This window comes from Gossypium hirsutum, chromosome A11, assembly GCF_007990345.1.
Source record: "Gossypium hirsutum isolate 1008001.06 chromosome A11, Gossypium_hirsutum_v2.1, whole genome shotgun sequence".
Classification (NCBI taxonomy): domain Eukaryota; kingdom Viridiplantae; phylum Streptophyta; class Magnoliopsida; order Malvales; family Malvaceae; genus Gossypium; species Gossypium hirsutum.
This window is the reverse complement of record NC_053434.1, coordinates 112259678-112331766: the sequence shown is the minus strand read 5'-3', so window position 1 is coordinate 112331766 and position 72089 is coordinate 112259678. Positions and strand designations below refer to the sequence as shown.

Genomic DNA, 72089 nt, shown 5'->3' with positions numbered 1-72089 from the left:
GAAGCGTCAATCGGGCTCTCCTTTCCCGGCATCATCACACTGCATTCATAATTTCATGGGACCTTTTTGCTGTCTTTGTAAGGGAAAGCTGCAGGTCTTTGGATTATGACCCTCGGTGGCATTTGTACTCCGGCTTTATTATTTTTAGGTCTCGAAATGATCACCACGGGATAATTAGGCATTCGATTTTGTGCCGTCGATTCTCCCTCCGATGCACATATATCCCCTTCTATGGGGTTTTCGGTCTCTTCATAGAATTCAATTTCTTTATTGTTCATCATGTTTTGTACTAGGGCTCTGCACTCCACGCAATCTTGGATTTCATGCCCCACATTGTCGTGAAACTCACAGTAGTTTCTCTCTTCTTTGGATTCTTCCCTCGAGTCCAACGCAATCAATCCTCTCTTGGCCATCTCCTTCCATACTCGCCTCAACAGGGTCCTGACTTCTGCCACCTCATATTTGGTCTTCTTGTTCAAGCCTTCACTTATCCCATTCACTCATTGGTCGGTATGATTGGGGAGTGGGTTTCCTGCTACATTGGGCGTGGCTGGGTCATCAAATCTCACAATCCCCACCTTAATGAGTCTTTCAACTACTTTCTTAAACGCAGTGCAATTCTCGATTGAGTGCCCGGTAATTCTTGCGTGGTATTCACATTGGGCGTTTGTGTCATACCATTTGGGATATGGGGGCTGCAGTGGCTCTAGGTAAAAAGGGGATACTACATGAGCGTTGAACAGGTTCTGGTACAACTCCCTATATGTCATGGGTATAGGGGTGAATTGTGGTCTTTCTGTGTTCTTTCTCGAATTGGATTCTTGTCTTACAGAGCTTTGTTGATTGGTAGTCACCATTTTGGGTTGATTCACGGTAATTAACTTGGACTGCCTCTTGTTGAATGTGCTCGTGTTGTTCACTTCATTGTCCCTTTTCCTTGGGGCTGACTTTCTAGCACTCTCTCCCGACTCTATTTTGCCACTCCTCACAGTATTCTCGATTATTTCCCCTATCATTACTATGTCAGAGAAGATTTTTGTGGCGCTTTCTAGCATATGGGTGATAAAAGGGGCTTTCAAGGTGTTGATAATGAGCATTGTCGTCTCCTTTTCTAGAAGTGGCGGCTGAACTTGTATGGCCACCTCTCTCCACCTTTGTGCATACTGTCTGAAGCTTTCATTTGACTTTTTTCCATATTCTGGAGAGTGATTCTGTCAGGGGTCATGTCCGTCACATGATTGTATTGCTTCATAAAGGCCTGAGCCAGGTCCTTCCATGAGTTAATCTTGACTCGACTCAGTTGATTATACCACTTAGACGCCGTTTCAACCAGACTATCTTAAAAGCAGTGGATTAGTAGCTGGTCATTGTTAACATATCCCGTCATTCGCCTGCAGAACATAGTGATGTGGGCTTCAGGGCAACTTGTTCTATTGTATTTCTCGAATTCAGGCATTTTAAATTTAGGGGGGAGGACTAAATCTGGGACCAGACTCAGATCCTTGGCATCAATCCCTTGATGATGATCCGCGCTCTCCATGGCTTTGAATTTTTCCTCGAGCCATCTACAATATTCTTCCAATTGTTTTTGCGAATCCATCCTCACATTTTCCTCTTCCGCAGTTTCATCCAAGTCGGGAACGGGCGGATAGTTCGGGTTGTTGACAAAGTTAGAGCCTGAGCCTGCTTGAAAGTTCATCGGAATTGAAGCTCCAGGCTGAACTTGCTGGGATATGATTGTGACCGATGGTTTTTGTAGGTTAATCTTGGGCTTCATCGATACATGCGTCGGAGTAAAGCCAGGGGGTATTAGAGATCTTCATTCGTTTCCTCAACTTGGTCCATGGGGCCCTTTCCCTTATCCATTCCTCCCAACAGCAATTTGGATAACTGGGACATCATTTGCTCCTTCATCTCTCGTTGAATCTTGGCTAGCTGCTCTTCCATCTGAGACTGCATTTATTCTTGCATGTCCTTTTGCATTTGCTCCAATTTCTTGAGTCTCTTATCCATTGATTTTTTTCTTGTACCGTAGGAGTGCTTAGTTGGTTGGTTTTCGTTAGTTTCCAGGTTACTGAAATAATTTTTAATTAATTAATTAGAAAACTCTTATGGCCTTTAATGCATAATGATATGATGTAATGCAAATGCATGAATGTAAAGGAGGCATCAATTTTGATTCAATTGCCCTTAGAAAATTTCACTCGAAAATAAAATCTTTTACATAAAGTCGAATTACAAATAAATTTCACTCTAACACTTAAAGTCCTAATTTTTCTAAGCAACGAGGCCAGCTCTTGTCCGCGATCCGACTCCAACTCATACTTCACGCTTAGTATGTCTGCTTGAACCGCTAAAGTTTGTAAGTAGTCCGCTACCTCCCGAATTTGGGTTATGGCTTCCCACATAAGGTAATCTCTGTTTCTGACTTGGTCTTGCGCATGGTGAAGCTGCTCTTTCCAACGATCCTCGTTTGCCTCGAAAAACTAGATCCGCATCTCACAGTTCTGCAGTGATGCCTCTAACCCTCCTATTCTTCCTTTCATCTCTTCTATCTGGCTCAAGCTTGCCCTCAGCTCTATTGCGGTGTTGCGGTTTCAGTACTGATGCAGAGACTTCTCGAGTTCTGCCACTCTAGCCCTTAGTTCACCTCGCTCGTTTCTGCTCTTTGACATACTTTTCTCCAAATCTTCGTTTCGTGCCTGAGCTTCTCGAAATTTTCTTTCCCACCGATCGGTATTAGCTTTTTCTTTTCGAATTTCGTGGCGCCATTGTTCAGAAGTCTTACCTAAACCCGCAGTAAGCGCAGCTTCTTGTAGTTTGTCTTCAAGCTGTTTAGGTCTTCTTCGGCCTTAGTTTTTCATTTTCTCCATTTCTCAGCCTCTGTCCTCTGAACATCAGCATCTAACCTTAAATGCATCTTCTCTTCTTCTAAATGTTCGATCTTCTTCTTGAGCTTCGAACTCTTCTTCTCGAAATCTTGCCTTATAATTTCCAATTCTGATGGGGCGATTTGTAATTGTTCCCCGATAGGTCGAGCATTCTCTAAGCTTGGCCTAGGAATATTATCATTAATCCTCTTCCTAAACCACTCGCTATACTCGGGCGTTACTATGGAACCGACGGCTAACCTTTTCATCCAACAAGTTTGCTTCCAAGCATCCGATAACTCCTGAACTCTCTTCTTATAATGAGCACCTTTAAATGAGAATTCACTCTGAGCAAGCCCATAGGTCGTGGGTACAAACTGCCTCGACTTATATTGCCTCAAGGCTAACAGTGGAGTATACCCGGTAGCTCCTCAAATTCCTAACAATGGTACCCAATCGAAGTTACCACATCGGTACATGATCTCGTCAGGAACCATCCAATAAGCTCTCCACTCGATATCCCCCTCCTTAAGGTTCTGAAAAATGTCCATCCACTTCTCCTCTAAGATATCCTTTCTCCTCTGTATAGCTGCTTCTTCTTTCAGTGGGAAATAACCCTCGGAGAAGACTCGATAGGAAACTTTGTCTACCTTCCAAAAGTGCCCGTGGAACCATGCCATCAATAATTGTGCACATCCAATGAATCGTCCTTTGCCTGTCTTCCTACATGAGCTTAAAGATCTGAACGTTTCTGCCAATATTACCGGTACCAGTGTGATTTCCTTTTCAAGGTGATCAAACAAGTCAATGACCGCCTCGTCCACGTGCCTCAAAGCCTTAGGAAAGATCACTAATCTGTAGATGCTTAAGGAAAATATATCAACCCTTTTTCTTTCATCTGGATGTGTCAAGATCAAATCTCACAAATTCTCCCAAGGGATACATTTGTTATCTCCTTTTTGCTGAATCCGAGTAATGACCCAAGGCTCGCTCATCTCAGAAATGCTCATCAGTTTCTTCACGAAAGTCTGACTACTAAAAACCCGAGCATAAGTCTTTCGGACCTGAATTTTGGGACACCTGAGCAAAGTAGTGTATTCCTCCATGGTAGGTACCAAATCCACTTCTCCAAAAGTGAAACACTTGTACGCAGAATTCCAAAACTGCACCAAGGCTCGAAACAAATTCTTATCCACTCTAATGTCTAGCAGGTAGGATACGTCACCATAATTTGGTAAAACAATTGCTTGATTCCTTCATTCCAACTAGCCCAAATGTCTCTCAACTCTTACAGCTCGTTCTGTACTACATTGACGCGAGTGAAATCTTGCAACTCCGATGCATACCCTTTTGCCAAGCTATCCCCTCTCTCCGATTGCAGCCTCTCCGACCATGCACGAACAGCCGCATTATCCTCGACTTTACTAAGAAATTTATTCTCCATGTCAAATTTTCTAACTTAGTAATTGAATACGGATTAGCACCTCTTTTAGTATGCAATGTTATGCAAAGAAGACAAAACCAAACAAAACACTGGTTAGTGTCGAATAATAGCGATAAAATGCAAGCACATAAACGATAATTATGACGCATATAGGGGTAAGTACTAAGGCTAGACGCGCCTTCATCCAAGGATGGTTCCTAAGGTTTACTATATGTGGTTTAGTTCTAGAGATAAGGTACCCGAACCAGCAGATTCCTCAATCCTCACCAATTATAGGCTCATATAGATCGAGTTCGGTTCGGGGGGATACATTTCCCTATGACCATGCGGAGATGAAAATCTCACGAAATCATAGGTACGGATGTACCCCGGAAGCAATCCACTAGCCCATGCGGAACAACAGAGGGCCTAAAGTGCAATAACCCCCCTTTATAAAATGCACAGCATCAGCTAGGATTAAATTGAAAATTGCGACAAATTTTGGTGCCAAATTAAAAATAAAAAATAATTTAATTGCGAAGTAATAAAAAGCGGAGGGGCTAAACGCGTAAATAGCCCCTCCAATGAAAACACGCGGATCCTGAAGTTGGAGCGGGTCGGGTCGCGGGTCGGCCATGGGTTAAGAGCCAAAACGACATCGTTTTGACATTAGTGGCTTAAACCCAAAACGACGTCGTCTTGATGGGGCTATATAAGTCAAAATTCCTCAAAAAAAACTCATTTTTCCCATTTCATAAAAAAAAACTAACCCCTTTCTCTCAAACTCTCTCAAGGCCTTCTCCCTCCGACCAAACTCCGGCTCCGTCCGCCGCCGGCCACCGCGCACGGTGGCCGAAAATTTTAAAAAGGGTTTTTTTTATGTTTCTTATATATATATATATATATACCTTGATATATTTTAATACATGAATGAGAAGAGATGGATTCGAATAATAAAATAAAAAAAAGAAAAAAAAAGAAAAGAAAAAACCTTAAGCCGGTTTGCACTTCCTTTTTTTGATGGCTTTGTTATTATCTCTTTTTTTTTGTATTGCTTGCTATTTTTTTTAAAAGAAAAATCTTCAGAGAGATTGCACTTTTTTTCTTCAATCTCTTTTTTTTTCCGATCCAAAAAAGAATCCCCCTCATTTTACAATATTCTTGTTTTTGTACCCAAAAAAATCCGGGATTTCAGGCTTTTCAGCCGAAATACCATGGATTTGCTATTATCTATTTCCTTGTTTTCTTGCTTCTTTTCTGCCCCTTTTTTTTCTTTTTTCTTCTTTTGGCTTTTGCATGTGTAAGTGGAGCAAGTGGAGGTGGCTAGGGTTTTTTCTTCTTTTTTTTTTACTGAAAATTAGTTAAGGTTGTGGGCTAATTGGGCTTTTAGGGTTTTAATAGTTGGGCTGTAATTGGGTATTGCATTTATTTATTTGGTTTATTGGGCTCCGGGCAAAATTTGGGCCTTACACATGTTCTATTGCATTTCAATTGAAAAATCCATAAACCCATACCATGCTTCTTTCTTCATTGTCAATTCAACTTTACGATACATTAAAAGAAATAAAGGAGTAGAAAAATAGACAGAAAAGAATGAAAAATAATGAAAAAAAAAGTTAAATGAACATAAAAAAAATTAAATGGTTTAAAACGAAAAAATATGAAGACCAATTATATAATTTAACCTAAAATTTTTGTTTAAAATGATGATTCAACGTACTACGTCAATTTACTGTTACACCGTTAACGACAATTAATGGCTCAGTGATTAAAATGTTACAACACAATAATATAAGTGGCTAAAATGTAACATTTCAAATATAAATGACTAAAATATAACTTGAGGTAAACAATAGTGATCATAGATGTAATTTACCCTAAAAATAATTAACAAATATTATTTTTTGAAAGTATAATTAATCAAGTAGAAGCCAATCGGGTGTGTTAGTAAAACTTTTATAATTCCAGTGTATTAATCAATGACGCTTTCGTCTTGCAGACTTGTTTGGCACTATCCTATAAGAAAAACTAGAAGAAACAACAATTCTGGGTTTCAGCAAACAACAAACAAGCACATAATCATTGATAACGTTTTCAACACTTAGAAAATAAAAACTTAAAAAACATATAAAAGAATGATTATTATTATAAGTTTTAATCATATATATTTTTATTTTTTTACACAATATCTAGAACTACTCATAATCTCTCATCAACCCATAAATAAGAGAATAATGTGTTTCAGTGCACTCAAATCTACGCCCTCCTCTATTGGCTACAATGCCCATGTTAACCGAGATAAGATTTAATCGAACCTTATAAATATAGATAATGACAAAAAAGAATTAGAGTTGAACTAATTCAGCTCCAGGGCGGTTTTTCATGAGCTGATGGGCCAAGTTTTGTGTCATTCTTTCCAGTTTTCCATGAATTACAATCTTCTCAAGCTTGATGGCGATTTTAAGCAAGTAAGTAACAAATTCAACTTCCACTGATTGCCCCAAGAATCCAACTATTTCCACCTCCTTTAGGTACTTATTCGGCTGCGCCTCCTCCTTCCCCGCCTCCTCTATTCCACTCTTGAATTCTTTATGGTCTTTAATCTGATTCAAAAGTTTCAACATTCAACCATGCACACAGCAATCATTTTATAAAGTGATTAAAAACATACGAAGTTTGTTGAGTGTTTCTGTGTGTCCTCCTCATAGAAGCCAATTTCCTATTAGCTAAAACCCCATCCCCATGCAGGGCAACACGTATTTTACTGTAGAGTTAACACGTGAATCCTGAGTAGGGATTTGTCAGAATGGTGATGCGAACCCATGCAGGCGAACTATATATACTGGTCGGGTTGTGGGTAGGTATGCGAATCAGATCAGCTTGAGAATCGGGTAGAGATGAATACCAAAACAATTTATCACTCATTTGGTCGAAGAAGAGTTACAAAATGACTCTTCTGAGACCTGATATGTGCGTGACATGGGGACTTCAGAATGAAGCTTGTTAGGTACACTTCTTGTTTAAAATTTTCCAATTCCGCATTGCCACGTAGTAGAAGGGTACAACTGAAATAATTCGATTACCTAGGAAATGAACCGTTAGGTTTTAGGTTCCTTTAAACTGACCCCTATTTAGCCCTAAAACCATTCAACTATTTGAATTTCAAATTCTTTGTGCAAGAGGTATTGTCGAGAAGAGAAATTAAGATTCAAGGGTAAAAATTCTAAAATTCCCCAGATCATCATTCTAGTTAGATTAGGTTTAGTAAGTCGTTATGGTCAGAACAAGGGGAAGTACGCCGTAGTGGTGGCAGTGGTCGTGGTAGGTCTGATTCTCAGACCGATCCGGTTCTCATACCAATCCACAACCCAACCAACATGTATAGTTTGCTGATATATAGTTCACCTACATGGGTTCATATCACATGTAGGCAAACTCCTACTCAAGAAACATGTGTTAAGATACGACCTGCATGTTACATTAAATCATGAAACCATGTCATATAAATAGGAAATTGGCTTCCACGAGTAGACACACAGAAACACTCACATATATATTTGTTCATATCAAAAATCCCCTTTTATTAGCATAACATCCAATATCTGCACATGAGTACGATAATATAACCCTCAAGAATTCTCTAAATCTAAATAACATCTATAGCATGTTATCTGCAAAATGCAGAACAATAGCAAAAAAGCAGAAAGAACTAACCAGTAGTTTAAACTTGTGCAAGAAAGGTGACGCCTGTATCAGAGATTTTAAAAGAAGGAGACGATTGTCAATTCTGGCTGTGATACAGGTCAAGTTACGAAGACTTGTAAATTTGGGAAACCTTGGTAAATCCATCTAAGAGAGATCAATGAGTAATCGAATTAGCTAACAACTTTATGTTCATTTTGTAAATTGAGAAAAAAATCAATTTGGCTTACCAGAAATAAACTTAACCTTAGAGTCACTAACTGAGGAAGATAATTATATAGCTGAGAAACGAGGTATGCAATGTTGAAGTCGAGCCAATTAGAATAATCTAATTCAGTGAGTTTGGGCGCATACCATATATGAAATGGTACTTTCCGTAGTTTGTGATATTCAAAGGAAACAAGATTTGGTGCAGAAATCTCTATGGTTTGAATAGATTCAGAGTGAGATATGTTTAAGTGTTTCAACCTCAGTGATGAACCTGAAACTTTAGGATGTATAAGCAGTGGCGAGTTTCTAAGATGGAGGGTTTCAAGCATGGGATAATTTGAAAGAACAAACTCCATAGCCTCATCACTTACACCCACATTCACCAAACAAAGACTAGTAAGGAATTCAATTCCCGGAAAACATTCTTGTGGAAAAGGGTAAAAAGCATTCGAAGGACGATGCAGTAATGATGGGAAATCCAATTCTAGCTTTTTCACCTGCTTTCTCATGGCAATCTCAATCCATTTATCAATATAACGCTGTGAATCTTTGTCCAAGTAAAAACGAACTCTCAGCTCATCAATGGTTGAACCTTGGTGTGAAATCATAACATTATTGACCCATTCTACAAACTTAGAGCATTCTCTTTTCATATCCTCAACCGTTATATACTTCCCATCACGAAGATCCTTCAAATTTTTGACATGGCCGCCACGACAACATACTGGCATTGGAACACGGAAGTTAAAACCGGAAACAGGCAATGATTCCCAAAGCTGTTTCCATCGATGAGAAAGAAAACTAGTTTTCAGTACGGCTTCTTCGGGTGGGAGAAACGACAAGATGCCCATAAGAACATCATCAGGTAATTCACTTATTCGATCCCTCCTATTATTCCCATCATGTTTCACCTATTTTTTTTTTCAAATCAAACAAACACAAAGTTAAGCAAAAAGACATTCATGCAAATAAACCAAAGAATTATAATCTTTCATCTTCGACTAAAACCAAAACACAGTTCATATTATTAATTTATCATCCTAAAAAATAGAAAAAAAGAAGAAGATGAGTTTCTTATAACATGATAACTGACCATCTTTGAGTTGGGAACCTCCATGATCTCTCCTTTAAGCAATAAAGCCAAAGCGAAATTAGGTTCTAAGGATGTTTATCGCTGGCGTTTTAAGAAATTTTAAGCCTTAAAAGAAAGAGAAATTTATAAAAATAATAAGTTTTTATTCATTTAGAATAATAAATAAAATCTTTTATAAAAAAATAACAAATAAAATACATTAATAAATAAAACTATACAGAGTTTTTAATGGTTTAAATTACACATTTGAATATTTTAATTAATAAAAGTATAGATTATTTTAAATCAATTATATTAATGTAGAAAATAAATATAGATACTTTTAAAAAATATGTATGCTGTGAAATAATTATTTTTTCAGCTTTTCTAATTAGAAATTTTAGACATATAAAAGTATTAGGCTTGTTCATGGGCTGGGTTGGGTTCGGGTTAAGTCTTGATAAAATTTTAGGCCCGTTTGATAGCTTCGAGTCTGGCCTGGCCCTATTAATATTTTTTATATTATTTTTATATAAACTTTTTTAAATATAAAACATCATAAACACTAAAAACATTAAAAATAAATGTTTACCAACAAATTAAAAATAAATTTTTAAATAAATCTTTATACTTAAATAAAACTAATGTAGATATAACTTAACAAGCAAATACCTCTAAAATAGTAGTAAAATTAACAATAAAATAAGAGTTATATAATATCCAAACAATAATAATGAAATAATAGCAACATAATAATGAAATAGCAACAAAATAATGAGAAAACAACAATGTTTTTATAAATTTGGGCCAAATCTAGACAAAAAATTTTTTACTTGAAACTCGATCCATTTTCTAAACAAATTTTTTTTTTGCCTAAACCAATTTTAAGACCTATATTACTATTCAAATTCTTCCACTTTTTAAACCAACCTTCGACCTAAGTCCTATGAGGCTGCCTGGACAGGTCTAAAAGCATGACTCTATCATCCTTATAATAATTGGCATATACAGTTAATGGCAAAGAAGAATTATAGTAGAACTAATTCAGCTTCAGGCCGATTTTCTATGACCTAATAAGCCAAGTTTTGTACCATTCATTTAATTTTCTCAACGAACTAAATTAAGTGTCGAAGACCAGTACACATAGGAAACATCCACGGATTAATTTGAGTTATTAAAGAGTAATCGAATTAACAAACAACTTTAAGCACATTGAAATCGGGAAACGAAAAATATTGATTATGCTTTACCTTTGGAAAAAGGGCCATATGAATCCTCAAAGTAATCAAATAAGATAATTGAAAAGTTGAGAAATGAAACTGATTTGTTCACGAGCTAAATAACTTGTTTGAAAAGTAAAAAGATTTGAATAAAAATATAAGTTCAAAAAATAAGTTTAGGCAAAAAAATAAAAATATAAGTTCAAAAAATAAATTTTGGCAAAAAAAAAAGATCCATTTAGAAAACGGATTGAACCTTGAATAAATTTTTTTTTTCTCAGCTTGAATTTGCAAAAAGGAAAAAGAAATTGTTGTTTTGTTTCTATTTTTCTATTGTTTTGCTATCATTTTACTATTATGTTATTACTATTTATTATTATTGTTTGGATATTGTATAACTTTTTTTTTATTAATTTTGCTATTATTGTAGAGACATTTGCTTATTAAATTACACTTATCTTAATGTTATTTAAGTATAAAGACTTTTTATAATTTATTTTCAATTTTTTAGGAAACATTTATCTTAATGCTTTTAGTGTTTTTGACGAATTATATTTTTAAATTTTTTTATAAAAAAGAATAAAATAAAAAAATTTAATACAGACAAGCCAAGCTAGACTCGAGTTTTAGCAATTTTATTCAGGTCTAACTTGGATAAAATTTTAAGTCTATTTTTAGATTAGACCCGAGCTTAAAATGTTGTTAAGACTCGACTCGAATCCGGCACGATTTATGGACAACTCTGAAGTGTTTAAGGCAGTAGCAGGTACTTTTTTTCTTCATCATATTCAAAGGAAACAAGATTTGGTGCACTGAATGATGAACCTGAAACTTTAGGATGTGTAAGCAGTCGTGAATGTTCAACATGGAGGCTTTCAAGCATGGGGCAATTAAAGTATTTGCTTAGAAGAAGCAAGAAAATCAATAAGAAGCTGATATACCTGTGGAGATTGGTTTTATAATTTTACGTGTCACCGCCTATCAAAATCTGTTGCAGTCTAGGTGGTTAGGATAGTCCGCACTTACCCGAGAGACCCGGGTTCAAGTCCCGGCAGCGGAATTTCTTTTTAAAATAATTTTTTTCCCCTATGATTTAAATAAAACTAAAAAAATTTATCATGTATGTATATGAAAGTCATGAATTTAGAGCATAAAAAAGTGTTTAAAAATAACATATAATAAATAATGAAACGTATAGTTTGAAAATAATTAATAATAATACATAAAATGTGCACAATATTAAAATATAAAAACAAACTATATTGTAAGTAAAACGAACTTTATACATAAATACACTAAGTTAAAATACGAAATAAAAGACAATTATTTTTTATGGCGTTGTAATCAATCTTCGACACCAACTCATTCAACAATTAACATGGGTTGAGTGATAATGAGGTTGTATTTTAATACTACTAAACATATGTTCAATGCTTGGATTTATAAGTTATAATTATTTTATTTAAAGATATTATAAAAGTATGAAAATATAGAGATGTCGTCATATTAATATTTATAATTTAAAATTATAAATATAAAAATTATATATAAACTTTGACTTAATGTGCAATGTCATGCATAAATTTTGATTTTGTACGATTTTGTCCATTAAATTTTATCTTGATTCAATTTTCACAAAATTTTGATAACATTATTAAATTAGCACTATTTTATGTTGATATATTGCATACACAAATAATTATATTAATCTAATATAAAAATAAATGTATGTATTCACTTTTTAAATGTGCACAATTGAATTAAAATCAATGCTTCACATATACATGTGAATCACAATTCAAATTTCATGTGTATAACTACATCAAATCAAAGTTCATGTATCAAATTGCACATTGGAGCAAAGTTCATTGATAAATTTGATATTTATCCCTAATTTAAAATAGGGTGATATAACAGTAGCTGAGCATTTTATATAGGTTAAATTATGCTATTAGTCCTTATACTTCACAAAAGCTGTGGATTTAGTCTATGTATTTGAATTGGTCCATTCAGTCCATAAACTTTTCGAAATTTGAAATTTTAGTTCTGACTCAAACAATAATAGTTAAACCAGCTTGGTTAAATTCAATTACTAATATTATGTTATGCATACTATTGTAAATTTGGTCAATATGTTCCAATTAGATTAGTGTAACTCCATATATTTTTGAATTTTGAAATTTCAATCTTGAAACAAACAATAGTCATTAATGCATTAACTAGATTTTTAGTGAGTAACATGTGGAAATAACAAGTAGATATAACATTACATATATGATAATATGTTTGCCGCATTAGATTTTGAAAATAGCAAAATTTACTTAATGAATTTAATAATTATCATTTGGTAAAGACTAAAATTTTAAAATTTTAAAAATATAATAACCAAAAATGATAAAATTAAAATATAAGGATTAAATCTATAACTTTCACAAAGTACAAGAGCTAATAACAGAATTTAACCATCTATATATATGGTTTGTGGTTTTTTTTATTTATTATAAATATATATGGGTTTTTTGGGGGATAATAAAGGTTAAGAAAAATCATAACAAAGAAAGAAACTAACTCTCCCTAGCCTTAATATACAAAGGAGCAGCTAGATTGAACCCTGATTTAAGTAGAAAGGATTTATTATGCTCATGGAGTCTCCTCAGCCCTAAGCTTCCATGATCCATTGGTTGACAATATTGCTTTCAAGTTTCAATTCACAAGTGCTAGCTTCTTAACACCATTCCAAGATCTCCATACAAAGCTTCAAACAAGCTTATTAATTTCTTTACAAACTCCATTTAGGATCAAATCTCAATATGGCTAATGGAATTGACTTTGCTATATTTGATATGTTTTGTTCTTCTTTAATAGAATGGGAAATCGGTCCCGAATAGTGATGAAATGTAACGCCCAATAATCCATACAAAACCTCCAACTACTGTCTTTCTTTTTCACTAATAATATTAGTGAAGAAAAGGGACTAGTGCTAGGATGTACGATTCAGTCATTAAGCATTGTTGCAACTTGTCGTTCGGTTTCTTCCTTTTGATAATGCAGGTATCGGTAAGGATGAACATTGATTGGTGTGATGTCAAAAGGCAAATGAATGACATGATCTGTTGGTCTAGGTGATGGCAAACTCGTAACATTTGTAAACACATCACTGAATTCATGGAGTAATGGCGAAAACAAAGGAGCGTTATTGGAATTGTTTGTGGATGATTCAAAATGCACGGCCAAATTAAAAAATTCAGCCATTGCTTTAATTGCACAACATCACCTAAGAGAATTGAGTTGAACTTGTTGGGGACTGTCAGCACTAAGGCCTCCTTTGAATCCAAATTTTGCATCAGTTCAGTGCGTTTTCTATTGATTTCTGTGCAACTGCTGCTTTGAAGCTCTTTGGATGGCCAACTTTCAGTGCAGTGGAAGGGAGTTCATCGCACCACACCCTAAAATTTCCACTGCTCTATTTCTGGCCAATTGAAAATTCAAAACTCCAAACGCAGCTGTCATTCCTTTTTTATCCCTTTTCATTTATTAATAAATTAAATAAAGAAAAGTAAAAAAAAAAACTTTGATGGAAAAAATAGAAAACGTTGATGGCTAAAGGAAAAAACATTTTATTATAAATTTATATTTTAATATTTTATTAAATAAATTAATAAATTCACATATTTTAATAATTTTAAAAAGTAAAATAATTTAAATTTTTTTATTATATATAAATTCTAATATGATGTCCTTAATAGTCATTTTTTATTCTCACCTCACCGTTACAACTGCGTTTGAATCCAAACACATACTTCACCGCTATTTCTAATCTCACTGCTACAATACCTAATCTCACCGCTATAGTAACTAATCTCACCGCCACCGCTGTTTTTAACCTCACCGGAGCTAAACACACCGCCCATCCAAACTAAGCCTAAGTCTTGCTGATACTATCCGCCTTGGATAAGTTGAGTCGTATGTCAAGTACCCGATAGTCGACGAGAAAGTACTAATAATTTAGTTTAGAAATTTAATTAGAAGAAGGAATTTCGGAAGAATTGTATTTGAGAAGGTTTTAATTCGGTTTAAATAGATGGAAAGGTTCGATGGAATAGAAATTAAGGGGTTGGAAGAAGTAAGGATAAGAGGAAGTTTTGGTTCGGTATAAAGTGTACTGGATGGAATGATGTGTCTTGGTGAATTTGGTAAAGAAAAATAATAATGATCGATATGGTAAGAAATGGTAGTTTGAATATGGTTTTGGTACGAAATGGCAAAGGAAAGAAATGGAATTGAACAAAAGTGCAAACAAGAACCAATACCGATATGGTATCGACCCATTGTTTATAAGCCCTTTTTGTTCGACTTTGGTTTGGTTAAAATTGACCTCGACCCACTATCTAGAAAGATAAGAACCTCGGTATGCTCGAACACCACACTACGAGTAGTGATAAGTTCAGTTTTCAACAAAGTAAACGATTGACACAACTAGAACACTAGGTAGCCAACGAATCTTAGAACGAAAATCGGAGAAAAGTTTGCCTCACAATTTTGGCAGAGTTTCATTAACAAAGAGTCAAAAGTCCCTTTACATAGGCTGATTTCACCTATTTATAATGCTAGAATAGACTAGCCGAATAGTCACAAACATTCAACTTAATGTGCCAATTAAAAGCTGAAATTAAACTCAAGTTTTTTCACATTCTTGAGCCAAATAACTCCATCCTTGAATTCATTTCAATTTAGCTGAATGAATGACTTTAAATGCTTGAAATATGACTATTAAGTTAGCCCTTAGTCAGCTGAATGGACACTAACTCTTAACTAGCTTCTTAATTGGTGTTTGAATGCTTGAAATGACCTTTGAAGTGGTAAAAACGGCTGGTAGTGGAAAAGGTTACTGCCAAAATTAATTTGGATGATATAATGCACCTTAAACCTCCTTTAAATGATGTATAACCCTTCTTGTAACAGCCCCCTTGCTTTGTAACCGAAAATGACTTGGAAAGCCACTTTATTTAATTTGTAACAGCCTTGAATTGTAACGGTTATGACTTGAAAAGACTCCTGCAATAAACACATTAAAATGAGCTTATTAAACACATGTAAACACTTATTAAACATAACACACATTAATACTTAACTTAGGTAAATGAACTATGCATCAATTATTCCACCAACTAGTTAATTAAAGAAGCATCATTAAATAAATTTAACTCATGCATCAATAAATAATCCTAGGAACTAGATTAATTAAAAGCATCACTTATTAAATTAAAAAATAATTAAAGAACTTATTAAATTAAAGAGAAAAACTAATTTAAGGAACTGAAGTAGTTGGTGAATTAAATAAACTAATCTGAACTTGCAGAAAAATGCAAGGTGAATTTGAGGAACAATCTTCCTTGATGTGACCAGGCGGAATTTCATCCCAGATACAAACTACGAGAGCTGAAATAGAATCTTTAAAAGCCTTGGCCCGGGCTCTTGTAACAGAACCTTGAGGCAGCTCCATGGGATCCTTGCTCGAGCTACGAGAGTCATAAGACATGCTCGCATCACTTGCCCAACAAATTGTAGCGGGTCCCTGAACAAATTGGAAAGTCGAAGCTGCATAATTTGTTATTACTAGCCCCAAGTTAGCTAGCCAAGCAACTCCCAAAACCATTTCAGGCCCATATAGAGGAAGAACATAAAAATCAGTGGCAAATGTAGTGCCTTGGATTATTAAAGACACATTGTGCACCATACCTTCACTTTGAATATGGTCGCCACTTCCCACCAAAACTGGAAAACTAGTGGATTGATCAATTGTCAAACCCAAGTGATGAGCAACCCAACTTTGAATAAAATTATGAGTACTTTTGCCATCAAACAATACTTGAACTGAAGGACCCGTAATTGTCCCCGTGAAAACGCAATGTTGTGGACGAAGGGTATCTCGACAGTGCATCATAGTAGATGATTGTTTGGTCGGTTGACAAACCCAGAGTATCAACTTTATCTATTGTAGCTCCAATAGTCAAATGTTCCCCCGAATTAACCATTTTTGCTAGAATCTGATCGAAAATCGGTGATGATGTAGTAGACGGTGGTGGTTCTTCTGCACTGTTTGGGCAATCATCATCAAGAAGAAACATTTGACGACGAGTACACTTATGCCCTTTTCTAAATTTATCATCACAATATAAGCATAAACCTTGCTCACGTCTATGTTGGGCTCCACCCTGGGTCAAATAACGACCCGGTCGTTTCGATGGATCTGATATGGTATGAGATTTGGAAAGACCTATCGATGGGTTTGGAAGTAGTCCTGTACCAATTGGTTTACGATCCTTATGGCAGATACTTTTAAGCAGAAGACATTTATACCACGTCTAGTTCATTAACGTCTAGTTCATTAGAATAGAATAGGGCTATAATGAAATAAAACTGTAATTAGTAATTCAATTGTGTGGTTGAATGGAATGGAATATAGTTGTAATAATACTCTTTTGTTTAGTTGAATGAAATAGAGGTTGTAATAGCATATGAAAAAATTTGAAATGACTAGAACACCCTTAGCATTTTTTTTAAATAGATGATATTTGCTATTGTTATTAAATTTTAATAAAAATAAAAATAAATAATTTAATCATATTTTAATATTATTTAATAATATTTTTAATATAATTATGTTTTATTTTTGTAAAAATATTAAAAAACCAAGATATATCTTTTAATTAAATTTAGTGATCATTTTGTAATTTTTAAAATTAAATGACTAAAATATAAACTTATCAATAATTTAATGACTTAAGTGTAATTTACCCATAAAATCCCACCAAATACCCAAACCCACCCACCAAAATCCCAGACTACACTGACCATCGACACTTTCCTCCCCCGTTATTTTTTCCCTTTCACCTAAATTTTCCATCAACAAGAACAAACTAAAGCCCAGTAACCCAATCCAGGAGAAAGCTCTAGAAGCCACTGATACTTCAGCAAAATGAGGTTCCATTTGTTTCACTAAAAATGACTTCCGGAAAATTATTTACTTTTCTGGAAAAGCTAATATTTTCTGGTATTTGGACGAATTTGTGTAAAATATTTTTTATTGTTTGGTAGATTTCTTAAAAATATTTCATAAAAGTTATTTTTAATTAAACAAACATACATTTGAGATTTTCTTATTTTTTCATTGTTTAATTGAATTTATTTTTATCTATAAATTTATATTTTACATTGTTTTTGCATATATTAAAAATATTATGTTAAATTCAGATTCATTACAATTTCGTTTTTTAATTACATGACTACAAAGTGAAATTTTTTTATTTAAAAATGTGACATCAACAAAATTGACAAAATTAACGATGTCAACAATTGGACTTGATTTTTAAATTTGAAAAGTAAAGGGACTAAATTCTTGAAAATGAAAGTACAAAGACTAAATTACAAATCTATGAAGTGTACATAGACTTATGACATATTTTAACCTTTATACTACAAAATATTTATTATTAATATATTTATAATTGTAATAAATATTTATTATTAAAATATTAATATTGAATATTTTCAATAATATGTGAATAATATTATTTAAAATTATTATTTTTAAAATTTATTATTAAAACAAAATTGAAATATTAAATAATTCATTAAAATAATAAATTATATTTTTTATATTAATAATCTACTATATGACTAAATATAAATAATTAAATATGTATGTTCAATAATATTGAAAATTTAATATTTTAAATATTTTAAAAGTAAAAATAAAATTTATTATCAATATAATAATATTAAGCTTGATTTAAGTTAAATTTGATATAAAAATACAATTATTTATAAATAAGCTTTTTTCCGAAAAATGACTTACATTTTTCAAAAAGGTAAGTCATTTTACAGGAAAAATGGTTATTTTACTTTGACCTGTTAGTCATTTTCTGTTGACCAAACTATTTTATTTGAAACAAACACAGGAAAATGCAGAAAACATTTTCTGTAAAACCTTTTACATGTAAACAAACAGACCCTGAAACAAATGCAGTCTCTCTTGAAAAGCAACAATCAACAATTAATTTCCTTCAGTTACCTAAATAGTTCCCTTCCCAAGCTTCCTCAACCTTTCGTTTCCTGCAAAAATGCCCTTTTCAGATCTGACATCCACCCAATACTCCCTCCCTTGAATCAGAAAACATATGTTCAAAGAGTCTCTCCCTTTTGATCCCTTTCCACTTCTTCTCTGGCAAAATCAGGAACTCAGCATTGATGAATCCCTCATTTTAATCCTTTAACAACAAACATATAGGCAACACCTTTCCAACATTTTTATTTTATCTAAAATGATCTTTTTTTTAATTAAACACGAAAATGACCTGAAATTTACAGTAAAAGTTGGTGGAGCCAAATCATTTGGCGCCACCAACATGCCACGTCAGCATCAATGAAAAAAATTTAATTTTTTGGTAGAGCCATGTAGAATGGCGCCACCTATATAAATACCAGGAAAATACTGAAATTTTTGAAAATATAGGGGGACTGAAATTTTTTTTTACTATTTTCTGGTGGAGCCAATTAATTTGGCGCCATCGGATTCTTGTAACCACCCTACAATTACTTTCTTTTTCTTTTTTTAAAAATTTTTTTTTATGTTTTGTCTTTTATCTTTATTTATTTATTTTATTTATTTTATTTTTTTTATGATTAATTTTAAAAAAATTGAAATATATATTTGAAATATTTTATAATATATATATTTAAATATTTTTCTAAATTTTAAATTATTATTTTTTATATTTTTTAAAATTTTAATTATTATTTTTTAAATATTAAATATATTTTTAGTAATATAAAATATTTAAATATTCTAAAGATATGACCTTTCAAATTTATTATTAGTTTTATAATATTTTAAATATTATTTAAGTTGTTTTATAATATTTAAAATATATTATTTTTAAAGATATGACATTTCAAATTTATTATTTGTTTTATAATATTTTAATAATATAATTTTAAATATAATTTTTATAAATTATTAATTTTAAAATTAATTTTAAAGATATTCAAACGTTTTTTAAAATTAAATTTAAAATTTTAAGAATTAATATTTTATTTGGTGGAGCCATTTAGAATGACTCCATCACTTTATAGTGTATTTTTTTATATTTTTTTAATATAAAAATTTAATATTTAATATTTTATTTTGTTCTCTACCATAAATAGAATGGTGAAATTGTTGTGTTCATTAAGAGAGTTCCAAAATTCTATTCAAGATAAATAATGAGGTGTTTTTGGTTTATGTTCTTTTTGATGGTGAAATTATAGAAGATGATGTTGGTTGTGTATTTCAAGGTCAACAAAGAGTAGGTTTGCAATTCAAAAAAAATGTGAAGCTAGCAGAAATGAAAAGGAAGATCAGTGCAAAAATAGTTATCCGTTGTGAAAGGGCGATGTCCAAATTATTTTACAAGTTTCCATTCTCTACAGATCCGTTCAAATTTGTTAGATGCAGCTGTTAGATGATGATGACTTGAGCACTATGATGGAAATATGGTGGTCGACTGGGAGTGAGAACCCCCAACCAGTTGAATTATTTGTCGAGTTAGCAAACTTAGAGCCTGTTGAGAATGTTAGTCCAATAAGTCAACATCGCGAATTTGACTTTGATCTCAATGTTGGATAGATAGACTAATTAGAATGTGAAGGGACATCGCAGATACCCAAAAATCCTAATTATGGTAGGAGTTTGTATAACAACCCTACCCCCAGTCCCCGTCTACAAATACATCCGGAGGTGATAATAAGCACAGAGGCAAATGTCAGAGAAATGACCAATAATGGTAAAGATTCTGATCAAGATGTTGAAGATTTTAGTGACCCCGATGTTGATGAGGTTTTGGATGATATCAATAATGAAGGCCCAGAGGAGGTTGAAGATGTTCACTGCCCTTCATTCAGTAACCCGAGTCATGGCATTATTTTACAAAATGAACTTGGGGGCGACATGTTGAATGTAAATCCAAATGCAGCGCATGCATCCGAGTTTCCTGAGTACGCTGATATAGTACCTGCTCATAAATTGGCGGTAAATTCACAGTTCGAGGAGTTGTTCATTGGGCAACAGTTCGAGAACAAGGCGGACTGTGTGTTTGCCATCAAACAATACAACATGAAGTTGTCGATTGATTACAATGTTGTTAAATCTACACCGACATTATATGTTGGGAAATGTTGGAGAGCCGACGATGGGTTTGGTTGGCGAGTTTGAGCTGCATTTATACAAAGGACTCAACAGTGGCAAATACGAAAATTAGAAGGGCATCATACAAGTGCTGTCACACGTATGTCTCAAGACTGCTGGAAATTGGATGCCAATAGTATCTGCAACTGCATCATGCCACTAGTGAAAGATAGCCCAATCATTCATGTGTCAACATTGATTGTAGACATGCAAGCTCGATTTCAGTACAGAGTGTCGTACAAGAAAGTGTGGTGGGCGAAACAAATGCCTATGCAACAATTGTACGGTGGCTGGAATGAGTCATATAATGAACTTTGGGGTTGGATTTCAGCAATGGTGGAGTACATCCCAAGAACTGTCATGGACTTGCAAATGTTGCCTTATAGAGGCCTTAATGGACAATTGGAACTGGGGAGAAGAGTTTTTTGTCGACTGTTCTGAACTTTTGATCCATGTGTCAGGGCCTTCCCCTACTGTAAACCGTTAGTGCAAGTTGATAGAACATGGCTTTATAGAAAATACACGCAGATACTTCTAATTATTATTGCACAAGACGATGACGGAAATGTACTACTGATCGCTTTTGCCATCGTGGAGTCCGTGAACTCCGAATCGTGGGCGTATTTCATTCGAAACTTGCGGAGACATTTTTTCAGGCAAGATAACATTTGCATTATCTCTGACAGATCGAAGGGTCTTGCTACTGCAATTCAAAAATTCGAGGTTCCGTGAAGATCCGTCTATTGTATTCATCACATCGCTGTCAACTTCCACAATGAGTACAAGAACAAAGACTAATGCAAACGAATTGTGAACATGGGTAAAAATATTGTATTTAAATTCGTATTTGTAATTATTTCGAGTCCATTTTTTAATTTGAATTGTAACACATTTTATCGGAATACATACGTAGGATACGAGCTGGAAGTACACCATTTCAAACATAAGTTGGTGACGTTAGAGACTGATATGGAGGGGTCCAATCCTTCTCTCAGATAGTGGTTGGGAAACATGGAGCTGTGGCAATGGGTCAATGTTTTGACGAGAGGTACCGGTATGGTCAAATGACAACTAACCTTGTTAAGGCCATTAACTCCGTCTTGAGGTGTACGCGTCACTTACCAATTTTAGCGGTTTTTTCAGCCACATTTTACTGGCTAGCAACCTTAATGCCAAAAATGGGGTTGAAACAAGCAAAATAGTTAGAGGCAGGACACGTGTACGTCGAAAAAATTAGAGATGCCATGAAAGAGAACGCTCAAAGGGCTAAGTCGATGAATGCAAAACTATATTCCCAAAATTTAGAAACTTTTTGAGTGACAGGGTATATCGTTCGTCGATCGGAGATCCCACTACGGTCCTACAGAGTTGATCTCCGAAATAGGCAGTGTGAGTGCGGGATGTTCCAAACACTACGGTATCCGTGTGCACATGTGGTTGCAGTGTGTGCTACCTACAGTTTGAATGTTGAACAATATATCGACAATTTCTACACACTTGAATGTATGTTGCATATTTGGGGTAACGAGTTCCCTGTATTAAGGGATGTATCGACATGAGAAGTGCAACCGCCTGCGTTCAAAATGTTGCCAGATCGGTCATTACATAAGAGAGTCAAAGGTAGACTGAAAACAATGAGGGTTCAGAACGGCATGGATATAAGAGAACAAGTCGATCCAAAGCGTTGCACCATATGTAGAACAGTTGGCCACAATCGGAGCAAATGTCCGTATGGAAACGTCTACACTGATCAATCTTCACGGTCTGAAAGAAATTAAATGTTGTACCTAATATTTGCATTTTATGATCTTTTAGAAATAAAGTTTGTATTATTTAGTGTGAAGCTTTTATTTAAAATTAACAGTTGCAACTTTGAATACTTTAAAAGATATTATAAATTATACAAAAAAAGACTAATATATAAGTTGTAGAACCCTAAACCAATACAACAAATGTTACATAACACTTGAAATTTATATAACTTAAAATTGGAAAGAACTGGGAGTGTCATCGTCGTTCGGGGTATAGCGGTTTATGGGCCTTCGTTTGACGAGGTGGACGTTGGGGTGTACTCTACACATTAGAAGTGTAACAGCCCTAACCAGTATCCATTGCCAAAACAGGGTTTCGGGGCATTAATATGATTTACATATCATTTAATAAAAATTTCAATTAAATACTTACTGATTCAATGCATCATATAAATAAACATATTACCCTTCAATCAATAGTTTGGCACTTGTCTAAGTATCAACAACAACATTGTTAATACACTTGTACATATTTCATATAATTTCAACATTGATATACCTATTTTCTCGACATATCACACTTGAGTTTAATAATAGTCTCAACTTACATAATTTCCTTGTATCAACATATCAAAAATAATCATATATGTACATGTCACGAAACATATTATTCTTTTACCGTTTCTTCATAAGCATATATCATTCATTTCGTTATATCAATATTTTATGCACCATCATTTCCTTATATCTTATGTAAATTTATTTCAGTAATAGGTCATATTAAACTTAACATAAATTAAATTCCATGTACCCATACTTATTTCATTTATCTATCTTCTTAATTATTTCATACAACTATTTTGTACATATATTTCCATATGACCAATTCCTGTAAACATTTCACACAATCATTTTGTATAACCAATTCATATAACCATTTATCATCTGGTACATATTACCTGAATATTAGTTGTTCAACAGATATCTTAGCGTCTCTCATCCATGATCTTATTTATCTTCGACATGATGCCATAGTGTCTTTTAACTATGGTCTTACTCATTTTCTGTCATGTTGCCATGGTATCTTTCAACCATCGTCTTATTCATTTCCCTGTCATGTTTTCATGGTATCTTTCAACCATGGTCTTACACATTTCATATCATGTTGCCATGGTATCTTTCAACCATGGTCTTACACATTTCGTATCATGTTGCCATGGTATCTTTCAACCATGGTCTTACACATTTCGTATCATGTTGCCATGGTATCTTTCAACCATGGTCTTACAGATTTTGTATGATGTTGCCATGGTATCTTTCAACCATGGTCTTACACATTTCATTTCAGAAAGCACACTCCCGCGAACCTCATCCTTACAGCGGGATTACCAGTCCAGGCTAAATCCCCTGTAATATAAACTCATAGAGTATTGTCAGGATTACCAGTCCAGGCTAAATCCCCTGCAACGACAATTACTCTAATGAGTTTGGATCTGAATTACCAATCCAGACTAAATTCAGACCCTAATTCGGATTACCCGTCCAGGATAAATCCATTTTACACATATTCTTCAGGAGGGCTATATCAGGTTAGGATCACCCGTTCGGGCTAGATCCTTTTTACCGTCAATTCCTTTTCAGAGATCCATTTAATTTTTCTTTCATTCAATTAGGATTTCTTCCCCTTTTTATCAAATATATTAATGTTTCATTATTTTTCATACAAGGGATATTTAAATCATATTCACATCAATAACATACATTTCAAATATTTGAGTATATAATCTAAGTTATACGAACTTACCTGGCGAAATTTTAGAAATATCAAGATTCAAGGGCATTTTGGTAAATTTTTCATTTTCCCCGATTTTCACCCAGTCATGGTCCAAATTAATAATTTCATTCAATATATTAATTTAATCAATAAAACAACTCATTCCCTTCATTTTGGTTATTTTTGGCATTTTTACTAAATTACCCCTACAGTTCCTCTTTTATTTAATTTAGTCCCTAAGTCTAAAACATACAAATTATCCATTTTAAATGTAACCCTATTAAGGGTGGCAACAAATAGTAGTATGTATGTTACCCGGATGAAATACTTCTATCAATTTTTCATCCCTTTTGCTTCTGTTCGTTTAGTTGCAACTCCCAAGTCCTTGAATCTTAAACCTACTTCATACTTTATCCGGAATTATTACTTTGTTGCTCTAGCTTCAACAAGAGCTTCATATTTCATCCGGATAACTTGGTTCTATTTTTCTTCCTGTGTGAAAAACCCAACAAAACCCTTGCTAGCTGAAAGTTCATATATATTTATTTCTCTTCTCCTCCTCTCCATTCCACATCTTTAATTTATATAAAATGCTACAAGTAACATTATCAATAATTTCACTATTTACTTATATATATATTCAAAACTGTCCATTTGTGTCATAGTCACTAAATTATTTATATCTTGAGCTACAGAGCTCAAAATTAAGATCCTCTAATTTTTTATGAAACTAGACTCACATATCTTCTTACCATAAAATGTTCAAAATTTTTAATTTAGCCAATAATTACAGTTTATTCTTTAAAGTCAACCCTATTTTGCTATTTGACAGTTCTAAACGTTCTTCACTAAAAGTTAATTATATCCTCATAGAAGATTCAAATGATGTTCCCGTTTATTTCTTTTGAAAATAAACTCATTCAGAATTCTATGCATATAAATTTAAGCCCCTAATTATTTTTACCCAATTTTTGATGATTTTCCAAAGTTAGAACAGGGGAACCCGAAATCATTCTGACCTTGTCTAACTAAATTTGTTATATCTCACTATTTACAATTTCATTGCTTACATCATTTCTTCTATGAAAAACTAGACTCAATAAAATTTAATTTCATATTTTATTCAACTTCTAGTTCGATTTCCACAATTTTTGGTAATTTTTCAAAATTAGACCACTGCTGCTGTCCAAAACTGTTTTAGTGTAAGATATTAATTACCATGTTTATAACACCCTTATTTTCTTTCTCTACACTATTTCTCAGCACTTGCTCTTGTTTTCTCTTCACGAACATATCAAGAACATAGGACCATATGTAAGGAAACTCTACATTAACATCAATCCTATGCTTTTTCAATAATATCAAACTTAAAAATATATTGAAATCATGATGTTCTTACCTTGTTCTATTGATTTCAATCTTCATCTTGATTTTTTTCTCTTTAAGCTTCCATTTCTTGAATCCAACTTGATATTCTAACTTCCCATAGTCTCCTTAACATTTTTCTCTCTTGGTAGCTATGGAAATTCTTTTGATTTTTGAGTGAAATTGGTGAATTTTTGGTAGAAGGACCAAATTGTAAAGAAAGCAAAACTTTCTTTCTTTCTCTCTTTCTCTCACGTTATGGGAAAGATGATGATAATTCTTCATCTTTCCTTCCTTTTATACTAAATAAATAATAATAAAATAATAAAATATCTCATTAAAATAATATTTATATTTATATAATTATAAAATATCATCAACATCATCATTACTTTCTAGATTTCTCTCTCTTCCAATTGACCATTTTGCCCTTTATTATCTTTTAATATTCCATCATTGGCCATAATTTAATTTGGTAAAATTGTAATTTAGTCCCTCATAGTTCTTTACCTATTCAATTTGGTCCTACTTCATCCATTTTCCTTAGTTTCTAGACCATTCCACCCTTAAAATATTTACACTATTGGTCCTTTAACTTTTTCATATTTATACTTTAACCCCTCAAATTTTGAGTATTTACTCTTGTGTAACAAAACTTTTCTCACTTTTACAATTTAGTCATTTCTTGAATTAATATATCATAATATACTTCCCAATGTTGACATAACTCAAAATTTCCCTTTTTGTCACTTTATTTCCTTATTTTACTATATCAAAGATAGTATCTTTCTGTAAAAATTTTTGAGGTAATACAAGAAGGATCGGCAATTGGATCCAACGTGGCTTGAGATGGGGTGGAGTACATGTTATTACCAAACATATCAAATGATATCGGTGGTTACTCTGGGTGAAATGAACTCAAACCGCCTATTTTCGGATGATATGAACTTGAACCGCCAATGTCTGAGTGATACGAAATACTCTGTGACTCATCACAAAAAGCGCCAACCCATTGGTCCGATGTGTTTAAAGCTTGGTCCTCCGAGTCGGGCTTCACCATATGATGATCATCTAACTCCCCTATAGGTTGATTTCCACGTCTGTAGCCGTGACTCAGTACTATCATAAGTTGTCCACCATATAAATAAAAGCGTTATCGAGTCATATATCACTGTATGTATTCAGTTAAGGGGCTAAAGTCAAACATGCAAGAGTGCATCTCAGGACGCCTGTTGTACCGGGCATTCCATAGAGCTACATAGGATTGATGTTCCACACTCCAATCTATTGTATGTTTCCCCCTTATGGTCTTACCGTGGACATTATCAAATTGTTGTGGCTCAAACGGTACAATTTGTCTACATCCAAATTGTCGCATAACTCGATCACCGTTGTAACACTCAACAGTTGAGAAGTTGAGCACCAGTTTGTTAATGCACCACATATGGACTTCAACGTGAACCCACTGAGGAATAAGGATTGCAACGTTCAGTGCAAAATACAACATCCACAAGAACTGCACAATATAACATAATGAGTCAAGTCACATCACATACTACAATTTAAAAAGTTAAATCAATGTTACTTAAACCATATAAATATATATTACTTTCTCTCCGGCGTACGTCTCTATCATTTGGCGGTAAATGATTAAGGTTTGGCTCGAACCAATTCTCGTATACGCAGCCCATCTGAAACTGAAACAAACACGTTAGCAGTTAAACTTTGGAAAATATTATCCACACTTATGAGTCGTTAAATGTTAAGTATAATTTTGTTTTTACCTATTTATAAGTGGCCACGAATATGGTTGGTGCTTAATGGTACATGATATTCGCGACAGGTTTTAAATATTTATAATGAATCGTTCTTGAAACTAACTCTTATCACGATTAAGGCAAGTGTACCTATCGAACAGTAGTATAACTTTAGCAAGATCGGATTGTCGAACCCAAAGGAACTAAAAGTACTAGTAATGACTGTCTTTTTATTATCTATCCTAAGAATAATGGGGTTTGTTTTAACTAACTAATTATCTGAACTAAGAATTCACAGAAAATAGAATTGGGGAATTACTTTTGGAAAAACGATTGAATTAAGACAATACCTAAGGAAAAATTCACCTAGACTTCACTTGTTATTCTGACTCTGAATCGGACAATTTATTCATTTAACTTGTTCCGTAGAGATCCCCAAGTTATGTTATTATCCCTATTCAAGACTAATAACGTCTAATCCTTAGATTGAATAATTGAGACTTTTCTCTAATTAACACCCTAGGGTTGCATTAACTCGATCTATGGATCCCCTTATTAGGTTTCACCCTAATCCAGCAAAATTTTGTCACCCTATCTCTAGGCGCGCAATCAACTCCCTTTAATTATGACAAATGTACTCTTAGACAGGGTCTATTTCTCCTCTGAATAAGAGCTTATCTTGAATCAGTATCCTGGGATGTCAAAACAAGAATTAAGAACACATAATTAAGAACAAGTTAAATATTTATCATACAATTCAGAAAATAATAACAAGGTTCGTCTTAGGTTTCATCCCCTTAGGTATTTAGGGGATTTAGTTCATAACTAAAAAGGAAAACATCTCAAAAGAATAATGAATACAAAACATAAAGAAAACCCAAAACTCCTAAGGGGAAATTGAAGGGAGATCTTCAGTCTTGAGGATGAATCCGGCTTCTGAGATGGATCAATCGGCTTCCTTCAAGTAATTCCTTCCTTCCTCTCTGTGCCTCTCATTTTCTTCCTCCTCTAGGGTGTATTTATAGGCTTTGGAATGCCTAAGAACCCTCAAAAGTGGTCTTTTCTGAATTGGACTCAACTTGTGCTCGACAGGAACACGCCCGTGTGCAATTACTTCAGGCCGTATTCGAGCCTGTTAGATTGGCACGGGTGTGTGTTCTACCAGTGTGAGTCGTGCTTCGATTCTGCCAAATTGACACGGCCGTGTGGGCTGTCTGTGTGAGGAAGTCCAGGCCGTGTTGATTTCATATTTTGGCCCATTTTCTCTATTTTTGGCCCGTTTCTCGTTTCGTTTGTTCTTTTATGCTCACCTAAGTATAAAACATGAAATTAAGGCATTAGGAGCATAGAATTCACTAATTATAAGGAAAAATCATCCATAAAATGCATTAAGCATGGGTTAAAAATATGTATAAATTACGGTTTATCAAATACCCCCACACTTAAGCATTTACTTGTCCTCAAGCAAAATCCTCAACTTATAATCAAAATAATTTCTTCTCAACTTACAATTTTTATAGATAATATCTCGAAATAATCCACAAGTAATCATACATTGAGAATTCAACTAAAAGAACATTAAAGTTTCAAACATTCCAAGTTGAGCATTTTATCGTGAAAACATAGGTGTCTCCCTTCATCTAAGTAATTACCTTTGATTCAGAATATCACAGAGTTTCACATCTTCACTAAAGATTCACTCAAATCACTCAAGATGTTTAAGGACAATAAATGAAGCACTCAATAGTCAATAATGAAAAGTCATTACCATAGGCTTGCATGAAAATCAAATCTCCACCACTTATAAATTGAGATGAAACATCAATCAAAAGGTCTTTAGAGGGTTATAACGAGGCCTGGTTAGGGGGTGTGGTCTCAAGCTGAAAGAAAAGGTTAGAATCGAGATTGAATTGAAAAATTGCCTAACTAGAAAAATAGCTAGTCATCAATTGCATACAACAGAGCTTTTCTCAGAATAAGGAATTTAACTTCTTTAGCTAAGAAGATTACTGCTACTAATAAGTATGTTTTTTTTTAAGAACAAGTTAAATTACAAAGTAAAATAAAACATAACTAAGCAACTATTTCAATTCAAATATCAACAAAAATGGGGATCAAATTAATTTAGGGGATTTCAACAATAATGGCTTAAGGGTTAATATTAAGGGTTATATAAGAAATGGCTTGTTAGCTCAACGGGGTTTACTAGGGGTTAATCATGGAGGTAGGCTTTTCATGGCATGAGTGGGTTAATCCTAAGTGTCTTTCTCATTTTGACATATCAAATCAAATCAGGCAAGTTCTAGAATAACAGTTCAATATTGACGCACTCAAAGCAATAATAAAAGTGAGCATGAAAGAATTAATAGATGCTCAAAAGGTTCAAAAATCTCACAAAAATTATGGTTTTTTTATGTTTAAAACTTGTGAATTCAAACTCAAAGTAATACCTAAACTTTGGGGAAACAACCTAAAATTTTAAATTCTTAAAAATCAACTTATCATGCTTGATTCTCTAATGTCTTAAAGTTTAAACAATCAATGCATAGATGCCTATGTTTTAATTCTAGATATATCAATCAAAATCATAAATCAATCAAAATTTATCCTAAATATGATATGAGAGCTTTTCAATAGAACAAGGCAGTCATTCAGGGATTTTTTCTGATAATGAAATGAATACCCCCTCCCCCCACACTTAAGATGTACATTGCCCTCAATGTACAAAGATAGATATAAGACTATAAAAATAAGAGAGGGAGAGAAGTGAAACTTCCTGAATTAAAAATGGATAAAATTCCTTGAACTGGAGGTTTGGAGAATAATCGGCTTGGAGGTAGAGGAGGATACTCCAGCGGTGGGAGAGGTTCATTAGTTCATAAGTCCTGTGCCAAAAGAATGTTATATCTAGTGGTGGCTATGGTTGTGGTCGATCAGGACATGGCAGTTGTGAAGAACCTTTCCCAATGGAATTTTTAGTTCCTATGCGATGATGAGCTTAGGAGCTTTATATAACTGTGATAAAATTAGGAACTTTTTAGGGGATATTAGGAAAAATAATTACTCATAAAGAAATAACCAAAATTGATGATTAAAAATAAATTTCTAAAATCTAATAAAAATAAAAATTAGTTTAAAAATTATAAATATAAAATAATAAATAAATGTTTTTAAACATCTTCATCGCTGGATGGTTCGCGAGGTGGGACTGGCGATGAGATGTGGAGGTGCTGACAAATCTGCTGTAGAATAGCATCAATGTTGAAAACACTGCTGCTCGAATCGAGTGAGGCACTCAGAGACGTCAGCATATGAAGCCGCCGCATGAACTAGACGAGAGGGTGGTGGTTGCTGAGACGGTGGATCCTCGTATTGTGAAGGGACATCATCAGTAATGTCCTCGAGGGCCTCCTCCTCAATAGATTGGGCGAGACGATATTGAGGAGGGTAGGTTCCTCGGCGATTTTCTATCATCCTCATGCTTAACATGCTCGAGATGCCTTGTGGAGACATCTGGCCAATGAGGGTCAAGGATGATTCTTGGGCTGTGGTGTCAAGGAGCCCAAAGTGTCGAGCCAACTGAGTAACATAGGGGCCAATGGAGATGACCCCCTTCTATGCCGTTCCGTCTGGTGCTGAAAATCAAGAGCGATGAAATAGACAAGGTCAATGACGTGCCCGTGCAACATACACCATAGAAAGTAGGCGTCATGAGTGTTGACAACGCTAGTGCTCTCTCGCCTTCCTGTAATCGTGTGAGCCAAAATGGCGTGTAGGTACCTCAGGGATGGAGGGAGAGCCGAGACCTTGGAGCGACTATGATTGTAAGTGGCTGAACCTGGTCCTAGTGCGTAGCACCGTGAAGAAGAATGATGGATGTGGCGGTTGAGAGCATGTAAGTCATTCTCTTCATTGAACACCTCCGTATATAAGCCCAGCGCAGAACTTAATTCTGAGACGCTTAGCTGGCGAACTAATCCCCCTAAACGAAATTAGACCGTACCGGGATCATCGTAGTTAGTCATTACGGTCTAAAGATGAAATGTTGAGCATAGTTCTATCGTGAGCTCGAGATATATTGGCTCGATGATCCTAGAGAAAATCTCCCAATGGTCAGTAGTTAGGAGGGCTCGAATCGCATCAGCCAACTGAACTTGTTTTACTGCAGCCCAGTCGATACAGCGGCCCGTAATTAAAGGTCGGGCCCAGAGTATTTGGAAAAGTTATTCTTGGGGCCCGATGGGGAACCTCAGGAAAGGGTGACGAATTTTCGCTGTAGGACCCAAGGTAGATGACACTCCCTTTCTTTTCTTTGAAGCAGGGACAACGACCTTTTTACCACGTGAAGAAGACATAGTACCTGCAATTGGAAACATCAATTCGTCTTGATAAGTAGACAGGGTAAAATGCGACTAAATTCGAGGAGAAAAATCCATAAATATGTTCAGCCACAACTACTAAGTTTAACTAAAACAAAAAAGTTCAATGGTATACTTTTTGTGGCATTAGCATGGTGATAGAAGTAAAAATGACAAAGAATGGAATGCAATATACTATATGAATGAATAGAAATGTCAACACAAGAAGCATGAATATTTCAACTATCCTAACCATGAATATTCACTTCTAACTAATTAAATGGAGTAGAGAAATCATGTAATGAGTAAGAATTTGAACATGAAAAAGATGATAACTTGTTCTATAAATGAAATTTGTGTGATAGAAGGATGGAAATAACATGAAAAAGATAGATTACTATGATAAATAACATTATAAATCAGTGAAATAAAAGAGAAAGGAGTAAACAAACGCTAAAGGAGAGAGATTGGGTGTCGAAAATAGAGTTAGAAGCAGTGCACAGGCGTGGCAAGAAGGGCGTGTGGACTTGCAGTGGCTAGGGTTAGGGTTTTTGGGTGAAGAAGACAATGAATAGTGCAACCTATTTATAGATTTTGGGGCACACGGCTAGGGAACACAACCGTGTTCCCTAATTTTAGCCCGTGTGATTCTCGAATTTTTAAATTTAGGCGCGTCTGACAATTGTCCCATGCCCGTATTCCTGGGGCATGTTCTTCCGTACGGCTGTATCGCACGGCTGTGGCTGGCGTTGTTCACTTCTCGCATACCCGTGTATGCAGGCCCACGCCCGTGGTAATTTAACAGGTTCGACCACGAGTGCTAGACACGAGCGTGTCGCTCGCCTGTGTTAAATTGACAGGTTCAGCCACGGTTTCAAGGCACTGGTATTTCGCACGCCTGTGTTGTTTTGGCAAATTAGCCTGTTTTCACACTGCCCTAAGCACGCCCATGTGCTTGGCTGTGTCTATGTAGTAAACCTGTATTCAAGGGCTCTGTTAGTAAGTTAGGTGTTAAACAATAAAATTGAAAGAAATTAATATAATTTGTGCTCGGGTTGCCTCCCGAAAAGTGCTTATTTATAGTCTAAGCTCGACTTACCTCTCCATTGAATGGTTATGGTGGTTTGAGGAGTTTATACTCCTCATTCCTACTATCATTCTCATTAAAATAAGGTTTTAGACGGGTGTTGTTTACCTTAAAAATGCCGAACTTAGGATGACTTACCTCGACTGTACTGAATGGGAAAATGCTAAGTACTGTAAGGGGGATTTCTTCATTCAGTTTGGTAGTGACAATGTGAGGATCTTCGGCATCTAATAAAACTCTATCTCCAACCTTAAGTTGATTTGGAAAGGTATTGAGCTCATTTTGGTGTAGTTTTGGTTTATTGCGTGTTCTCAGTTTATGCGTCCGCCATTCATCTTGCTCCTTGATTTGTAGCTTTCATTCTTCATGAGTAGGTCCTCTACTATTGCTTGAGAATAGTTCATGTACTTTCTTCAGACTCATTTTCTGCAAAGTAGGTTGCACCATATTGTTAATTTTAGTAGAATGGTTTAGAAGATCACCTTCAATTTTTGATGTGTTGCCAAAATTGCGAGTTTGAAGGGTGATTGTTTCGTCTCCCACATGAAGTGTGAGCTCACCTATGCCAACATCAATAATCATTTTAGCAGTTGCCAAAAAGGGCCTTCCTAAAATCAAAGGAGTCTTGCTATCCTCCTCTATGTCTAAAACAATGAAGTCAATGGGAAATATAAATTTATCGATTTTAACTAGCACATCTTCAATGATACCTCTAGGAAACCTTATAGTTTTATCTGCTAATTGAATGCTCATCTTAGTCTGTTTGGGTTTCCCAATACCTAATTGTTTGAACATTTTATAGGGCATGATGTTAATACTAGCCCCTAAATCAGCTAATGCATTATTAACATTTAAACTACCAATTAAGTAAGGAATCGTAAAACTCCCTGGATCTTTTAGTTTGTTAGGTAGTTTATTCTGTAGAATAGCTGAGCAAACTGCGTTTAGCTCCACATGCGACACCTCGTCCAACTTCTGCTTAGTTGCTAAAAGCTCTTTTAAAAATTTCATTGCGTTTGGCATCTGTGATAAAGCTTCAATAAACGGTAAGTTAATGTGTAATTTAACAAATTGTTCATCTAAGCGGTCTTTCCTTGTCGTGTTGGGGTATGGCACACGAGGTTTATATTCGACATTTGCTGAATTGTTTTTATCATGACGTACCTCACTTAATCTCTGCTCACCACAGTTTCTTGCCTCGGTTCTGGCTCAGGCTCAACGAATCCTTCTTCATCTTGAACATTAATCGCATTGAGCTATTCCCTTGGGTTGGGTTCAGTATTACTTAGCAAGCTACCTTGTGGTCGTTCGGAGATTAGTTTGGACAGCTGGCCTATCTAAGTTTCGAGCCCTTGGATCGACGCTTGTTGATTTTTAAGTGCTGTCTTGGTGTTCTACAAACGAGTTTCAGACACGAGATAAATTTAGATAGTATCTCTTTAAGGTTCGGTTTTTTTTCCTGTTGATAGGGTGGTTGTTGAAAACCCGGAGAATGTTGTGGTTTTGATTTTCTTGACCGCCCCACGAGAAATTGGGATGGTTCCTCCAACCTGCATTATAAGTGTTACTATATGGGTTATTTTGGGATCTAGAGTTATTGTTACCCATATATTTGACTTGTTCCTCCTCGATGCTAGGGTTGAAGGGCTGATATTTTGTGCATGTTCCTCCTCCATTTGTCTCGCACCTCATTACTGAATGTACCTGAGTAGAACCAAGTAAACCGTCAATCTTTTAATTTAGAAGTTCTACCTGGTTTGACAGCATAGTAATCGAATCGACGTTATAAACGCCTGCTATTTTAATTGGCTTAGTCCTTATGACTTGCCACTGATAGTTATTCAGTGACATCTCTTCAATAAATTCGTAAGCCTCTTCAAGTGTTTTGTTGTTGATGGTTCCTCCAGCTGCTGCATCAATCATTTGCCTTGTCGAGGGGTTCACACCATTTAGAATGTTTGAACTTGCAACAATAGGGGTAATCCATGGTGAGGACACATTCACAGTAGGTCCTTGTATCTCTCCCATGTATCGTAAAGAGTTTCTAAGTCCATCTGCACAAACGAAAAGATATCATTACGTAATTTGGCTATTTTAGCTAGCGGGAAATATTTTAATAGAAATTTTTCGGTCATTTGTTCCCAATTAGTAATTGACCCTCGTGGTAGCGAGTTCAACCATTGTTTAGCTTTGTTCCTCAATAAAAAAGGGAATAACCGAAGATGAATGGCATCGTTAGAAACATCATTAATTTTAAATGTATCGCAGAATTTCAGGAAATTTGCCAAGTTAGTGTTTGGATCCTCATCCTGCAAACCATCAAACTGAAAAAATTGTTGTATCATTTGAATAGTGTTAGGTTTTAGTTTAAAATTATCCACAGCAATAGCAGGCCTAACTATACTTGACTCAGTTCCTGTTAAAGTAGGTCTAGCATAATCATACATAGTACGAGGAGCAGGATTCTGATTTGCTAGTTCAGCGGGTATCATAGGAGGTAGCTGATTATCTTGATTTTCAGCCATCTCCTCGGTCGTAGTTGAGATATCATCCTCTTGCCCTTCCTCTGTGTATGTTAGACTTCGCCTTATTTCTCTTTGGTTTTTGCGAACTGTGCAATCAATTTATTCGTCAAAAAGTAGTGGTCCTGACGAGTTTCTTTTAGCCATAAACTATAAAAAAACCTGCCAAGAGAATAAAAAGTAAATTAATAAATAATAATAAAATAAAATTAATTTGCAAGGAAAATAAATGGCTAAAGTAATAAAAATTGAGTGTTCCTAATATCTTAGTTCCTCGGCAATGGTGCCAAAAACTTGGTACGTGATATTCGCAACAGGTTTTAAATATTTATAATGAATCGTTCTTGAAACTAACTCTTATCCCGATGAAGGAAAGTGTACCTATCGAACAGTAGTATAGCTTTAGCAAGACCGGATTGTCGAACCCAAAGGAAATAAAAGTACTAGTAATGACTGTCTTTTTATTATCTAGCCTAAGAATAAAAGGGGTTTGTTTTAACTAACTAATTATCTAAACTAAGAATTCACAGAAAATAGAATTGGGGAATTACTTTTGGAAAAACGATTGAATTAAGATAATACCTAAGGAAAAATCCACCTAAACTTCACTTGTTATTTTGACTCTGAATCGGACGATTTATTCATTTAACTTGTTCCGTAGAGATCCCTAAGTTATGTTATTATCCCTATTCAAAACTAATAACGTCTAATCCCCAAATTGAATAATTGAGACTTTTCTCTAATTAACACCCTAGGGTTGCATTAACTCGATCAATGGATCCCCTTATTAGGTTTCACCCTAATCCAGCAAAATCCTGTCACCCTATCTTTAGGCGCGCAATCAACTCCGCTTAATTATGACAAATGTACTCTTAGACAGGGTCTATTCCTCCTCTGAATAAGGGTTTATCTTGAATTAATATCCTGGGATATCAACAAGAATCAAGAACACATAATTAAGAACAAATTAAATATTTATCATACAATTCAGAAAATAATAACAAGATTCGTCTTAGGTTTCATCCCCCTAGGTATTTAGGGGATTTAGTTCATAACTAAAAAGGAAAACATATCAGAAGAATAATGAATACAAAAGATAAAGAAAACCCAAAACTCCTGAGGGGAAAGTGAAGGGAGATCTTTAGTTTTGAGGATGAATCCGGCTTCTGAGATGGATCAATCGACTTCCTTCGAGTAATTCCTTCCTTCCTCTCTATGCCTCCCCTTTCTTCCTCCTCTAGGGTGTATTTATAGGCTTTGTAATGCCTATGAACCCTCAAAAGTGGTCTTTTTTGAATTGGACTCAACTTGGGCTCGGCAGGGACACGCCCGTGTGCAATTACTTCAGGCTGTGTTCGAGCTTGTTAAATTGGCACGGACGTGTGTTCTACACGTGTGAGTCGTGATTCGATTTTGCCAAATTGACACAACCGTGTGGGCTGCCCGTGTGAGGAAGTCCAGGCCGTGTTGATTTTGTACTTTAGCCCATTTTCTCCGTTTTTAGCCCGTTTCTCGTTCCTTTCACTCTCCTATGCTTACTTAAGTATAAAACATGAAATTAAGGCATTAAGAGCATCAAATTCACCAATTCTAAGGAAAAATCATCCATAAAATGCATTAAGCATGGAGTAAAAATATGTATAAATTACGGTTTATCACCTAATAGCTGCTAGAAACGACATCCTGTATAAAGCCCAAGACTGTAGCAGACCCAGACAACTAGCCATGTTACTAACCCCATGTTTTGTTGCTCGGCAAAGCTCATAGTACAATGCTGTCAACACCACCGATCCCTAGCTGTAGCTACCGGCACGAGAAAAATTCTCCAATGGAGGCAAGTACTTTAAGTGGACCCTATTAGACGTGTTTTTTGGCACAAGTACCCCCCGATCAGCTGCATAATATAGGCTCGAGCAGCACACATCACCTCCTACTCAGTGGCAATGCTCGATAACTCCTTAAAATTTGCTCTCAACCATTTCAATGTCAAGAATGTGAAATTCTGTTCCTCATCATTAGGGGACCGTCCAAGCAATCTGTGGCATGGTACTGAAGGTTCCAACACTTTGCTTCGACTCGTGACCGAAGCACCATCAACTTGTACCTCAAGTTGCATAGCGACGTCTTCCAATATGATAATTCACTCTTCGCATGGCATAATGAAGGTGTGGGTTTCCGTACACCACCGCTCAACCAAGGTGGATATTAAGTTTGCCTTTAGGTCAAACCTCTGGATCAATGCGACGTCCCCAAATCCCGCCAACTGTAAGTATGGCATGATCCGCTTGTCCGGATCATACTTGGGAAAATGAAACCGTGACCTCAAAACTCGATACTCATCCTGTATGGTAAATTTTTTTACAAAAATATGATAAATCAATTATCTATATAATTTAAACTTAAAATTATATATTGAAGAATAAAATTGAAAGATTGAGAAAACAAAAATATCACACTTATACTATACCAACGTAGCTATTCTAAGTATTTTTTATTTAAGTTAAATTAAACAAGTAACAATATATTAATAATAGAATGAAGATTTGTCATAATATATTAATAATAACTCGTATAAATCAAATGTGATTATTATGTCCTAATCATAGTTAAGCATTAAAACTAAAGGCAACTATATAACTACAAAAAATACATAAAAATAATAATAATATCCTAAAAAATTATAGGTTGTATGGGTAAATATAAAAATAAAAATAAAACTTATTTTTTATAAATACTAGGCATATTCAAACTCGAAAATTTATCTTACATACGAGAACTTTTATAAAAAAATTTAATTTTTTTTATAAATGCTAGGTAAATACTACAATTTCTAAAAAATAAAGGGACTTTAAAATCAAATTTCTCTTTTTTGGTGGAGCCAAATAAATTGGCTTTTTCCTTTTAAAAATTTAAATATATTAAAAAAAAACCTTTTTTGTCTTTACCTATTAAAGAATATATTAAAATTTTAAAAATTTAAAATTGGTTATACTTAAATTTTTTTAATATGTTCAAAATTTTAATATATTTAAATATATTCAGTTATTCAAAATTTAAAATTGGTTATACTCAACATTTTCTTTTAACATATTTAAAAATTTAATATATTTAAAATTTTTAAGTTTTTTTAAAATTTTAAATATATTAAAAAATCATTTTTCTCTTTTCCTATTAAAAAATATATTAAATATATTAACAGTTTAAAATATATTTTTAAAAAATATATTGAATATATTAAAATTTTAAAATTAATTATACTTAACATTTTTAATATATTTATTTTTTTTAAAAATATATTAAAATTTTAAAATTGGTTATACTTAACATTTTTTAATATATTTAATTTTTTTAAGTTTTTAAAAATTTTAAATATATTAAGAAAATCGTTTTTGTCTTCACCTATTAAAAATATATATTAAGTACATAAATTTATGAATGTGTACTAAAGTTAAAAAAATTATAACTATTATGTAGAGATTAATTTCATGCAAGAAAATAGTTAAAAAAGAATAATAATAACTAAATAGATATCAGTTTCATGCAATCAAAACACGTTGAGTAAAGTAATGCTTAGCACAAAAAAAAGAAAAACTAAAACGATTTTTTTATTTAATTCATAATTAATTTTACTATTTCGTTGATCCTAGATGAAGTGTGATTCATATTTGTTCCAGAATATATTTTGATATCTGCATAATATAAAAAAAACATAATACAATATAATTAATTATTATATTACAATAACTATAAAATATAATTTTTTTTAAGTAACTTACATTTTTTTTCCTCTTTTCTTTGTTCTGAAGGGGACCAAACCCCCCTCATATAACATTGGTTTTTTTTAATTAATATTTAACTTCATGAGTGGTTACATCACTGACATGATGTAACCAGTTATAATATATATTTTTAATTTTTAATTTTAATTTTAAATTTTTAATATATATTTAAATAAATTTTTTTAATAAATAAATCTTTTTTTAACAAATTTTTTTATTTTTTAATTAATTTAAATTTTACTTTTTTTAAATAAAATATTATTTTTAACTTTTAAATAGAATTTAAAAAATGATTTGAATATCTTTAAAAATAATTTAAAAATAATAATTTAAAATATTATAAAACAAATTAAATAATATTTAAAATATTATAAAACTAATAATAAATTTGAAAAACTAATAATAAACTTGAAAGGTCATATATTTAAAATATTTAAATATTTTATATTATTAAAAATATATTTAATATTTTAAAAAATAATATTTAAAATTTTAAAAAATATTTAAAAATAATATTTAAAATTTAGAAAAATAATTTCAAATATATATATTTAAAATATAAAAAATATATATTATAATATATTTCAAATATACATTTCAAATTTTTTAAAATTAATCATAAAAAATAAATAAAATAAAATAAATAAAGATAAAAGACAATACATAAAAAAAACAAAAGTAAAAAAAAAGAAAAAGAAAAAGAAAGTAACAGCAGGGTGGTGTCAGTAATCTGGTGGCGCCAAATTAATTGGCCCCACCAGAAAATGGTAAATTTTTTTAAGTTTCCCCATATTTTTAGAAATTTCAATATTTCACTAATATTTATACAGGTGGCGCCATTCTATATGGCTCCACCAAAAAATTGATTTTTTTTCATGGATGCTGACGTGGCATGTTGGTGGCGCCAAATGATTTGGCTCCACCAACTTTTATTGTAGATTTCAGGTCATTTTCGTGTTTAATTAAAAAAATGGGTCATTTTGATAATTAATTAAATTTTTTGGGTTATTTTTATAAAAAAAGCCACTTGTTATGCTTAGAAATTTTGGATCCCATAATTCCAAAAGAGCAACCAGCCATGACTTTCTTTTCTACCTTAAAAGACCAAATAGTAACAAAGATGAAGAAACATGCAATCTACTTGCTTAAAAATTTAAGCAGATTCGGTTTCTTTAGGTGTTCCTGTAAATGGGTTGTTGTTCTTTTCTTTGTATTTTGTTTGAGTGTTTGAGATTGAAATGATTGAGTCTCTTTTTTAAAGATAAATGTTATAAAATTTTGTTATTTTTTTTTCTGCTATGGTTTGCTTACTGCAATGTTTATATTAAAGTGTTGTTGTTTTCTATGGATTTTCTTTGTTTAGTTTTGGAGTTTCAGATGATTTTCTGCATTGGTAAATTAGGTAAAAAAAGAGAGAAGAAATCAATTCCAAGAATCGCCGAATTACCCATTTAGAGGTGGGAATACGTAATGGTGATTACGGGACTTTGCCGCTTAGCCTCGGAATGGCCATTCGGTTGAATGGTCATTTAGCCAACCAATGTCTGCTTCACTATGGTGGGGTGAATACACCCAGAATAACTAAGCTATTCAGGTGAACCAAACATGGTGTTAGTTTCAACTATTTTAACCAATTGTAAATGAGCTATGCTAGTTGCATGGTTCAAGGAAATGAGTTGAATAGAAAGTATCTCGAAAGCAATCTAATCATAGTAATTTTTGTCAAATTTTATACTATTTATTGAATGTTTTAAAACATCCATAATTAGAGAAATTACGAAAGCAATAAAAATACCTATTAGAGAAATTACGAAAATACCCATCCATAATTAAAATAAGTTAAACCATTTAAGGGTATTTTAGTCTTTTTATTTTAACAAAAATCAATAAAAATATGCATATGGTGACATTTGAACCTACACTAATTAGATTAGTAAAATTTAAAATTTATTACTCAACCAAGGCTTTGTTTTGATGTATTTTATACATTTCTATTTTAATATGCACAATTTATTATCTCATTAGTTGTATATATCTATACTATTTATTAAGCATTTGATTGAGTTGGTGTCATGTAGGTCACCAGGGGCAAAGCCAGAAAATTTTTTAGGGTGGCCGGATGAAATTTGAATTTTTTATAGTTTATATTTTTATAATTTGTAAAGGATTAAATCAAATTTTTATAATTTTAGGGGGGTCAAAGTGTAATTTTACCTTTATTAATTTAAAATTTTTAAAAAATTTCAAGGGTCTAAAATGCAATTTTACATTTTAAGGGGGCCGGGGTCCATGCCAGCCCCCTTGGCTTCGCCCTTGTCGGTCACCCAACTCGTTAGGAAATTAAAGAAATGTCTTATTGTAATTAAAAAGAAATTATATTATTCAAGGGTATTTAGTCTTTTTATTTTGACAAAAATTAGTTAAATTATCATATTTTAGGATTTGAACCCACACTAATTAGATTTTCAAAACTTTAAATTTATCACTCAACTAAAGTTTCAATTTAATATATTTTACATATATTTTTTAATATATCTAATTTATTATCTTCATCAATTGTGTATGTATATATATATTAATAATGTTGTTTATTGAGTTGATGTTATAAGTCAACTCGACACTAACTCATAATTTAAAGATAAAACCATGATAAATAATTAGTGTATTTAATATTATTGATCTGATATATTTATATATTTAAAATTTATTTTACTCATAATTTATTTTAATTATTTTATTTTAATATTATACATTTTTTATATATTATTATGATTAATTAATTTCAAATCATATATTTTATTAAGTATTTTAAATATATATTTCCCACACGTATACAAGTTTGATGGGATTGGCAAATCGACACTAGAAATAGGCCAAAACCAGTTCTACTCAACGACGGCGTTTGTCTTATAACTTCGTACTTTTTAATTGGAGCCCTAAGATTCAATTTTGGCGCGTTGATTTTGTTGATTTTCTTTATAGAATTTAGAAGCATATATCTTTGCGGGCAAATAAAAATTTCAATTCAGCCATTCAATGAAAAAAAGAAGAAGAAAAAAGAACGTCTCTTTTTGAAACCCATAATTTATCGGATCTAAAGCGCCGCTGAGGTAGGTCAGAATTCTGCACTTATTTGCCTATTATTTTGAAATTTTCATTGAATTCCGTTTTCTTTAACTTTTGAATCCCAAAGCTTTCATGTTTGATTTTGTGTACTGAGATGAAGCTCGCGTAATCGTATTGGATGCATTCTCATTTGTTTCCTTTTCAAAAAGTTATAGTGTTTGTCTCTTTGAATCACTTCTGCCTGCTCAGATCAAGGGCATGGGTTTCTAGTGACGTTTCATTTTTGAATGGATTACAGATAATATTAAGTTTATTAGAAACTTTACAAAAGGAAAGAGAAACGAGGCAAACTCAGCTGAGCCAACTAGCTTTTGCTTTATATGTATTTATTTGAAATATTTTTGACCGAAGGATGACTTGTGTTTAATCCTTGGTTGACAGTTCTTATGAAATGGGAGGAAACGATGTGTCGTCTGATCAAGTTATTAAAAAACTTATTGAAATGGGATTTGAGCATTCTAATGCCATAGAAGCTGTAAAAGCTGTAGGACCGTCAGTTGATGATGCGGTTGAGTATGTTTTGAATGGTTGTGGTAGGAATCCTCTCAGTGGAACAGCTAGTTTTCAATGTTCTTCAAGGGATTTAAAGAGTCTTGGTAAGAGGGTTATGACATCTTCACAATCAAAAGGTGAAATCCGGCAGTCTAGGATATGGGAACATTTTCAACCCACAAGTAAACCTAAGCGAAGCAGAGGTAATGATGTATCTGATGGGGTCATGTCTGGATCCAAGGTGTTGCCTAGTCCTGTGGAAGAACACAAGGAACCAATTCTGCTTATAGATAATCAGTTTGAAAACGTGGCAGAACCTTCCCAAGTTTGCTGTTCTGAGGAGCTGAATATTGGAACAAATTGGGAGTCGAAGGTTAACGGTTTATTAAGAAAGCATTTTGGTTATTCATCCTTGAAGAGTTTCCAGAAGGAAGCCTTGGCTGCTTTGCTTGCTCACGAAGACTGTCTTGTTCTTGCTGCAACAGGATCTGGTAAATCTTATAATCTTTTGCTTGTCTTGTTTTTACGCTGTTCATTTTGCTATCTCATAACTTGAAGTACTAATTGTTTACCTTCTGCAGGAAAGTCTCTCTGTTTCCAGATTCCGGCATTATTAACAGGAAAGGTTGTAGTTGTGGTTTCTCCTTTGATAAGCTTGATGCACGATCAATGCTTAAAATTATCAAAACATGGGGTCTCTGCTTGTTTTCTTGGATCTGGACAACCAGACAGCAGTGTGGAGCAGAAAGCGATGAGAGGAATGTATAGTATTATATATGTTTGTCCAGAAACAATTCTGAGGTAGGCGCATATAGTGCCTCTTGGTTTTTTCTCAAAGAACATGTTTATTCTCTCTTTTCTTTTTCTTGTTATTGAGAAAGTACAAGTACTTCCGTGCAGACTAATAAAACCTCTTCAGAGGCTAGCAGAAAGTCGTGGAATCACATTGTTTGCAATTGATGAAGCCCATTGTATATCTAAGTGGGGCCATGATTTTCGGCCTGACTATCGGTATGTGTTCCTTATGTATTGGATGCCTGTTTTGGTTTCTTCTTGACTCAATCAGTAATTTATTTGGAGATTATGTGACTTAGGGTAAAACATAGGTTTTACTAAGCCATATCTTAAACGCATTTAAAGGACAGCCAAATGACTAATCATGGCTAAAGTAGCTGTGTTTTACACAGAGAGAGATGGGTTTTAGTTTTCATAACATGTTGATGTTTGATTTTGCTTTTCTTCATTACCTTTGTATTTATTTGGCAATATCTCATTTTTAATGCTGCACATCGTTTTATAATTCGTAATTTATTTTATTATGACTTTGTAAGTTGTATGTATATTTTCCACTGTCAGGCGATTGTCTGTTTTGCGAGAGAATTTCAGTGCCAGAAATTTAAAATTCTTGAAGTATGACATTCCAATTATGGCATTGACTGCTACTGCAACAGTTCAGGTTCGGCAAGACATTCTTGATTCTTTGTGCATGTCAAAGAAGAGAAAGACTGTGGTCACTTCATTCTTCCGTCCAAATTTGCGATTCTCAGTGAGTTTTTACTTGCTTTGGCTGATTTCAATCATATTTGGTATTTCTTCTTTGGCTTCCTTCTTTCAACTTACACTTCACTTGGAGTGTTTTCTTTTTTATGTATCAACTATCAAGAAAATTAAACGGTCTTGAGTTGTTCTTATTTTGTTTTATTTTCCTTTTTAATCTACATATTGAACTTCTCTTATGTATCCCTTATAATGAAATCCTGTGTTTTAGTGGAACCTCAAAATTTGGTTTCTGCTCTCTACAGGTGAAACACAGTAGAAAATCAGTGTCTTCATATAGCACAGATTTCTGTCAACTTTTAGATGTTTATGCCAGAAAGAAAAAGGTTGATGGAATGAAACAACCTCTAGTCTCTCATGAATCTCATTGCCCTTCTGATTCAGATAAAGTTTCTGGAAGTGGGTTTAATGACATTCAAAACAGTGACATTGAAGAAAGTAATGATGAGAGTTCAGAAAAGGAAAATGGTTCAATTCCTTCAAGGGGAAGGCCAATGTCAGTTGAGTATTTAGAAAATGAGGTTGATGTCTTTCAGAGTGCGGAAGATTGGGATGGTATCATCTTCTGATACTTTAATTTGAACTTCTATGCATGCTATTATTTGGCTTATGCTATAGACATGAAAAGATTCCAGCATCACTGTATTTCTACTATATTTTGATTGCTTTTAGTTTTCAGTTGCCTATGGTGAATTTTCTGGACAAGTTCATTGCGAAGAATGGAATTCACATGGGTCAATGGAGACAATAGATCCACCAAATAAACCAGAAGAAAGACTGAGGCTTCTGCAAGAGCCATTGGAACAAGGACCGACCATCATATATGTTCCCACAAGAAAGGAAACACTGAGCATTGCGAAGTATCTCTGCGAATTTGGAGTAAAGGCTGCCGCTTATAATGCAGCGGTAACTATTTATGGAAAATTTACTCTGGCTCTACATTGATGCATATCATCTCCTTTCAATTATTAAGCACCTATTCTTTGATCTTTTGAGCTGTGGTTTGATGATGTCTTTTGTTCGTCTGCATTCTTAGCAAATCACACATTGTTTTCTTGCAATCATTAAGCTCTAATTGTTTATGCACTTTTGAACAGTGGTTGCCAGCTTGGTACTTGTTAGTCTGTCAATGCTTCTCTATTTTAAATACTATTTTTTTTTTCTTTTTATTCTCACTGTTCTTGCCAAGGAACCGTCCTGATGTTCATTCCATTAGAACTCCATCCTGGCATATTGTTCTGGTTATTTGTCTAGTGTTCTCACTGGTAAAAGCTTGCATGCTAGGTTCTACATGCTGATGATAAAGAGTTTTTATGTGCCTGATAAACAGCTATTTATAAATTCCCCTCTTTTCTTCTCAGTTGCCAAAATCACATTTAAGGCAGGTTCACAAGGAATTTCATGAAGACTCCCTGCAGGTATGATTTGTCATGATTCACCTAGTTGATGAATTGGTTCTGTAAAATTCTGTATTTTTATAGTATTCTGTATGTACAGTCTTTCAGAAATTACTTTGTTTTTTCCCCCAAGATTAGATTTCTTTAAAAAATTCAGTCGGTTACTTTTCTGGTTCTGAAAAGACAGAACCATTTATTGCCTTTAGATCATAGCCTAGATATAATTGATTATCCAATGATTAACTTCCTTCTCTCCATATAGACTCCTACGTACATGGCTAATGCTGAATCTGCTTTTGTTTCCTCTGCAATCTTCTTCTCTGTTTAGACCCTAAGTATCCTTTTTCTTTTTTTTTTTTGTCTATTGTGATAAAATGATATTGTATAGATGAACTACTGTTTATGATCTAATCCTGCCATCTAATGGGAGAGTTATTTATGCAGGTTGTTGTTGCGACAATGGCTTTTGGAATGGGGATTGACAAATTAAATGTCCGAAGAATCATACATTATGGTTGGCCACAGGTCTGGCTTATATGTATTTGTGCAGTTTTTGACTTGCATCATTAGGTGATAGATCTTGCTGTGTGGGCACATTACCGGTTCTTTTCTTTTTTTTTCCCCTTGCAACTTGTATGCCTATTAATTTTTCAGGTTTAAGTCTCATAATTGGCGGGATATAGTTATCTGTTTCTTGGTCACTTGAGCTTCTTAAAGCTTGATCCGTATTGCAGAGTTTGGAAGCATATTATCAAGAAGCTGGTCGAGCTGGAAGGGATGGAAAATTAGCAGATTGCAGTAAGCCTATTTGTTATTTTAGAATATAAGTCATGGTCATTGTTAAAGCTAAAACAGGCCTACTGTATTTTCTAATTGAGAAGTAATACATTTTACCCTTAACAGTGATAACTGAAGTTTGCATTTGATCAGCTGTTTTACACTTTATTTTGGATACATTTATAATGTGAACTTGACCTATCCTCTTTCTGCTAGCAGTTTTATATGTGAACTTATCAAGAATGCCAACACTTCTGCCTAGTAAAAGAAGTGAAGATCAGGCAAAACGAGCTTATAAAATGTTATCAGATTTCTTCAGGTTTACGTGGAAAACATGTTATTGCTTTGCTCCCTCTCTTCCTCGATGTTCTATAACAACTTTTGATTCACTTGCAGATATGGAATGAATACTTCTTGCTGTCGAGCCAAAATCCTTGTTGAGTACTTTGGGGAGGATTTCGGTGATAAGAAGTGCCTCTTGTATGTAGCTTACTTTAAGGTTTTGTATGGTAGTATATGTAATGTTATTTTGGGAATTTTGTATTATAATTCTTGTAGTATGAATACTTATTATATATTTGAAAGGAAAACCAATCAATTTAGGCAGACCTATAAAACATAAGCTTATAAATATATGCGTGTAATCTTTTAAGTTTGATCAAGAAGAACGGTCTTTTGTGCCAAATGATAAGGTTGTTTAATCAAATGATGTTTTTGAGTCTCTTTTTATAATCTTGCTTTTCTACCCTTGAGAAGAATAAGATCTCATTCAGATTTAGGAATTTATTCATTCTTTTCTTTCCCCCCTTCATTCCAACTCATTAAGTGGAATTCTTTTTACTCAGTTGTGACGTTTGTGTTGATGGACCTCCTAAGATGCTGGATTTGAAAGAGGAGGCAAACATTTTGATGCAAATGATTGCTGCTCGTTACGTAAGCGTGATTGTTTTCATTTTTATTTAATGTTTTACATTTCATTAAATTCTTGGAAGACCTCATGGAACAAATGAACAAATTATACACTTTAGGGTGAAACATATTTATGTTCTGAAATCTTCTGTTCATGATCTTGTATTGAATTGCAGGCAGAGAGCAGTTTCATGGACTGCTCATATGATGATTCTCTGTGTAGTGTTACTGAACGGCAAAAATTCCTAGTGAAGCCAAACCTTAGAGCTTTTGTTAATAAAATAAGGGAGCAGGTGATCGATCTCTCTTTCATGAATCTAACTGGTTTAACATATGTATATATGCTACTGGAGTTCTCGAATGCTATTTGATGATTGTCATATGATGGTCATATGCAGTCTCAAAAATTCATAACCACTGATCTGCTATGGTGGAAAGGTCTTGCTCGAATCATGGAAGCTAAAGGATATATCAGAGAGGGGGATGATAAGGTATGCACTTAACAACCAGCTTCTCCGATTTCAGTTCATGAATGAAAAATATTAAAGCATTCCTAAGGTTTTATCCCTTAAAAATACCAGGACAACTTTGCCAGTTTAGCTTCTCCGATTTTAGTCCATGAACAAGAAGTATTAAAGCATGCATTTCAAATACATGATGTAACCCGTACATTCAACTGGACTTTTAGATATGAAAAATATCGCCTGACCACTCCGGTTTATTGGTTTACTGCACTGTCTTGTGCAGATCCATGTTCAGATAAAATTTCCGGAACCAACAAAAAGGGGACTGGAATTTCTTCAGTCTGAGAGTGATAAGGGTTTCCATGTTTACCCAGAAGCAGATATGCTTTACTCAATGAGAAAACCGAGAGCTTATTCCAGTTTCTCCGATTGGGGAAAGGGCTGGGCTAATCCTGAGATCCGTCGTCAGCGTTTAGACAAAATTCGGTCTTCAAACAGGAAACCACGAAAGCCAAGAATAAGGAAATCAAGAAAACATTTCTCGGATACTAGTACTTCTCGGGGTAGAATATCTGCAAAAATCTCGCAAAAGAAGTGAGCTAGCATATTTATTCCTTTCATTTTCCCAGTATAGGATGGTTAAAGTTTAGAGATTTAAACCATTTCATGAAGCAAACCATGGAGGAAGAGTAACACAAAAGCAACCAAGAACTTGTTAATGGAAAGAAGCAAGGAATCTCCACCCTTTACATAAACTAGACTTTCATTTCCCATTCTCCAAATAAACAGAAGCTTATTGATGGACTATGTTCGGATAATTTTCGCGGTTATCGGCTTTTCCACTTCGTTCATTTTCGTCCTACCGAGTTTGAAGAAATGGCAAAGGCAGCAAGTTTCGATAGAGAAGCTAAGGATCATTAGCCAGGCATTGGAACATGCTGAAGAAAGAGTTGTGAGGTTCCAAGAAAGGCATGATCGTATACTTGGCCAAATATGTTCGTATTACATGGTTAATCAAGACCTTGAGGACGCCTTGGCCGGTGCTCGAGCTGCCATGAACGAGGCTTTGGAGTTCGCTGTTGGGCTGAGGAAGATGCAATTGCAGATTTTGAGGTCCTTAACTGAAGTTGATGCTTTTCATGTTGGATAGATGACAATTGAGAACTACTAATTAAGAGAATTAAAGTAATTTTCGTTTCACCTTTTTTTAATTCTCTATAAAATTTTAAGTTTTTTTATATAATAATATTTTCATCTGGTATATTGAAACTAATTAAAAATTATTAGTTATCATATTTACCATAATAATATTACCAGGTAATATATATTAATTAATCTTAAAAAATGTCTTAGGTTGACTGTACTTTTTTGGATTTTTTACATGAATAATGTAAATTAAATTAATATATACGAAAATAGGATAACGGAAATAATATTTATGAGAATAGATAAAATATATACTAAAATATGAGCATCGTCTAAATAATTAGTGGCACCACTTTATTTTTAATAAAAAAATTATTTTTTTGAGTATAGTCAAATTAATTGATGGCATTATTATTTTGTATTGTGAATACGAATTTTTTAATATATAAAAAAGAAGTAAAAAAATATTTATTTATTTAATACTGTCTATGTGTCAAATAGCATTTAAAAATATTTTAAAAAAATTTTCTAACTGAAAATAAAATTTCGTGTTTTAATTTTTTTTCAATATTAAAAACACGAATTTGTGGTGACTTCTGTTAGGCTGATGCAATCTGATTTCACCAGTTTTTTTTTTTTAAGTTTTAACTAAAAAAAACTCATGTTTTAAGTTTTTTTATATTAAAAATACAAATTTATGATTGAATCGTCACTTTCATGTCAGCCGTCAGGCCGGTGCCGCTGACAGCTTGGTTTCACCATGGACAAATCACATCGAATCATAACATTAAAAATGAGAATAAAACAAGCAAGTAGCCAACAAAGAGGAGGGAGAAAATCACTCATACTTATCCAAAAATCAAAAGGTTACAGACAGTGACTCCTGTCAGAAAAACAGCAAACAACAAAGAAGAAAAATGTGTGATTGCTGTGCGAACATCAAGAGATGAGGCTAATCAGACCCGCCAATCCACCAACGATCATCTTCAACGTTGCTATCGATCCAGGTACTTTCTCTACCCAAAAATGATCTTTTACCATGCTAAGCCCATCTTTTGCTAATTTATTAGCTGCTTTGGTACACTTCCTAATTGCATGAATTTATAAGCATACTTGATCTGAGTTCAGTCTGCTGTTTGAATTTGTTGATCATCCTACGAGAATCTCCTTCCACAGTGATGCACCATAGCCCCAAAACTTTCAATTTTTTCTTTAGCTTTTTGAATCCTATTAAAAAAAGAATATCTCTGTGTTTGGCCCTAAAATTTTCATAAACTTTTCCTCAAACTTTTAGTGTCCTATTAAAAAAAAAGAATATTTTTGTGTTTGCCTCCCAATTTTTTAAATTTATTTAAATATCATACATTTTTAAAAAGTAATTTCATTTGACCCCGAAACAATTTTTGTTAAAACCTTATTAATTATTATTAGTTTAATTTTGTCAATTTACTTTTCGATCAATGAAATATATATATTTACATTATTATTAAATCTATGTTTTTTTTTTCAACACAAGCTGATGTTTTATTAATAAGGCGCGGCTCAAGGTGGACAAAGTAAAAAAACAACAGAAGAAGAAAAGGCAGAGCAGCAGGAAACAAACCAATCCGTAAGAAAAGCACACAGAAAAAACAAAACCATAAATGCAGAAAACCACCCTGAGCCAAACAACGGAACGCCACAACTAAACCATCAGCCAAAAAAACCATCTTCTCCAATGTAAATCCGCATATGAGCCAAGAGAAGCAAAAGAAAAAGAAAGCTTTGAAACCCAGTCATGGAGATTCCTCAGAACCTTCTCCATTCTCAAAGCCTCCAAAAAGCACTTCAACGATCCTGATTCCAAACCCTCCAATCCTCTGCCACCATCTTTCGCACCGAGTTCGGAGCTTCTTCAGTCCAGAAACATGGTAGCTGGCATCGTCGTCCTTCGAGGGCTAAGTATGTGCCGCCCTATTAACTGTTCTAGGAACAAAAAGATAAACAGCTTTCTCAAATTGTCTTAAAAGAATATGGATGCTTTGAATAATCGGCCGGAGCACGGATCTGTCTTCCATCTTTGATTTGAGTTTTTTGATAATCGACAGAGAATCTCCTTCAAGCTGAAGGCATTGAAAGCCCATCTCAAGCGCAAACAACAAAGCCCTTTCACACGCCCTAGCCTCAGCAACAAAGGCATTGACAATATCCTGAGATGGGTAAGTACACGCTCCCAAAATTTTCCCTTCATGATTTCGGGCTAAAACTGCTGCAATAGAGGTTTTTAAAACACTGTGAAACGAAGCATCAAAATTTAGTTTGATAAAACCGATACTTGGGGGTCGCCACACCCCCTTTATCATTGGTCTGGAAAGAGACTGAAGAGTCCCTTGACTCACAGCCATCTCTTGACTGTAGCCACTAACAAAACCCAGAAGTTCCTGCGGGGAGAACTTAATACCCTCATGTATTAGTTTATTTCGACGGAACCGTAGTGCCCATAAAGGGATTATTAGAATCTGTTTATTACTTTCATCAGCTGCATAAAAGATGTTAATAAACCGATCTTTGCAATTCGAGGTACTCTCATCCGGAACTACCTTGATTTTAAGGGTTTTTTATTAAAATAACCCTTAATTTTAATAAAGTACTAAAGTGATCTACTTTTTTAATTAAATACTAAAATAATTTAAAATTTACAGTAAAAGTTGATAGAGTCAAATTATATAGCGTCACCAACTTATCATGTCTGCAAGGAGTATAAAAAATTAATTTTTGAGTAGAGCCATTTAAAATGGTGCTACTTATATAAATACCAGGTAAATATAAAATTTTTTAAAAATATGGTAAAATTTTAAAAAAATTAATCATATTTTTTGTGGAGCCAATTTAAATGGCGTCATCAAATTCTGCCATATCAGTCTTTATTTTTTATTTTATTTTTTGACTTTTTTACTTTTCTTTTGTTTTTTTTCTTTATTTATTTTATTTTATTTATTATTATTAATTTTAAAATAGATATTTGAAATATTTTATTAATATATATTTTTAATTTTAATTATATATTTTAAAATTATTTTTTTAAATTTTAAATATTATTTTTAAATATTTAAATATTTAAATATTTTAAACTTTTAAATTTGTTATTAGTTTTATAATAATTTAAATATTATTTAATTTGTTTTATAATATTTTAAATTATGATTTTTAAATTATTTTTAAAGATATTCAAATTATTTTTTAAATTTTATTTAAAAGTTAAAAATAATATTTTATTTTAAAAAGTGAAATTTGAATTAATAAAAAAATTTAAAAATATTTTTTATTTCCTAAAAATACTATAAGTTTTAGAAAAATTGGATACTTAAAAATAAATTTTTATTTTCTGGTGGAGCCAATTTAAATGGCGCCACTAGACTTTACTATACAATCTTTCAGGGTTTTTTACTAAAAAATATAAAAAAATTTAAAAAATTTGAAAATAATACACCTAAAAAAGTAATTACGAAAATGGTATGGTCAGGGTGGTCATGCCACTCTGACAGGTGGCACCACCCTGATGTGACGGTGAATAGTGACCCGCAATAGTAAAAAAAATTGAAAAAATTGAAAACGAAAAAAAATAAAAAAAATGGGTCATGTTGGTGCCAGAGGCGGCACTAGTGTTGCCTCTGGCAGAAGCGGCACCAGTTGTGTGAGTCCCACACTCTTAAATAGATCAAACTTAAATACAAATATTATTATTTTAAAATGATAATAAGTAAAATATTTTCGTATATTATTTTTATATTATTTTAGGAAAAAAATGTTTCAAATGTATTATATAAGTGTTTTTATTATATTAATTTAATAAAATAATATACGAAAATAAAAATATGAATAAAGCGCTAAAATCAAGGTTATTTATTAAAAAATATAAAAAACACTTAAATAATACATTTGAAATATTATGTACTAAAATAATATAAAGAAATAAAATACGAAAATAATATATTTTAAAAAATAAGATACAAAAAAATATGAATAAAGTGCTAAAATCAGGGTTATTTATTGAAAAAATATAAAAAATACTTTAATAATACATTTGAAACATTATGTACTAAAATAATATGAAGAAATAAAATATGAAAATAATATATTTTAAAAAATAAGATACGAAAAAAATACAAAGAAAGTATCAAAATCAGGATTATTTATTAAATTAATATAAAAAAACACTTACATAATACATTTGAAACATTTTTTGTTAAAATAATATAAAAAATAATATACGAAAATATTTTACTTATTATCATTTTAAAATAATAATAATATTTGTATTTAAGCCTGTGGGACCCACACAACTGGTGCCGCATCTGCCAGAGGCAACATTGGTGCCGCCTCTGCTAGAGGCAACACTGGTGCCGCCTCTGGCACTAACATGACCCTTTTTTTTTATTTTTTTTCGTTTTCAGTGTTTTTTCTTTTTCAATTTTTTTTTTACTGTTGCGGGTCACTGTTCACCGTCACGTCAGGGTGGTGTCGCCTGTCAGAGTGGCGTGACCACCCTGACCATACCATTTTCGTAATTACTTTTTTAGGTGTATTATTTTCGAATTTTTTAATTATTTTTATATTTTTTTAGTAAAAAACCCCAATCTTTCACTTTTTTTATTACTTATTTAATTTATTTTAGTTTTTTAAAAAAAGTGAAAGAAAGTTTGGTGGCGTCATTTAAGTCGGCTCCACCAGAAAATGAAAAATTATTTTGAAGCTTCTATTTTTCTAAAATTTACAGTATTATTAGAAAATGAAAAATATTTTTTAATTTTTTTATTAATTTAAATTTCACTTTTTAAAATAAAATATTACTTTTAACTTTTAAATAGAATTTAAAAAATGATTTTAATATCTTTAAAAATAATTTAAAAATTATAATTTAAAATATTATAAAACAAAATAAATAAATAAAATAAATAAATAAAGAAAAAACAAAAGAAAAGTAAAAGTCAAAAAGTAAAAAAAAAAAGAACTGGCATGGCAGAATCTGGTTGTGCCATTTAAGTTGACTCTACCAGGAAAATGATTAATTTTTTTGAAGTCCTCTCATATTTTCAAAAATTTTAATATTTTTCTGGTATTTATATAGGTGGTGCCATTTTATATGGCTCCACTAAAAAAATTAATTTTTTATACTCTCCTGATGTGGCAAGTTGGTGGCGCTATATAATTTGGTTCCACCAACTTTTACTGTAAATTTTAAGTTATTTGGTGTTTAATTAAAAAAGTGAGTCATTTTGATACTTAATTAAAATTAATAGGTTATTTTAATAAAAATGTCCGATTTTAAGAGAAACCCAAAAAATCTAACCTTTTTTTTAAAAGCCATTAATGTGGCTTTTTTTTACCTATTTAATATAAAAAAGTAAAAATATCTAAAATATGAGACTTCCTAAATTATTTATGGGAATGTGTCAGTTGTCTATTATAAAAAATTATTAAAGGAGGGTAGTTGGTAGGTGGCACCAAAATAAGTTATTAATAAGTTATTTGTACATGTGGCGTACGGTTTTGATTTACATTTGATTATGCCCATCTCATAGGCGGCACCATCGGTGTCTATCTTATATAGGAATGAGTAAAACTTGATTTAACTTGAAAAATTAAAAAAAACTTAAATTTCAAGTTAAATAAATTGAGTTATTTGAGTCGATTCGAATTTTTTTGAATTTCGAGTTTGAATCAAGTTTGGTTTTCAAATTTGAATAACTAGAATTAATTCAAATAAATCGAATGTCAAATTCTGATAATTTATATTATTACTTCAAACTTTTAAATTTCTTCACTTTCCTCCCAAAATTTTTACTATTCCTCACTTTTTTCCTATAACTTTTGCTCTCCTCTCATCCCACCTCTTTTTACCCTAAATCCATTCCCCCCTCTCATTTTTTCTTGCATATTTTCCTCTCAAAAGTTTATTCCTCCCATTTATTCTCCCTTAAAATTTTACTCTCTTAACCTTTAAATTTTTTATTTTCCCCTTAAATTTTTACTTATCACACTTTACCCCCAAATAAAAAAAAATTAAAATTATCCAAACAAAATTTCTATACCTAAATAATAATTTTATTTATATCTACTGTTTATATTATTATATTAAATTTCATATTATGTATTATTTATATTATTGAATTGTTTTATCATATTGAATATTTATAAATTTTTGCTAAAAATGAATTATTGACGTCATAAAATATTTGTGTTAAAATTTTATGTTGATATCAATTTCATATTTTATTTTTTAGATAATATTTATTAAAAAAATTATATATTTTACCTTTAATATATTTTTTAATTTAAAAATAAGTTAACCCATATATAAAAGATTAATAAATAAATTATAAAGGGATGAAAATTAATAACAAATTTAATTAAGGTGGTTGACAGTGATTATAAGGACTTAAAATATTTTTTAATTTAACTCTAAACAAATATATTCGATTCAATTCGAATTTCATCTCACTCGACTTGATTCGAGAAAATTTCAAAAATATGATTTATCAACTTAATTAACTAGAAATTTTTTCATTTGATTCGATTTGATCGAACGTTCACCCCTTAATATTATAGGTGTTACATGGTAGGGGATGAAGTCTTTCTTGTAGGCTACACCAGTCTAATATATGATTATTTAACCACTATTTGAAGAAAAAAAATAAGATTTCAGAACAACCCAAAAAAATTTCTATAGAAGAAAGAGTAAACGAAGATGTAAAAATTGATAATGGGGTGCGTTAATGCGCCATAGGTTCGAGTAGATATACGAGACGCGGGAAAAATAATCACAATATCTGAGAAGGAATAGAGTATCCGGATGGATTGTAAAATTAATAATATTAACACGAGTCAAATAAGATAAAGTAATTAGATGTCACGTATAACTTACCCATACTTCGGCATGTGTCTTAATCATCTGACGATATATCGAAATCGTGTATAACCTTCTGATACTTAGATTCTCACTCCATCAACGAAAAAACAAAACTTGTTAGAATAAATTTATATAAAAATGTCAAATAATTATTATAACGCTTAAATTTTATCATCTATTCATTAGTGGAAATACATATGCTTGGTTACTAATTGATGTCAAGAAAGACATGCGGTAAAGAGCCTAAGACTGCAGTAATATGAGATAGTAGCCTATGTCTACGGCTTAAGGCTTTGACGTCCATAAAGCTTGCGATACATCATAGTACTGCACAACCCTAACTATATGAATGAACGTCTTGTAAGTTAGTTAACAATGGCAAGTATATTAAGTGGACCTAATTGTTGTTTGGTCTGGTATGAATACACGCACATGTGCATAATGCATGTTCAAGCGACGCACATCACCTCTTGCTCGGTAGTAGTACTCGATAAATGCTCAAAATTGGCTTTCTGTTGTGAAAACCTCAAACTTGAAATTTTGACTCAGTAATATTGAGCGAGAATCCCAATAAGTTATAACAAAGGGCGATCGGCTTAGAGATCGTACTTATGCCCTTAATTGCACTCTTGTCAAATGGTAGCCTAAGTTTTAGTACAACATCTTCTAAAGTGATGTTGCACTCTCCACATTGCAAATGAAATGTGCGAGTTTCAGGCTGTCATTGCTCGACTAAAGCTGATATTTAATCTTATTGCAAATTAAACGTTCATATCAATTTTGCTGATCTGAATCCGACTGATTTCAAGTATGGTATTAGGCGATCATCGACATAAAGCATATACTATTTACGACCTCTCAATGCACGATACGGGCCCTACCAATATTAAATTATTGAAATAGGTAATATAATTTAGTTATTTTCGTAAATGACGTGAAATTTTTTATAACATAACAAATAATAATTTTATTATTATTACATTAAACATTCTTTGATATGTGATTATCATTATAAATCAAAGAACCCATTTTGATATCTGTAATTTTAAAAAAAATTGAGTTTAATTAGTTTGTTGTAAAAAATACATTTCGGTAGGTCAATAATTTCTATTTGGGCCTTTTTATCCCAGTAATAAAAGTAATATTAAAATAAAAAATGGGACACCCTAGCAATATTATAAATTAATTATCAAAATGTAATATTCTGAACAAATTATTTGTGTTATCTCATTTTTCTATTTTTTGCAACAAATTAATTGAACTCAATTTTTTAAGTTGTAAATATCAAAATGGGGTTTTTGATTAACAAAGATAATCACATATCAAGAACGGTTAATGTGATGGTAATTAAATTATTATTTGTTACCTTATAAAAAGTTCCACTTCATTTACGGAAATAGTTAGGTTATATTAACTATTTTGATAATTTAATATTGTCAGGGCACGGAGCACACTTTGAGGGGTCATGTGAATAATGTAGGTTATCTATCGGATGATCGCTTCATGCCATAATTAAAGTCAATCGAATGTGGTTCAGCAACATTGGTACAGACGTTTAATATGTGATAACTTAATATTTACTTTGGTTGAGGGATGACAGCCAAAAATTACAGATTTCATTTTTCATGTGGAGAGTGCACCAGCAATTTAGGGATGTTGGACTGCAACTCGGGCTACCAAATGACGGGAGTGCTGTTACGGACGTAAGTACGATCTCTGAGCTGGCCGTCCATTGCTATAGTTTATTAGGAGTCTCGCTTGGTGATGTTGAGTCAAAATTTACGGTTTGAGGTTTTCATCATTGAAAGTTAATTTTGAGCATTTACCAAGTACTGTTACCGAGAAAGAGGTGATGTGCGTCACTTGAACATATATTATGCACATTATTATTGGTGTATTAATGTTGGACACAAACAATGTTCACTTGATGGACTTTATCATTCTTAACTGAAATGTAAAACGTCCGTTCGTATAGTTGGGGTACTAGCCATGTTGTATCGCCAACTTTATCGAATGATAAAGCCTTGTGCCGTGGACATAGGTGGCTGCATCAAATTACTGCAGTCTTGGGCCTTTTACCGAATGTTTTTCTTGGCATTAGTTGTCAAACATATATTTATTCACTCGTAAGTGGGTGATAAATTTTAAACATTATGTCAATTATTTGACATTTTTGTGTAAATTTGTTCTAATAAGTGGGAATTCGGGTATTGGGATGTTATAAACGGTTTCGATATGTTGTCAGATGATTGAGACACATGCCGGGGTGGGGGTAAGTTATTCGTGACAGGGACCATGATATTAATTTTGCAGTTCATCTAGATGGTATCACAGGGACCAAGTAATGTGACAATTTGGGTGCACACAATACATCCTGGCATTAGCGGTGAATTTGGGGAAGATCCACAGAATTAATAAGAGGGGGAAACAAGGATTGAACTGAGTGGTAGTGCATCAATAATATACTTCAGTGTGAAGCCCTTGTTAGAGAATATACGGTGGTACTTAAAGATGGGGAAACTGTATTTATTTGGTGGACAATTGATGGAAGTCCTCCTCTACATGTCATGACTCGGGCAAACCACCTCTTGCACCCAAACCTGAGTTGGAGCCTTCTTTTGAGCCCGAATCTGAGGGTTGAACATTATTATCAAGGCTCATCAGACCAAGGATATCATTCGAAGTTTTTTGGGTCCAATTTTGATCATCTAGAACTTAGATCATCGATGACGTTTGATATCTTTAGCTCATTACTATCACAATACTCCATTCCTTCTAAGCAAACGCTTAGGGTATACATTTTTCTTCTATGTTTAGTACACTCTAGGGTCGGGTGAGGATAATGTTGATCGCCAGACACCGCAACAATTTACCCAATCACTGTCAGGAAGGTTTTTATTTCACCTTACATGTCACCCTCAAGTCTAGTCATCCTTTGACAAAAAAGGTGTGCCTTTAGCTTATACGCAGTGAATATATTAAGAAATAACAAGTTACAGTCTTGAATTAATTTATCCTAGTATTGATAACAGTAAAACATATATTGAAATTAAATTTAACCATTTTCACAACTTGTTTCTACCAGTGTGCATTCTTGGTACTCTCGATGAAAGTCGCGATATGCTAGTTACAATAACGAATCTTTATGGTACATTAAAATGCCTACTGGTGGTAATTATTTGCTTCCCTCTATCAGATATGATGCAAATGTTATATTTATTAACAATATACTTCCGCAGGTTCGTGAGGAAGAATTTCTAATGATTCTATATTCTCTTTATCCATAATGACAAACGCTATCGTGGGCACATTCTTGTTCCTATCTTGTGCAACCGGAATAAGTAGGTTCTGTGTATATTTTTCGTATGGTCGGATCTTATTTACCTGCACAAGCGACTTGCATTAGGGAAATGCTTTCAGTAGCTGGCACCATTGTCTCCACATCTTTATCGTCTACAAGTTCCATATCGGTATATTTGATGAGATTCGTCGAAACTAAAAGCTTGTAGAAAAGTTTCAAGATCCTTCTCTTATTACGTCTAGTAATTTTTTCACTAATCTTTTTCTTCATATAATCAATCAAGATATTCCTATTAAATCTCTTTGTTATTTTTTGGCGACATTCAAATATATATCTAACTGTTGTGTTACACCATGGAAATAAATGCATATGAAAAATTGATTATCCATCTTTAATATTAGATCTCTTAAAAAGAAAATAAAAATTCTAAATACAATTTTAAGTAAAACAATTACTGTAAAAAAAGTGAATTTCAAAAGAATTACTGTAGAAAAAGTGAATTTCACATCTACTAACATTTTCACATCTACTAACATTGTGAATTCTTCTCTTTTTGTTTACTCTTCTTCTACAAAAATTTTTTTATGCTGTTCTTGAATCTTAATTTTTCCCCTCAAAGCAGTGGTTAAATAGTCGTATGTTAGACTAGTGTCACCTACAGGATGGGTTTCATCCCTGCCAGGTGCCCTTCCTGATATGGGCACAACCAAATGTAGCCTAATATCGTACGCCACATGTATGAACTTAAACCGGTATTCAACCTAAACAAATAACCTATTTTTGTGTCACCTACCATTTACCCTTCTTCAATAAAAAATGTTTTTTTATAACAGACAACTGACACATTTCAGAAAAGGGTCGTGGTGCTGCTTCTCTACCACCCTCCATCACCTTGGCATACCATTCCTGTAAATAATTTAGGTGGCATCTTATTTTAGATATTTTTTATTTTTTATACTAAATAGGTAAAAAAGCCAATGATATAGCACCATGATTTACTTTTTTATTTCTTTTACATACATAGCCTTTTGTTTTCCATTTTGTAACATTAAATAATTTAGTGCATATTTTAACTTTTGACATGATAACAAATTAAACACTTAATGTTTATATCTTTTGTCAATTTGACTTTTTTTTTGAGCTTCAATTTTTTAAAAGGAGTTCAAATTCACCGTTAACTTTTAAAAAAAAATTGAATTGTTGTTTTCTAATTGAAATATTAACTAAAACATTAAATTTTTAAACAGGAAAACCCTCGTATCATTCCACCTGTACTTTATGTTAATATTTTTGAACTTTTTTTCATACTTTTTTAAATTTTGGATTTTTTTGAATATTTTTATAATTTTTAAATTATTTGTTGAAGTGACATTAGATAAATAATATCATAGTACGTTGAAGTACACATGGATGCTAATTGTGACTCTAACATCATTATAAGTTTAAAGTTTTAGTTAGCATTTTCTCCTAAAGGCTATTTGGCTCTTTTTGAAAGATTAATTGTTAAATTTAGCTCAAAAATAGAATAAGGTTTAAGCTCACAGAAGATGTAAACATTGAAAGCTAAATTTATCATTATATCTAACTAATTTGATAGAGATTTCCTTTTGCATGTAACATGAAAACATTTGAAAATGTTCTCAATTCAGCCAATCCATCTTGTTTAGTCTTTTTTGTTATAGTTAGTTTGAAAAAACATACCATACTATAACATTTATTTTAAATTGGTTTCTAAAATTTAAATCATTCTAATTACATTTCAAAACTATAAGAGTTATATCAATTAGGTCCTTCTATTACTAAAACAATTAATTTAACCATTAAATAAAATGTTAGATGAACTCCATATGATGGCCTGATAGTCTAGGGTGTTTATTTTCTCAGGTGTGGCTTGAGTTTGAATTACACTAGTCACATTTTTGGTCGAGCTTTGCCTTTTTATTGTAAGTCACCAAAAAAATGTTAGATCTTATGTGATATAATTTAAAATGAACTTTTTAAGAAAAGTGAATATTGTAAAAATATGTTTTAAAAACCTTATTTGGAAGTTTAAAAATCTTAAATTTAAAAATCCTATGTGACATCGATAATTTGGGGATGTAATTATAATGTTTTGAAGTTTGATGTTCATAGTTTAGAGATGTTTAGTGCAATTAATTCTTTTTTAATGAAAACTTATTTAATCTTTAGAACTTTTTATGCAAATATCTTAAAAACCTTTTTTACTTCAACCCAATGATCATACCTAGGGTTAGCTAAATATCTTTAGAGAGGTTTTGCCTTCACTACGTTACTGTTTTATCAATTAATATTCTATGCATATTTAATCATTATTCACAAGTTAATTTTCATATTTAATAAATGAATCTTACGTGGATCTTATATATTTGAATAATGGTGATCATTTAAATATGGATGAAAAAAACTAAACTAGTGAGAGTGGATCTTTATCCCCTCCAAATATCACTAGCACCAAAAGTAATGTTAAGGTTTAATACATTCTGCAGAGCACAGTAAACTGCCCACACTATTGTAAGGACTGTTTTCATAGCTACTTTCTTGTCTATCATTTTTGGACTTTGATATTTATTGAGTTTATCTCATTTAATTATAGGAGTCAAACTAGTTTTGCAATCATTCATACAAAACACACTAAAATGTTAAATGAATATGAAATGAAATGTAATTTGTAATGAATATAAAATAAAATAAAATGTTAAAGGAATATGAAATGATGATTATGAAATAGAATGAAAGTTTAAATGAAAATAAATTATAAATTGAAATGAAAACAAAAACTGAAATGAAAAAAAAATTGAAATCGGAAAAGATTAAATTTAAATTGAGAAAAAATAATTTAAATGGAGAAAAAATAATTTAAATGAAATGAAAAAAAAAAGTTGAAGGGACAGGGCTTGTGTTAGGCTTACGTCAGCATCAAATTGAATAGGGCTCATTTGGCCTTTTATTGGCAGGCACTCGCCTGGTGAGACACGACTCAACGAGTTAGAATTTAAAACAAGTTTTTTTTTCAATTTTATACCTGCTCAGTCGCTATGGTCCCCTACTATAAATGGGGTACTTCAACCTAAAACTGTCGACCGCCGTCAATAACTACTGCATATCGTTGACTGTTGCCGTTAACTGTCGACCGCCACCGCCTTTTGTTGACCGACGACTACCGATCACCTCTAAATACCAACAATCGTCATTTACTATCAACTACTGTCGATCACTCTATGGTTCCTAATTTTAATATTCTTTTAAATGATAACAACCAAATTGACAAAAATGTGAATAAGTTAAACGAGAAAAAAATGTCTCATCTAATTGTAAATATTCATTTAAATTCTATGTTAAATGAGAAATATAACATTCTATATTTACTATAAACGCAGGATCAGTTCCGAATTGTGAGACCTCGGTTGCATAATCTTGGTTATTTTCTCGATCAACGAGTTTTGCTGTATTTGAACATCGTGAGTTTTGGGGTTGTTTTGTACATTCAGATATCTGAGATGTGGGCCGATCTAATATTGGCCTTAGTTGAAAAATAGTGCCTGGAGACGCATGTTCTACTTCCCGTGTGGAGAGTTAACTATTACACTGCAAGACGTAGTAGTCCAATTAGGGTTGTGTACAAACGGTAAAGTAGAGACTAGGCTTCGAAATGTGCTCGATTCGTGGGGCATTTACGAGCGGTTACTTGAAAGAGTGGCCCCCAACAATGAGGAATGATGATTAACTTATATTAAATATAATTGGTTAAGAGAAAACTTCCAAAATCTTCTGAGTAGTCCAATACATATAGACGTTATTTATGCTGCAAAAGCGTTCATTCTGCAACTTATATGTGGGATGCTGTTGCCGGACGTCAATCAAAATAAAATTCACACTATGTATCTCCCTTTATTAAAGGATATCAAGCTTGCTGGAAGATTTAGTGGGAACTCTGCAGCATTGGCATGCTTATACCGTGAGCTTTGTCGAATGACAAAGTCTACAAAAATAATGGGCAGTTGTTGCCTTCTACTGCAGTCTTAGGTGTTATACTGAATGCTATTTCTGCTATTAGTGAGCCACCAACCGTATGTGTGGCCACTCGTGAACATGTAAATATATAATTCAGTTTTGCTATTTGTTTTTTTATTGTATAGTATAGTATACTCATTTTTGAATGGAAAAAATAATCTAATAATTTATTTATTTTAGATGGGCAACTATACTAGAAATCGGGCGACCGTTCACAGTACCTGTTTATTGTAAGATGATAGAGATTCATTCCAAGGGTAGCGAAAAATACGCTTTTGAATCTTTCTTTTTTTAAATACAGTAATGACATAAAAAATTTAACTACTAACATGTTATCTATATTATGTTGTTTCTATGGATGCCATATGTCGAGGAAAGGATCGCAACACCTATACCATATGTCTATGGATGCCATATGTGGAGCAGTATGTTAGAGGTCGGGTATTGAAGTAATTCGGTGTCATACAACCTATCCTGACCCCTCTTGTCGACATTAAAGAAGTTCACGAAATGGACAAAAAGATTTCGAGGTTGGACGCTTTAAATTGGGCAGAAAAACATAAATCGTATATTTCTGTAGAATGGACATTTGAGTACGAGTACGCAGAATGGTATATGGCATACTAGAAGCCCTTTATATTCGAAGGTCGTTACATGATCTTAGAAAACGTGTAACCGAAATCTTTCAAATGCAACAAAGGAATGCACGATTGTGCCGTAACTAAGTTTCACCGTTTGGGAACACCAAAACTGATTCTGCCTCAAACTTCTATCCCAAGCCCCAATATGAAGCATCTGGCTCGTCATCATACCACCTGAAGCCCGAGCTCGAGCCCTAATTTCTTTTATTGTTTAAGGATAGCCCATGATGGTATGAGTTTTGCCATTTGACACGAATAGCTGTTGCTGCTCGATAACACATGATGGTATGAGCACTGCAATCCCTTCCTCGACATATGACATCCATAGAAGCAGCATAATATAGACATGTTAGTAGTTTAATTTTTTGTGCAATTGTTATATTTAAAATAGAAAGATTCGGAAGAATATTTTACACCATCCCCGGAATGAGTATCATCATATGGTACATAGGTATAGTGAACGATCACCCGTTCTCTGTAAAGTTGCCCATAAAAAAATGAATAAATTATCGAATTATTCTTTCCATGCAAAAATGAGTATACTATACTATACAATTAAAAAACTGATGGCAAAGTTAAACTATATATTTAATTGTTCACGAGTGGCCAGACATACGGTTGGTGGCTTACTAATTCCAGAAATGACATTCGGTATAACGCCTAAGACTGCAGTAAAAGGCAGAAATCGTCCATTGTTTTCATAGACGGCTTTGTTGCTCGATAGAGCTCGCGATATAAGTATGCCAATATTGTAGTGCCCCAACCAAATCTTCCGGGAAGCTTAAGATCGTCTAATAAGGGGAGATACATGATATGGACTTTATTTTAATTGACATCCGGCAATAGAAACCCAACTATAAGTTGCAAAATGAACACTCTTGCAGCGTAGATAATGTCCATCTGCGTTGGACTGCTCGAAAGATATTGAAATTTTTCTCTTAACCAAGTAAATATAATATAGGTTAATCGTCCTTCCTCATCGTTGGGGGCACTTTTTCAAGTAACCGCTCGTAAGTGTCCCAGGGATCGAGCACTTTTCCAAGCTCGGTCACTGCTTCACACGGGAGGTGGCACATGTCTCCGGGGGCCATCTTTCAATTGAGGTCGATATTAAATCGGCCCGCAGCTTAAATATTTGATTGTATGCGTCTACCCCAAAACCCACGACGTTCAAATACGGTAAAACTTTTTGATCGGGAAAATAATCAGGATCATGCAACTGAGGTCTCACAATTTGGTACCGATCTTACGTTATATTTTTTGTTTAAAAAAGAATTTAAATGAATATTTAAAATTAAATGATACTTTTTTCTTCTCGTTTACCATATTTACCTTTTTAGCAATTTGGTTGTTATTTAAAAGAATATTACGATTAGGATTTATAGAGTGATTGGCGGTAGTTGACGGTAAACGACGGTTGTCAGAGGTGTTGAGAGGTTATCAGTGGTTGACGGAGGACGGTGGCAGTCAACAGTTAACGATGGCGGTTAACGATAAGCGACAGTTATCGGCAGTGGTTAGCGGTTTTGGGTTGAAGTACCCTATTTATAATGGGGGACCATAGTGGCTGAGTAGGGTAAAATTAGAAAAAAACTTGTTTTAAAATTTAACCTGTTGGGTTGCGTCGCATCAGAGGAGTGCCAGCCAATAGAAGGCCGAATAGGTCCTAGTCAATTTGATGCTGACGTAGGCCGGACACAAGCCATGTCCTTTAAACTTTTTTTTTCATTTAATTTCCATTTCCATTCCATTTCATTTACATTTCTATTTCATTTAAATTATTATTTTTCCATTTAATTTAATTCTTTCTCATTTCAAAATTTTGTTTTCATTTCAATTTATTTTCTTTTGAACTTTCATTCCATTTCATAATCATCATTTTATGTTCATTTTATATTCATTACAAATTATATTTCATTTCATATTCATTTAACTTTTCATTTAGTAATTTTTTCCATTTAAAATTTTTTTCTTCATATACAATTTTTTTTTCATATTAATCACAAGTAGTCTCATTTTAATTTATCTTTTTTCAATTCAATTTTTTTTCAGTTCATTTCATATTTTTTCATATTAATTAGAAGTAGTCTCAATACCAAGGTCATTTAAAATTTTTCATATTTTATTTAAATTTTTTATCAATTTAAATATCATTCCATTTTAAAATTTTAAATTTCATTTAAAGTCAAAAAATTTTTCATTTCATTTTTCTTTAGGTTTTCTCGGCTTAACCTTTTGGTTCACATCATAGCAGGCCTAGTGCCTGCAAGCTGCTGGTGCTAGCCATTGAGAGTCCATTTGCTAGGCATGCCACAGGCCTGGCCTAACCTGACCTTTCATTTTTTATTATTATTTTCATTTCATTTAAATTATCTTTTTTTTCATTTAAATTTAATTTTTTTCTTATTTCATTTAAATTATTTTTATTTCCATTTTAATTTAATTTTTTTCATGTCATTTAAATTATCTTTCTTTTTTATTTAAATTTAATTTCTTTACTCATTTCATTTAAATTATCTTTCTTTCCATTTTACTTTAATTTTTTTATTTCATTTAAATTATCTTTCTTTTCATTTTAATTTACGTATTTTTCATATTAATTTTTCTCTCGTTGTAATTTATTTCATTTAATGTATTTTAAACTAAATATGTATGTATATTGTATTATAATTTAATGTGTTTTAAAATAAATATGTATGTATATTGTATTATAGTTTAATGTCCTTTAAATTAAATATGCATGTTTATTGTACTATAATTTAACATGTTTTAAATTAGGAATAGGAAAAAATATCTATTAATAATTATATTCAATCATTTGTATAATTTGAAAAAATATATCATTTGTATAATTTTTCATGTTTTTACTATGTTTTTACAAGAGCATGCGCTCAATAATATATCATTCGTTAATCTTCGACTACGGCATTACGTGACGATTGATCGGAAACATAGACACGATGTGGGCAAGTTGATTGGTTGTGTCTGGAGGTTCGACACACAGTGCACAGTTTGGGTTCACCAGTCTCCTTAATGTCCATGTCATTTCGAATTCTCGGCGATTGTGGTCAACCTTTAGGATGTTTACAGAGACTACGGTCAGGCACCATTTCGAAAGCAGGTGGTGGGACTTCCCAATTTGAGACATCGAAGATTACAAGAAATTCGTTCCCCCATATACGCATTGTGCGTTGTAACTTGTAGACCTCGTCTTTAAGTTGTTCAACATTTAAGTTTGCTCTCGCACATGCTGCATGAACATGCGCACACGAATATTGAAGTCTGAAATATCCCACACTCGCAATAACTGTTTTGCAGATCAACTACATACGACTATAGTGGAAGACCCGAACGATGGCCAATGTACTCTCGAACTCGGAAAGTCTTCCAAGTCGCATGAATACAATTCTGCGTTAATTGTTAATGCCCTTCAACTATTTACCGCCATAGCCTTTCGGAAGACCTTAACGTACACGTGCCCTGCCTCGTTTTGCTTAGCTTGTCTTAACCCCATCCTAGGCATCAATGTGGCTAACCCATAGAATGTTAATTGGTTGTTATGGTTACTCATAAAGGAAGAACCACAAAATTATGGGGTTCAAAATATACTAATAGAAGTCTTTGAGAACATGAAAGATGAAAATAAAAATAAAAATAAAATCAAAAGGGAATGCAAAACAAATTGAAAATAAATGGACCTAAATGTCTTCATTAGTAGTTGGATCGTGAGGTGGTGGTGCTGGAGGCAAAATGTAGAAATGTTGGCAAATCTGCTGCAGAGTCTCCTTTATGCTGTCGAATCATCGAGTGCAATATTGCTCAAATCGATTCAGGTGGTCAGAAATTTCTGTCAATGAAGCAGCCGCATGAACTGGTGTAGGACTCGGCGGTGGCGGAGAAGGTGGGTTCTTATGGAAAGAAGGGATATTATCAGTAATATTCTCGGGGTCATCTTGATCGATGGCTCGTGCTAATGGGTATTGAGGAGGATCGAACCCCACGATGGCGTTCTATCATTCTCATGTGAAGCATACTTAATATGCCCTGTGGGGACATCTGACCGATGAGTGTGAGTGATGAGGATTGTGCCAATGTGTTCAAGGGCCCAATGTGTCGAGCTAGACGAGTTACATAAGGGTCGATGTTGATGACTCCCTTTCCGTGTCGGTTGGTCTGATGGCGAAAGGCGAGGGCGATGAAGTATGCGAGATCGAAAGCATGCCTTTGCTTCATGCTCCACAAAAAGTATACGTCGTGAATGTTAACGACACCAGTGCTCTCTCATCGCCTTGTTAAGGTATGAGCTAAAAGGGCACAAAGATATTATAATGCTAGAGATAGAGCTGATGCCTTGAAGTAGCTGGGGTCATAGATGCCCGTAGCAGGAATGAGGGTTGCCCAACATGAGGAAAGTGCGTAATGGATGTGACGGTGGAGATGGGAAAAACTGTCAGCCTCTATAAAGTTTTATGTATAAAGTCTCAAGGCAACTCCGAATTCTGGGACACTCAATTGCCGCACTAGACCTCCAAGACTGAATTGGAGTGTTCCTGGGTCGTCGTACTCTGTCAGAATAGTCTGCAACTAAAATGTCGAACAAAATTCCAACATGAACTCCAGGTATGTTGGCTCAATCATGTTGAAGAAACGGTCACAAGAAGCGGTAGCGAGGAGGGCTCGAACTAAGTCAGCAAGATGAACTTGTTCCAATGCAGCCCAGTTGATGTACTGACCCACGCTAAAGGGTCAGGCACGTAGAATCTAAAATAACTCCTCTTGAAGTCCTGGTGGAATTGAAGCAAGGACCCTCAAGTGCGACCACTGAGATACGCCATCCTTTGCTTCAATTCCACCAGGACCTCAAGAGGAGTTGTTTCAGATTCTACGTGCCCGACCCTTTGGCGTGGGTCGATGCATCAACTAAGCTGCATTGGAACAAGTCCATCTTGCTGACTCAGTTCAGGCCCTCCTCGCTACCGCTTCTTGGGACCGTTTCTTCAACATGATTGAGCCAACATACCTGGAGTTCACGTTGGAATTTTGTTCGACATTTTAGTTGCAGACGGTTCTGACAGAGTACGATGACCCAAGCGCAGTCCAATTCAGTCTTGGAGGTCTAGTGTGGCAATTGAGTGTCCCAGAATTCGGAGTTGCCTTGGGACTTTATACAGAAAATTTTATGGAGGCTGACAGTTTTTTCCATCTCCACCGTCATATCCATTACGCACCTTCCTCATGTTGGGCAGCCCTCATTCCTGCTATGGGCATCTATGACCCCAGCTGCTTCAAGGCATCGACTCCGTCTCTAGCATTACAATATCTTTATGCCCTTTTAGCTCATACCTTAACAAGGCGACGAGAGAGCACTGATGTCGTTAACACTCACAACGCATACTTCTTATAGAGCATGAGGCAAATGCATGCTTTCGATCTCGCATACTTCATCGCCCTCGCCTTTCGCCATCAGACCAAACGACACCGAAAGGGAGTCATCAAACATCGGCCCTTACGTGACTCGTCTAGCTCGACACTTTGGACTCTTGAAAACGTCAGCATAATCCTCATTACTCACACTCATCGGTTAGATGTCCCCACAATGTATCGTAAGTATGCTCCACATGAGGTTGATAGAGCGTCGTCGTGGGGTTCGATCCTCTTCAATATCAATTAGCACGAGCCACCGATCAGGATGACCCCGAGGATATTACTGATGATATCCTTTCTTTCTATGAGAACCTACCTTCTCCGCCACCGCTGAGTCTCAGACCAGTTCATGCGGCTGCTTCATTGACAGAAATTTTTGTCCACCTAAATCGATTTGAGCAATATTGCACTCGGTGATTCGACAGCATAGATGAGGCTCTACAATAGATTTGCCAGTATTTTCACATTTCGCCTCTAGCACCACCTCATGATCCAACTACCAATGAGGACGTTTGAGTCTATTTATTTTTAATTTGTTTTGCATTTCATTTCATTTTGATTTTATTTTGATTTTGATTTTGATTTTCATTTGTCATGTTCTTAACGACTTTTATGAGTATATTCTGAACCCTTTAATTTTATGGCTGTTCCTTTATGAGTAACCATAACAACCTCATCAATATAACTCCCTAAAACGTTACAGGTGATGTCGCAGTTTCAAAAGGTTCAGTCGATTGGTGCTACTTAGGAATATACAAACATTGTGCTACTCAGGAATATACAAACAATCCTATGGGGAAAGATAATCCACGGCTGCCATGTCCTGGTTAACCACGACCATAGTCACCACGACACTGACCACCACGATAACCTATTCGCTTGGCGCTGTGATTGTGGAACCCAACCTCTACCTCCACCTTCACCTCTGCCTAGTTCCACATGCATTTCATTCACAATGTCTAGAAACCAACTTCCGCTATTCCCAGGACTATATCCAAATTTAGGGCAGTTTCGCTTCTTCCCCTTTTTTATGATATTATGGTTATATTGTTATTCTCCATCTTTGTACATTGAGGACAATATACATCTTAAGTGTGGGGAGATGATGATATTATGATTATCAGAAAATCCCTGAATTATATTTTATTCTCAAATAATTTTCTCATATTACTATTAGAATGAATTTTGATTGATTTATGATTTTTATTGATATGTTTTGGATTAAAACATAGGTAATCATGTATTGATTGTTTAACTTTAAGGCATTAGAGAGTCAAGCATGACAAATTGACTTTTGAGAATTAAAATTGCTAGGTGGTTCTCTTGAATTGATGTATTACCTTGAAGTTTTGAATTTACAGGCTTGACATCAAATACCCATAATTTTCGTGTGATTTTGAGCCTTTTGGAGCATATATCTTTCTTACTTACTTTTATTGATGGTTACAAGTGAGTCAATACTGATTTATTATTCTAGAACTTGTATCGATTATACATGTTGAAACCACACCTTTGATTTGATATACTAAGATGATAAAGGCACTTCAGTTTTAACCCACTTACTGCATAAAAAGCCTACTCACATAATTAACTTTTAGTGAACCCCTTTGAGCCTTAAACATCATTTCTTGATTTCCCTTTAATGATAACCTACAACATAAAATTTTTTTGTATTCGTTAAGAATTTTTCCCTTTTTATTTAACTCTCTTTTTATCGAGATTTAATTTAATTAGTTATCTAACTATGAACGTTCATTTTAGTTGCTAAATTTTTCCTTATTAGGTACTTTCTATTATTGTACTTGTCTTATTCTTAAAAAAAACCCGTATATTTTTATTCATTTAATTACATATTGTTATAAAGAGCTTGGATAAGTTAAAGTTATTGAGAAAAAGCTCACTTCATTAGTTTTGGATAGTTTTAATTCTGACACTTGTTTGTAATTCAGTAATTAGCTTTATTTTTCTAAATTTGGTAATTTATTAAATTAATCTTGATTCTAACCCTCTTTTTCAGTCTTTATCCACACCTTTAACCCAAGCCCCATTGCAACTCTATTAAAGTCCTTTTGATTTGTGTATCATCTCATTTATAGTGGTGGAGATTTGATTTTCATGCAAGCCTATGGTAATAATTTTTCATGTTTGACTATTGAGTGCTTAATTATTGAACTTTAAATACTTTGAGTGATTTGAGTGAATCTTTAGTGAAGATGTCAATCTTTGTCGATTTGGAGTTAAAGGTAATTACTTAGATAAATGGGGTACCTATGATTTTATGATTAAAATGCTCAACTTTGATTGTTTGAAACTTTTAATGTTCTTTTACCTGAATTTTCAATATATAATTATCTGTGGATTATTTCGAACACATTTTTGATAAGAATTATAAGTTGAGAAGAATGCATTTTAATTGTGAGTTAAGGATTTTGCTTGAGGACAAACATATGCTTAAGTGTGGGGATATTTGATAAACCTCAAATGCAACATAATTTAATCCTATGCTTGGTATATTTTTGGATGATTTATCATAAGATTTAGTGAATTTGATGCTCCTAATTCTGTGATTTCATGTTTTATACCCAGATGAGCATAGGAAAGCGAAAAGTGCCAGAAAAAGTTAAAAAACAGACAAACTAGATTTATTTCAGTGCTGCACAAGGCCCAGACACTTCTATACGGGAAGACTACACGCCTGTGTGTCATAACCGTGTCGGCTCAAAACCATGTCAGAATTGCACATGGCTAGAGCACGATCACACGGACGTGCCACACGGCCGTGTCCCTGTTGAGACCTATTTTAATTCTACTAAAAAAAA

At 33.3% G+C, this 72089-nt stretch overlaps 2 protein-coding genes across 14 annotated transcripts; one reads left to right on the top strand and one right to left on the bottom strand.

Moving 5' to 3' along the window:
• Positions 1–6421: 6421 nt before the first annotated feature.
• LOC107927234 (F-box/FBD/LRR-repeat protein At5g56420) lies at positions 6422–9424 on the bottom strand. Its single transcript, XM_041079872.1, has 4 exons — positions 9299–9424; positions 8226–9116; positions 8008–8142; positions 6422–6896 (listed from the first exon to the last, which is right to left on the bottom strand). The coding sequence occupies exons 1-4, from the start codon at positions 9320–9322 to the stop codon at positions 6639–6641; spliced, it is 1308 nt and encodes a 435-aa protein (XP_040935806.1). The 5' UTR covers positions 9323–9424; the 3' UTR covers positions 6422–6638.
• Positions 9425–41960: 32536 nt separating this feature from the next.
• Positions 41961–59557, top strand: LOC107887642 (ATP-dependent DNA helicase Q-like SIM). Of its 13 annotated transcripts, none has more exons than XR_005904464.1 (21): positions 41992–42229; positions 42623–43224; positions 43315–43534; positions 43634–43744; positions 44090–44279; positions 44536–44845; positions 44970–45196; positions 45652–45708; positions 46132–46212; positions 46422–46485; positions 46684–46783; positions 46861–46944; positions 47310–47397; positions 47550–47666; positions 47772–47864; positions 48121–49022; positions 49708–49990; positions 50500–50924; positions 51071–51181; positions 58958–59020; positions 59112–59557. XR_005904464.1 is itself a non-coding variant. In XM_016811890.2 (16 exons), exons 2-16 carry the CDS (start codon positions 42633–42635, stop codon positions 48433–48435), a joined length of 2649 nt encoding a protein of 882 aa, XP_016667379.1. In that variant the 5' UTR covers positions 41961–42229; positions 42623–42632; the 3' UTR covers positions 48436–49098. The 13 variants fall into 13 exon arrangements, 3 of the variants coding, with proteins under 3 accessions (XP_016667379.1, XP_016667384.1, XP_040935805.1); XR_005904467.1 differs by lacking the exons at positions 58958–59020; positions 59112–59557 and adding exons at positions 57313–57417; positions 57486–58882; XR_005904462.1 differs by lacking the exon at positions 58958–59020 and having other exon boundaries at positions 50519–50924.
• Positions 59558–72089: the final 12532 nt, after the last annotated feature.

What these genes read in the sequence shown, in the direction of transcription:
- LOC107927234 (XM_041079872.1), bottom strand. Translation starts at nt 9,322, where the DNA reads ATGGAGGTTCCCAACTCAAAGATG. An exon ending in TAAGGTTAAGTTTATTTCTG is followed by an intron (nt 8,143 to 8,225) that starts GTAAGCCAAATT and finishes GATCTCTCTTAG; the next exon opens with ATGGATTTACCAAGGTTTCC. An exon ending in TGCACAAGTTTAAACTACTG is followed by an intron (nt 6,897 to 8,007) that starts GTTAGTTCTTTC and finishes CTTTTGAATCAG; the next exon opens with ATTAAAGACCATAAAGAATT.
- LOC107887642 (XM_016811890.2), top strand. Translation starts at nt 42,633, where the DNA reads ATGGGAGGAAACGATGTGTCGTCTGATCAAGTTATTAAAAAACTTATT. An exon ending in TTCATGAAGACTCCCTGCAG is followed by an intron (nt 45,709 to 46,131) that starts GTATGATTTGTC and finishes TTATTTATGCAG; the next exon opens with GTTGTTGTTGCGACAATGGC. An exon ending in ATGTTATCAGATTTCTTCAG is followed by an intron (nt 46,784 to 46,860) that starts GTTTACGTGGAA and finishes ATTCACTTGCAG; the next exon opens with ATATGGAATGAATACTTCTT.